The sequence below is a fragment of the Lolium rigidum genome, chromosome 4 (genome assembly GCF_022539505.1).
Source record: "Lolium rigidum isolate FL_2022 chromosome 4, APGP_CSIRO_Lrig_0.1, whole genome shotgun sequence".
NCBI lineage: Eukaryota > Viridiplantae > Streptophyta > Magnoliopsida > Poales > Poaceae > Lolium > Lolium rigidum.
Genome location: NC_061511.1, coordinates 51,990,672 through 52,047,846, shown reverse-complemented (window position 1 = coordinate 52,047,846; position 57,175 = coordinate 51,990,672). Strand labels below are relative to the sequence as shown.

General features: G+C 44.3%; 2 protein-coding genes across 2 annotated transcripts; both read right to left on the bottom strand.

The window, feature by feature from the left end:
• Positions 1 to 7,132: 7,132 nt before the first annotated feature.
• Positions 7,133 to 8,293, bottom strand: LOC124708111 (transcription factor MYB59-like). Its single transcript, XM_047239800.1, has 2 exons — positions 8,049 to 8,293; positions 7,133 to 7,933 (listed from the first exon to the last, which is right to left on the bottom strand). The coding sequence occupies exons 1-2, from the start codon at positions 8,185 to 8,187 to the stop codon at positions 7,278 to 7,280; spliced, it is 795 nt and encodes a 264-aa protein (XP_047095756.1). The 5' UTR covers positions 8,188 to 8,293; the 3' UTR covers positions 7,133 to 7,277.
• Positions 8,294 to 34,955: 26,662 nt separating this feature from the next.
• Positions 34,956 to 36,846, bottom strand: LOC124708866 (stress-response A/B barrel domain-containing protein HS1-like). Its single transcript, XM_047240505.1, has 2 exons — positions 36,616 to 36,846; positions 34,956 to 35,314 (listed from the first exon to the last, which is right to left on the bottom strand). Exons 1-2 carry the CDS (start codon positions 36,765 to 36,767, stop codon positions 35,125 to 35,127), a joined length of 342 nt encoding a protein of 113 aa, XP_047096461.1. The 5' UTR covers positions 36,768 to 36,846; the 3' UTR covers positions 34,956 to 35,124.
• Positions 36,847 to 57,175: the final 20,329 nt, after the last annotated feature.

Sequence of the window (57,175 nt, the reverse complement as noted above, 5' to 3'; positions counted from 1 at the left end):
GAATTGACAACTCCGCTCGTTAAGGCTTTCAAGTATTCTTTGTCTCCCCTTGTGTCGAATCAATAAATTGGGTTTTAGTACCCGCGAAGACTGCTACGATCCCCTATACTTGTGGGTCATCAACGGACACGGGTGTTGGCTGCGTCTGCTGGGTGGCGAACAGCCGTGCGGTCTCGATGTCCTCCGCATCTTGCGTTGGTGGCCAGTCATCATGCGCGCCTGTCCCGGCCCGATCATCGCGAACGAAGCCGCCGCCGTAGATAATTTCCTCGGATGTCCGAATCATGGCGGTCCTTCCAATAGTCCTACGAACGACCGGACATCGGACGCATGATACACGGCACTCGCACACATTGACGAGCTCACGTACGGGTCGTCCATCGTCGGGGCAGGCGGCGCCATTTCGTCGAACAGGATGCGGGGCTGCGGCATGCTCTCCTCCGGCACCTGGCGCGTCTTCTGTGTCGGGCCCGGGTAGGAGTCATCGCTTCTAGGCGTCCGGTTGAGGTCGGGAACCGCCGCCCCAGTCAACTTCACTGGCGGCACGCCGGAGGCGAACCGCGACGCCGTGTGGCCCTGCAAGGGAGCGGGAGTTCCAGGACGCACCTGGGAACTTACCGAGCTGACCGAAGAGGCCGGAGGAGCGAGGCCGGCGATCCCCTCTCTCTTGACGAGCATGTAGCTCTCCGCTAAGGTCGGATGGAGGGCTACTTGCGCGACGTTGGCTTTGATCTGCATCTGCCAGGCCTGCTGGTTGGCGGCCGCGGCAGTCTTCATCTTCTGATTCTTGCGCCGCCCGCGACGCTTCGCGGCCTCCACGATTTTCTCCTCCGCGGAGAGCACCTTCTTTGCCGCCTTTGGCTTTGCCTCCCGGCCGCCGCCGGTGGTGGCCCGCTTTGCTTCCGCCGGAGCTGCAGCCTCCATTCTGGCTATGGCCGTGGCTACGGGGGAGTGTGGGGCGGCGGCGGGTGCGAGGGTTTGCTCTGCATCCATGGCGGTAGCTGCGGCGGCGAGGACGTCCATCGCTTCTGGACTGCTCGCGCCGGTCTAGTTTCCAATTTCGTGCGGGGGAATGGCGAGTGGCGGGAATAATATCGCCCTCCAGCCGCTGACGCGAGGGTCCTACGTCTTTTTCGGCGGACACTCGGCGCGACCGCCGAGCGTCCGCGGAGACGCAAACCTGGCACATATTTGGGCCAGGTTTGCGTCTCCGTAGACGGCCCGGTTACTTTGTGTCGCCCCGCTGGAGGAGACCCCAGACGCATTTTCGGTCACGGCGGACAAAAACGGTCTCTCAGCGACCGTTTGCGTCGCGCCGCTGGAGATGCCCTAAGCCTAGCTCTGGCAAGTTGCATTCGAGCCGAATTTTGAAACTTATCAAATATGTAAGATGATGGACCAGCTTATGATTTGGACAACGGATTCTTTATACCTAGGTACACACCAGAACCTACTTATGAAAGTTAGCATATCGCATAGAAAATACGGTCGCCGCAATGTATGTTTAGACATATAAACTGCAACATTTCTATGTTCTCATTTTCATAAAACTTAGCAAATGGTCATATCAGTTTTGAAAGTAATTAAGTTCCAACCAATATACATGTGCATGTTTTTATTTGAAGATTTTACCTTTACTTACAAATACGGTTTTTTTGCTTAAGATTTTAAAGTAGCTAGGTACACTGAAACCATTCGTATTTTTTTTTTGGCAAGGATCTTTAAAACGGATTGGACTGACGGTCTAAATTTTAGAGGAGGCGTGGCTAGCTTTCCTTTCATCGTTTCTCACAAGGGTCCATCTACATCACAGTCAAGTTTTGTACATATCAATCATTTCTAACAAAAATCAAGTTCAGTATGGTGAAAATCACATCTCAATAGCTGCAAAGGTTTGTTCCCTCCATATTTTCTTGCAAGGGGACCATAAATGTATCAGTCATTTGAGTCTCAATCAATGAATCGATTCAGACTAATGCAACTTAAGTTTCATGAAAAGTGGGTTATCAGAAACACTACGGGAAAAACTTTCTTTGCCGTGCAACTATTTGCACGGCAAAGGGCCTTATATGCACGGCAAAGGCTTTGCCGTGCGTTGCCGCACGGCAAAGACCGCACGGTAAAGCAATCGACGGCAAAGGCTTCTTTGCCGTGCGCCTCGCCAATGTTGCACGGCAAAGGTTTTGCCGTGTGACGCCGCACGGCAAAGGTCGCTTCTTTGCCGTGTGCCTAACATGTTTTATCTAAAAAAAGGCCCCAAACTGGCTGGTCTGGGAATCGAACGTAGGACACAGAGTAGGGAAAGCGAGCAACCTTGCCACTGAGCTATATGTTCGTTTGTTGATAACTATACCATGCCATGCCTTTTGAGATGAGAAAAAATCCAGTTTTTACATCTTTGCCGTGCGCTTACACTAGGCAAAGGCTTCTTTGCCGTGCGTTTTTCAAAAACACTAGGCAAAGGCTGCTTTGCCGTGGAACCCAGCTGCGCGCATGGCAAAGGATGAGACACGGCAATGCCCAACGCCTTTGCCGTGCACCAAGTCTTTGCCGTGCGGTGTGTTGGGACATTGCCGTGCACATTTCTTTACCGTGCGGCCTCTTCCATCGTTGCCGTGAATCATATCTTTGCCGTGCGCTTGTGTCTATCTTTCCCGTGGCCAAGGTCTTTGCCGTGCGTTTTTATCTGTGCGCACGGTAAAGAAATTTTTGCCGTGCGGGAACACACGGCAAAGAAAGGGTGCACGGCAACGCCTATTTTTCCCGTAGTGAAAGTTGCACAGATTGCACAACGAGCGCTGTATTACTTTATACAGCAGTCCATTGTGCACTAAGAATTGGCAAAATGGTTCTTGTCAAATGATCTTTCTACATGCATCACAATCATTTGTCCATCAGGTGACACCACAAGGACGATCTGTACAAAATTATTAGGGCTCGTTTGGTTCGAAGGAATTTCATAAGAATTTTGGAGAACTCAATTTCTTAGAATTTTTTTCCAACAGAGCTTGTTTGGTTCTTAGGACTTGAATCATCATGCAATTCCACGAATTTTTTTCTTAGGACTATCCAGCAGAACAATTCAGCGTTTTTCCAGCGGCGCAATCAACAATATTCAATACAAATTAATTCATGTGTTTTGTAAATCCTGCAAACCAAATAGGACCTTACTTCATAGGAATCCTACGGTTTTGAGATATACAGCAATCAAATAGCTTAACTGGTTGCACATACTACAAACTGTTTGGTGTTTAGGTTTTAGAAATGTGCATGTTGCAAAACCTAAAATAACTTGACACCATGCATATTTGTAGATTCCGATGGTGCATGCGCAGGCCGGTCGATCGACTAAGAAAGTAAAATGAGTATGTCACAGTTCCCTGCAAACTTATTAACTGACAACAACATACATTAATTTTTACTCTCTTCTAGTATATCCATGTATCTTGGATAAGGGCCGGTTTAGTGGACCAGTTAATCATTGCAAGTTGGTTTTATTTCGTTGTTGATCGATCCCCACGCGCGTCACATTCCTGGACCACGCAGGAGCTAAGGTATATACACTCCAGTAGACATATAGCTCCCAGTCTACCCAATCTTCATAGATACGGATGGTGATCCGTCGGTGTTCCCATCGTTGTTGCATTCATGCCTCTACGGCGACATACGCCCCACACAAATATCCGATCATCAATGCTAGACATATATTCGATAACATGTTCAGCACTTTCCTCCGCTGGAATAGTTTAGGATTTGCAATCCATCTTATTTTAAGAAATTATTTCTTAGTCTTCAAGTCTCATACCATCTATTTATCCGCGAGGCTCAATACAACATCGCACCTATTACGCCAATCTCATACTCTTGCAATCAACATGGATAACCTGATCATGACAACTTGATCGCGCATTTCATGCATGTATGAACGAGCAGGGCTAGCTATGTAGTATTTACATGGCTCATGCAATCCCGTTGAGATGATGCATTATTATTCCCTTACCTGAAAATGAAACCGATAGGTGGTCGCTACCGAAGCTAAGGACTAAGGTACGCGGTGATGATAGCGTATGTATCCATCAGCTCTGCCTTGGCTTGGTTGCTCAATTAATTGATTGATGATGCATATGGATATACATCCATCCACCCAACCGTATGGACATATCAGACATGTTCTTGGACCATCTGGTCTATATCGTGTATCAGGAGGAGACATGTTGCCACTTGTCGCAATTCTACAGGAGCATGGAAATTCATACTTCCTGCGTCTACAAAATACATGTGGTCGCATTACAACCGGTACGGAACTCCAGTAGACAGAAGAGATTATGAAGCAGCAAGTAAATCCCATCTATAGTTCCATCACCCTCGCTGATGTCCGCTCCGCCTCCGGTGGCTTTGGGATCTTGGAGGTGTGGCGGACCACGACCCCTCACCGGCGGAAGTGTTTATGTTCTTTGTTTTTTCTTTTTCGGGATGGTGAGACGACTACATCCTAAAGTTGAAATAATATTCTCCCACATTATCCTCACTCAGGTGCTGCATGTAGCGCCGTCGGAGGGTGCCTGAAGTCGTGTGCCCCACAAGTCTCTTGGGATCCGGTCGGTTTTCGTGTTCGTTGGTGTGGTTTTGAACCAGTCTATGGTTGTTGTTCTGTTGCACTGGTCATTTAGGGCCTTAACATAACAAAGTCTCGTCTATCTACTACAACAAACTTCGTTATGACAAGTTTTGCCCAACTTGTGATGGAGGGGTGAGGACGGCGATGCGCCTTCATCTCACCATAGTGTATATAGTCATCACTAGGTGCTGGTCTAAGGACCTATTTACAATTTTACTACTATTATGGATATGTTTGGGCCTATGTTGACGATTATTAACAGATAGGCGGAATTATGGAGAAAAAAAGAGTGGTGTCGCTGCGTTTTTAGGGATCATAGAGGATGTCTGCACGACGAGTTATACACGGCCCTGCAGGTACATGGCTGGATTGCAAAGGGCGTATGCAGTTTTGAACAGAAAGAGCCCCATGGGCCGGCCTCACCACATGGGCCAGTGCAATCTTATACGACAGGCGGTTGCTCTTATGACCCATTGATCATTTGGATTTTCATTTTGCACATGCATGGTCTAGCATGCGTTGTATGGTTTGCGTTCATGTTGGGCCAGGAGAGTTACCAAGCGGCACACCCATGTCACGTTAAGGAATATGCTTCTTCTGTAAGACTGACATTCGCATATTAGCAATTTAGCACACTAATAAGTAGCCATGGCACGGCACTCTAAAATGCATGTTGGGTTGGGCCAGCAAGAAGACTTCGACTAGGGAGACGAAGAATGGAATTGAAGAAGGCAGCATAGTCTAAGATAACAGAATGGAACACCAACCAACAAGTAAGTGGTGGATTTGGATGGAGTCTCACAGAAGAAGAGTAGGCGACGGGATAAAAATTTGGTGGATATGAGTGTAGATGCACTTGTTTTTTTAAATTTTCATTTAAAGTTTTGGAAAAAAATGAAATAATTTTTAAATTTACATATTATCTTGATACTTGCACGTGCCAATTCTCGAGTGAAAATACAACCATATGTGGCCTACACGAAAAACAGAAAATTGAAATCTGTATTTCTTTGAACAGGACAAATCTAATAATTATAGTGTCATTTGCACATTTTGTCATTTTTATGTAGGTCATAAACAATCGTATTTTTCCTTGAGAATTGGAAGGGTAAGTATCAAGATAATATACACATGTAAAATATTATTTTAATTTTAAAAACTTTTAAATGGTATTTTTCAAGTTTTGAATAAATGGTTGCGCCTACACCCATGTTCCACTGGCTATTTCTTTAATTATTTTTTTGCCTGGCACATTGGTAATGAATCATCAAACAAACTATTGGGTGCAGTACACAATTTTTCATCTAATAATATATAAAAGGTAAATTCCTAGAGAAGTTTAGCAGCATCTACTTTTCAGTGTACCGGCAGAAAAGAAGCTAACTAGGGTGCCAGTCAAAGATTCATAGTATTTATTATCTACCGATGGCATGTGTCGTCCGTTTGAAAAAAGAGACCGCATCGACTGAAAATTCCTCAAGGAAGATCAAAGAATTCAGGAGCAACGTTTGGACAATGGGGAACAAATTTAACAGAGGTGAGATCATGGTGCATGTGGGGTATAACTAGCACACTAGTTGATGGCACTTCTCACCAACGGTTGTTTTTGTGGTGATACAGCAAGTGGGGGGTAAAGAAACCACAGAGATAATGCCAGGTTAATCAGGATTAGGGCCAAAGCAACCCCAAAAGAAGAAAGAAAGGTGATCCTCCTCCTTATCACCACCTTTCCGCCGTCTTTTTTATTCATCTCGCGCCTTATCACCAAGCCACTTGGCCTTTCTATCCCTCTACCTTTTGTTCCAACTTGCATGACCTGTGGGGATATGCTATGGCTAGTAATGGAATAGAATTGTGCTGGACTGTAAACCTCTCAAAATGCAGACGTCCAGCGGGTTCTCTCTCCCATTGATTATCTGAAATCACTGATAGATACATTTTCTTTTGTACCCGTCGCGATTTTTCAGCACTCGTGGGTCGGCCCCGGTGTAGATATGATCACGCATTGGTCAATCCGCATTTGAGATCAAAAAAATTAGTAACTGTACCAGATGGGATTTGAACAGGTTATTGGAGGAATGGAAAGGTGGATGTGATTAAAAAGTTGAAAGAGACCTGCACGAATGGCAGGCATGGTGATGGCCTGATGGAATCCCTTCTAGCTAGCTCGATCCCTTCACAGCTGGCCTCCTGATCTGAGCATCTTTTGATCTAGCAAAGTTGCTTGCTTGACTTGAGTTGGGGCTAGGGTTCTATCAGTAGATTCCCATGCATTTTTTTTTCTGAGATGCATGGATTCCCATGCAATTGCGTGATGGTATCTTGGAATATATATTTTCTGGTGCAGATGATTGATCGATCTCTACTTGCATATGTACAGCTGTATTCATGCTCTTTTCCATTGATCTATATGTGTACATCAAGTTTTTGCAACAAAATCTTCAGATAGTTTGTATTGTATAGTATTGTAGATTAGTCTCTTACACATGTGTACAAGGGTTGCAGTCATGTCGCTGATATAATCTCAAACTCAATTTCTACTTATATTTACATGCATGCATGAGAATTTAGACAGATTACAAAGTAGTGCAACGCAGTACAAGTACAACTAATTAAGAACAAGGGCATGTTACAGTAGCGCGCGTAAATTTAAGCACTGTCAATTCAGAGCGTCTTGATAGATGGTGTTGTAGTACTCCTGATCGTCGATCCTCCACAGCGAGTAATCCGCGCAGGACTCCCACACCGGCGACGACGGCGTCGGCTCCACAGCGGCAGCAACGGCGACGTGGCCCGAACCGCCCCAGCTCATCATCATATCGGGGTAGACCTCCGCTGCCGCGATCTCGTTCCACAGCTGATCCATCTCCACGGTGGTGCAGTACAGCACCGCCTTCTTCTCGCTCGCCGACGCCGACGTGCTGGCCTCCTCGTCGGTCTCGTCTTGGACCATGCTGGTACTTTCCTGCAGCACGTCAGTGGTGGTCGTCACCGAGGACGACGTCGTGGCCGTAGCGGAGGCCGAGCAGATCGTCGCGGACGTGGACGAGGAGGACGGAGAGGAGGCGGCTGTACCCTTCTTCTTGGTCTTCTCCTCCTGGGCCATCTTCCTTATGTGTGTCCGCCAGTAGTTCTTGATCTCGTTGTCAGTGCGTCCGGGGAGCTTCCTGGCGATGCGCGACCACCGCGAGCCCCACTGGGCGTGGAGGTTGAGGATGAGGCGCTCCTCTTCTGCGGTGATGCGGCCGCGCTTGAGGCCCGGATGCAGGTAGTTCACCCACCGGAGGCGGCAGCTCTTGCCGGTGCGCCGGAGACCTGCACATCAAGCACAGCCGAGAAGAGACGCCGGAGGGGAGGCGGAGGAGGAGAGAGATTGGTTAATGGAGTTCCCCGAGCTCAGGTTCGATCGATCACCCGCCACCGCGCAAACCTGAGACCTGAGCTAAGAAATCCCAACGGCGTTCGCCGAGCAAGCGCACGAACCATACCAGTTGGGCGTCCTCCTGCTCCGTCCACGGCCCCTTCCGGGTTGTCGCCATAGCCCCGCCGGCGCTGCTGTTGTTGCACATGCCTGGTTGATGTATATATATCCTCGTCGGTCTTGGGCGCTTCTCGGACTCCGGTCAATCACCTCGACGACGACGAAGCTTGTTTACTGTCTTGTTCTTTTGCCTGAGGTGGTAATGGAGCTACCCTGTGAGTTAACCACCTGGGTTATATATAGAGCTAGCTATAGCAAGGTGAGGTGAGTGAGTGGTAGCTAGCCATAGGCTATAATCTAGTACCAGCTACTAGTGCGACGTTGTGCTCGGTGATGTCAGCCGGTGCACCGTGGTGGATCCAGGACAGGTATGCACCACTCATTGGAGCACAATATGAAGGATGTTAATTAGTGCGTGCATGCCTCGTGACACTATTTCTACCTGTCAATCCTTTGTCGTATCCGATGATGACTTGATTAGCCATGCCTGCCTCAGGTCTTCAACCTGATACTCTCTCTTCACTAATGTAAGATTCTTTATACATTTTAAAGTGAATTAGATGCAGACTAAACTAAGTGAATCACACACAAAAAAGTAAAACTAGATACAAACCAAAATGAGTGAATCTACAAAAAGCTAAAAAGGTCTTACATTAGTGAACAAAGGGAGTAATTACAATCTTGCATACCTGAAATTGTGCCCAAAAGAATTTTATGGCATGCACAAGATAATGACATGACTTGAAAGTAGAAACTAGTATTCTTGGAATGAAGATTGATTCGCATTAACTCAGTACTAAGCAACATCCTACTGTATATGATATCATTTTTCCAACTTCTAAAAGAAGTCTTAAAATGATTAAATTGCTTTTGATCAAAATTCTTTTGGCAAGGTGATAGTGAGAAAAAAAAATATTGATTAGCAAAGTGGAGTGTGGTTTGCCTCCCTAAAGATCAACGTAGGCTTGGGATTCATGACCTTGAGGTCAACAACATGGCCTCCTTGCTAAATAGATTTTCAAACTTCTTTATGAAGATGGGTGAGTGTCTCTAGCAGATACCCCATCCAGCCGAACCGCATATGGGGTTAACCACATCAGGATTTGTCTACGAGAAAGTATCGACGCATAGCATATCACGCATAACTGTACCACATAACATATGCGGTACAATTATACGGGATCTGTTACGCCGCGACACTTGGTATAAAACAAATCAGGGTTTTGAACACAATTATGGTTTAAGAACTTGGCATCACAATATCCAAAATTAAAACCCACATAGTTTGAAATAACAACAATGTTTCAAACACATACATAGTCCCGACAAGGTAGCATACGATGCACACGGAAGTTTGGTTAGAAAATTATGGCGGATCAAACCGGAGAAAGAAGGAGGACAATTGCCCCCACCGCCAACATCATCACCATCACCACCATTGTTTTCCGAAGCAGCACCAGCAACAATAAGTAGCAGCAGCATCCTCTCTTCTTGCTTTCTTTGCTTCAACGATCTCGGCCCTCCTTATCTCCCACAATTCTTTGGTGAGAGCATCCATAATAGTTGGATCCGCCATCATCACCCCTTTATCCTCTTTTTCTTCCTCAAGCCAGATCCTTTTGTCTTCAAGAAGGAAAACGATGCCCACCAGCGGAGGGTGGTTGCCTCTCCTCTTGGGCTTGGTGTGACTACGGTCGCCATGTCCAGATCCACCATACCCGAGTACAATCCCTACCTATGTTGCTTGAAAGACCATGGTGTTACCTCTACCAGCTAGAGGACGTCAAAGAACGCCGGACCAGCGCTGCCTAGCACCATGACTGAGCCCTACTTCCACAGAAGCTCCAGAGTTTACGTCCAGCGCGCTCTCCAAGAAAATTGTGAGCAGCACTCGGAGATGCCTCGCCGCCGCTATCCTCAAAGGGTATGCAGGCTTGCCCGCCAACCTACTAAAGGGGCAGCGAGTGGGAAGGGAGGGAGGATGTAGGGGTGCTCTGACGGCTAGGGTTGGTCACCTCCCAATAAGATATAATTACTTGAATAGACAATAGTCCAAATATAGCTAGCAAGAAAACAACCAACGGTTGACTTGAACCGTCTTAATTGATGGAAGTCGTGAGTGCAAAATATCTGCCCGGTGTTGCCCATTACAGGATGAAATGTAATGGTTCGACCTGATTCTTCACGTCTTCTAGCCCATCTTTATTTTTTTTGCGAATTCAGAGAGCTTTATTGATTAACTGATAGGGGGACACCAAATCCATGTATCTTTACCAATTAACCAATTTCTTGACGCCGGGGTTGATCCTAAGGAGATACCACTTCCTCATGAATTTATCCTGAATCGGGACCTTTTGGCTCAACTTTATCCTAGTTTTACCGAAGGAGCAACCCTTTTTTCACCTTAAATTGGTCCAAATATGCAGAATTTCTGACTTTTCGCGGAGGACTAGATCCAGTAACCGATGCATGCATGTAATTTAATCTCCATGTTGCAATTCTTAAATATATCCTTGTGTTTTTCTTAAGAAAAATGATGGAAGAGAATTTGTTCTCTCCAATGATATAAACTACAAAGATCAATGCATCAGATATGAAAGATGCCCAAAAATAATTTACTCCACTTGCATCCACCTTTCCCAGCTAGCTTAGGCTTGGATAGTTCACGGCTACATCCAATCAGAATTCTACAGCTACCACTCACAGAAGAACAAAACCACAAAAGATACAGCTACGTGTTGCTAACTTCAGACTGCATCCATGAATCTTGCTATGCTCCATTTTGGTGCCTATGTGCTCTACACTAGCTTGCACTATTTTTTAAAGCAGACTCATGGAAAATAAGAACATCTACAAGTACTTTGTTGGGTAAATTAGATAATTCAATAAATGGCGCCCTCTGATTCATCACCTATATTCTAGGTTACAAGAGTAATATTAACTTCAGCTCGACACATGGAAAAAAGACAAATATCTGAATTTTTTTTCGATAATTGGCGCTTTATTACTTTTAGAAAACAATTACACCCGGCCTCTGCATAACCAGGATGCACACATCCATTTATAAGTCTTGAGACCAAAGTATGAAAACAATAAAAAGACATAATACATATCGAGTCGATCAAATGTAAAACGCCTAAGGTGTAGGTGGGGCTTCAATGCGTAGATTATGCTGTCACTCATGTAGGGAAAAAGTAACCCTCGCTGCAGCCCCCAATCGTGTATAAACCTCCGTAAATAGGTCGCGGTTCACCATTCGCTGAAAAGGTGACCACAAACGGAGAATACCGGTACATCTGTAGATAACCTGCAAGATAGAATAATTTTTATTGTTAAAAATCTTGTCATTTCTACATAGCCAAAGCGCCCAGATAACTGCGAGCGCCCCCACCCTAAGAAGCAATCTGAACCTTGAATCGATACCATGAAGCCAATTGCCAAAGACATTGGCCACACTAGTCGGAGGATAAAGGCTGGAAGCTACTTGGATGATTGACCATATAGATCTCGCATACCGACATTGGAAGAATAAGTGTTTGATAGTTTCGTCCTACTTCCATGCCATATTTTATCGTATTCTATTTATCTAGTATTGTAGATGTTGATAGGTTATCCTATAAATTTGGCAAAAATAATAATAAAAATGACTTTTTTGAAAAATTTAGTATACCTTATATATAAAGGAAAAGCATGAGTAGCTCTTATAACCCATGGTAAGCATCAGTGTGTAGTGCAAGGGCTTGGATATTATCTGAGAAAAGAAGAGCCAATTACTAATCCCCTTAGTGGTGCACCTTTCAGTCTTTGTACTAGTGGCATTCACCCAACATTATAACAAGAAAATAGTATAACCCACTATAGAATGTAATTTAACCATGTTTGTTCTTCTATTTGCTTCCTCCTTAATTTGGAAAGTACCGTAACAAAAAAGATGATTAGTTCAGGGAAACAACTTGTACTGCAATGCATGTGTATCTTTGGCCACAGTAATGTAGTCCTCCTAGAAAAGGTGAATCGATAGGATCGATGATTAATGTCGGCAGTGCAGACTACATGCAACATACGACAAGATCCAACATAGTTGCAGAGTTTTAACGTTGAACAAATTATCAATGGTAACTCGCTATAAACGGAGCATGGCCTTCCACTGAATTAATCCATCTTCCTGAGACAAACTCACATGATGCCAAACTTGAATTTTGATCTGTAGTGGATTAGGTGTACAAGCAAATCCACTAGCCATTCAATTAGTTCTCAACGGCTGTGTATACATATTCTCCTCTAAGATTCCAAAAGATCATGAAAAACATTTATTTTTTGATTAATATATATGTTCATGTATTTGCATTCTCCACATTCATTGTTTATTTATGAGTTTTTGAGAATCTCGGATACTAAACTACACTTCAAAGCTTAATCTCGTTGTTGAGATGGTTTGCATCCTTACATTTTCAGATTAAGGAAATGTATGTGTTACAGACTGGGTACCTGCAAAAAATCACTAAGAAATATGACAACTAATCATATGTACAAATACCAGAGGAATTTGTTTACGTGCTCTGTTTTTTGAGAAAACAATTTTTCTTTATTGATCAATTAACTAAAATACATCAGATGAAATAACATAAAATACTTGCAAGCAACAAAGATTTCTAATAAAACTTTAAAAAATCATCAAAGTTCATAGAAGTTGTCTCTAGCTCCTCCTTTTGCATCTTGGCATCCTCCAAGGCTCAAGTGAATAAACCGCAGAAAACCAAGAATGCGTAGGTTGCACTATCCTCAAAGGTTTTGAAGAACCTCTTGAATCACCCTCCCCCATAGGTGACTAACTAATATTGTTGAAAATGTGTTGTGGTCAGGGATGCACACCTTGCAAGGCAAGGTGTTAAACTGCTGATTAACCGACAAACTGCTTGAGAAGAACTTTGTGAAAGGGAGATTTATTACTAGCCACCGCTCCACCACTCCACCGCTCCTCGGATGCCCTCCACGCCGCCGGCCATTTTTCGCTCCTTCGCCGCCGCCTCTCCTTACCAAGCCCTCCAAAGTGCGGCGGAGGGCGAGGATTTCTTCCCCCAGCCGGTCGCGTAGGGGCTCGAGCTCTCGAGGCCCCTCTCAGCCTCGCGAGGCACCCCGTCAGGAAAGCGCTCTGGAGCTGGAGCTTCGTGAGAAGATGGTTCGCCGCTTCTTCCTCCTTTACATCATTCAAGCCTTGCCGGAGGAGCGTGACGCCATGTGTGAGCCTGTTGGGTTGCGACCTCAGATCCCACACGATCTACTGCGTCAAGTCCGGTACCTGGAGGCGAGGATCGCGGCGAGGGAGCGCGGTGGCGGTATCCCGCCGCCATGAGCCTCTCTGCCTCGTTCCTGGTCCAGGAGGGAAGGGGCGAGGTGCGCCATGCACTGTTCACCGGTGGAATCACACCCGGTGTGGGTTCCCAGGCGAGCCCGTACACTGTTCCCTCGCGGGTGGCGAGCAAACGGGGGGATCCGCTACTCCACCTTCACCTGGTAGCAGAGTCTCCTCGGTTTCTACTCCGCCATCGAGACACAGCTCCACCTCTCCAAGCTTCTCTCGGACGCTGGCGAAATTACTCCGACCTCTTCCACGTGCTGCTCTAGATCCCTCCACTGCCCTAAGCCCTTGCACGACATTATCCCCTCCGCAGATGCTGATTTGGGAAGGATCAGGCTCTCGAAAATCTAGGAAAGCAAGAGGAAATCTCCAACTGATAATCAGGTACATTGGTTCATTGATTCGTTCTTCTCAGAGGCGGGGTCAGATTGTGGGATTGGAGCGCAGGAAATTCAATCATAGATTCCGGTCCGTCGTAGAGTGCTCTATAAGCCCAAACATGCAATCTCAACTTCGTCTTCTACCTCTGTCAAGGCGGGAAGAGGCAGTCGCAGTTGGGCTCCCTTCAGAGTTGGTTCCATCGTCATCAGTGACTGTGGAGGATCTTCAATTGAAACTTCCCCTAGCCCTGGATCCATTAGGGAGGTCAGCCGTGTTTGCTTTCAGAGATGCCATTGCAGCGATGACCTTGCTAGCAATGAGGGAAGGATAAACCAACATTGGGAGGAAAATTGCAGACAGTATGGATGCAGAAAACGCAACAGAGCTCTGACAGTTGATCAGGGTTTTTCCAGCTGTGCGGGAAATTTGGACCGTGTCAGGTGTTGAGAAGAAGCTCACTTGTAAAGGTGACAAGGTTGACAACGACGCGAATAAGGCTTGGGGATATTTCTTTGGGCAGATATGGGAACCCAAGGACTCCCCTACCTTTAGGGTTCCCTCTCCCACCTCCTCGACGCCACCACAGTCCTTCCTCGTCTGGGTTAAGAAGGAGCTCGTCCAGAAGAACCTCTTCTCAGCCTCAGATTGTTTTCCTGTTTCATCAGAGGATGATTTATCTCAGTCAGCTCTGCAGGTTTGCCTGAGATTTCCTCCTTGGAACTCTTTATCAAATCTTTTGTTCTCTCATGTCGCTGAGATCTACAACATGTCGGAGAAGGGAAGAGGTTGTGGGAAAGGTACGGGAGGAGGTAATCGAGGAGGCCCATGATAACAGCAACAACCTCAACAACAGATGCATCCACCTCCTTATAGCTATGGTTTCCAGCCTCAGATGATTCCTCCTCCACGGGCTGGTTTTGGACCTTTTCCTCCTTACCAATTCCCTCCTCAGTGGCAACAATGTGGTGGTGGTTTCCCTCCTCAACAGATCTACCCCAACCAATTCTCTAGGCCATGGCAGCAGCCTGGGATGGCCTCAGTTCCTTGGCCACAACAGCAACAACATCAAGTTACTCAGAAGCAGTCTGGGGACAATAACAACCAGCAAGGGAAATCTCAGAGGAAACAATCCAAGGACAAGGAGGTCATCAAATCTGTAGGAGTTGATGGAAAATCTCGGGATGGAGGATCTATTGTCTCCATTGGTTCTGGATCCACAACTACTGGAAAAGCTGATCAGTATGCTGAGGTGATCTTCATAACTATGGTGAACCAGGACACCACAAGACTGCTTGTTCTCTACCGAAATCTTGTTCATTTGTGGTTCTCTCGCACATGAGGTGGATGCCTGCCCAGTCAAAAAACAGCCTCAGCAACTGGCCCAGTTTGTTGGGAGTGTTGCCTCTAGGCTTGGTTTTTATCACATTGAATTGCCCTTCCAAACCACTGCTAACCCTACTCCTGCTCACCACTACATTGCTCTGGTTTACATTGATCATGGAGAGGTGACTAAAGAGGAGCTCTATCAAGGGCTGGCAAAGATCTACAGAACTAACTGGCCTTGGCAGATTAGGATGCTAGATGAGTGGAATTACCTTTTCAAGTTCCCTCCACATCTCAATGTTGAAGAAATTGCTGGTTATCCAAGTTTTGGCCGGTTTGCCTAAAGAAGGAGTGTTTGTCAAAGTTCATGTTTGGAGTGGTGTCATGGACTACTATGCTGATTTGGAGGAGGTTTGGCTTCAGATCAGAGGTTTAAACCAGGAATGGTGCAAGTGGCCCACTCTCATGCAGTTTGTAACTGCTTTTGGCATTATAGTTGATGTTGATTGGTATGGTATGTTCAAAACCTTCTATGAGATTGTGAGGGTCAAGATCAAGTGTAGGGATCATAACATACTCCCTGCTTCCAGAATCTTTGAGGTCCAAGGAGTGCTCTTCCAAATCATATTTGTTGTTGAAGGCCCAACAAATGTGGTCAATCTTGAGTATAATGAAAACAACCTCCATCCACCTCACCCTGATCCCGATGACAATGCTGATGAGAAAGATTTAGAAGAAGGAAATCTGAAATATAATGATGTTATGGACACTAGGAATCATGCTTCTACCAATGCTGGTCAAACCTCTGCTGGAGGATCCTGCACTAACCTTGGTGCACCTCCTGCTGACAAGCAAAAGAACATCTCTGCCCTGTCTGAAAAAGTCCAAGAAGTAGCCCAGTTTTACATGAACTAAATAAGTGGTGCTTCACCTGGGCCTAGCAAGCTTAGACCCATCCCTGAGCCAGTGTCTGCAAATGATAAGGTCCTTGAATGGATTAGCCACATGTGTATCAATTTGCTTCAGGACATGGAGTTGTGTCATGAAGAAGATATCTTCTATGATAGTCAGATACAAGAGCTTTCTCAAATGGAGCTGACTAGCCAAACTGATATTGTCTCTCAACCAAAACAAATCAAGAAATGGGGTCCTGTTGCTGGTACAAGAAAAAGCTCTAGGCTGATTCATACTGAAGGGAAAATTGTCATGCAACTAGCTCAAGAACTAGCACAGAAGAAGACCCTGGAGAAAGTTGTGCCTGCTAGTTCAAAAGTTTCAGGTATATCTAACTCAAACCCTTTTGATGCTATTTCCCCTTATAAATTTCTTGATATTGCCAATATTGTGGGTATTGAAATATCTCTTGTAGATAAGAATTTTATTTCACCTGATGTAGTTAAACAAGCAGTTACCAATACTACTTCTATTTTTCACATGGAGGGTGCTAGTTATGATGAAAACTTCCCTGATGCTTTAGGTTGGTCTAGCATCAAGAAAAAAACTAGGCGGGGCAAGCACCCCATGAAAGATGGGTTCCAATGATTCTTTGCTTTTGGAACCTGATGACCCACAAGTATAGGGGATCGCAACAGTCTTCGAGGGAAGTATTACCCAATTTATTGATTCGACACAAGGGGAGACAAAGAATACTTGTAAGCCTTAACAGCGGAGTTGTCAATTCAGTGCACACTGGAAACGGACTTGCTCGCAAGAGTTTATCGATAGTAACGGTTTTATAGCGATGGAAATATTGAAATAACGAGCAGCGAGTGAAATAAAGACAGCGGTAGTGATTATAGTAAACAAGCAGGATTAAAATACTGTAGGCACGGGGACGGATTTAATGGGCGTTGCATGGATGAGAGAAACTCATGTAACAATCAAAGCATGGGCATTTGCGAGATAATAATAAAACGGTATCCAAGTACTAATCAATCAATAGGCATGTGTTCCATATTTAGTCGTACGTGCTCGCAATGAGAAACTTGCACAACATCTTTTGTCCTACCAGCCGGTGGCAGCCGGGCCTCTAGGGAAACTACTGGATATTAAGGTACTCCTTTTAATAGAGTACCGGAGCAAAGCATTAACACTCTGTGAATACATGTGATCCTCACATCGCTACCATCCCCTCCGGTTGTCCCGATTCTTGTCACTTCGGGGCCATTGGTTCCGGACAGCGACATGTGTATACAACTTGCAGGTAAGATCATAAACAACGAATATCTTCATGAATCAATAACATGTTCAGATCTGAGATCATGGCACTCGGGCCCTAGTGACAAGCATTAAGCATAACAAGTTGCAACAATATCATAAAAGTGACATCTACGGATACTAGGCACTATGCCCTAACAATCTTATGACTATTACATGACCAATCTCATCCAATCCCTACCATCCCCTTCAGCCTACAGCGGGGGAATTACTCACACATGGATGGGGGAAACATGGCTGGTCGATGGAGAGGCGTTGGCGGTGATGGCGGTGAAGATCTCCTCCAATTCCCCGTCCCGCGGAGTGCCGGAACGGAGACTTCTGGCTCCCGCGACGGAGTTTCGCGATGTGGCGGCTCTCTGGAGGGTTTCTGGCGATTTCGACTTCTCCCCGTGCGTTTTCAGGTCGAACCCAATAAGTAGTCCGAAGGGGGGCGTCGGAGGCCGGCCGAGGGGGCCACACCACATGGCCGTGCGGGCCCCCCCTGGGCCGCGCCGCCATATGGTGTGGGGCCCTCGGGCCTCCACCTCTCTTGCCCTTCTGGCTCCGTCCATATTCTGGTAAAATAGGGCCTTCTGCATAAATTCCGAGGATTTTCCCGAAAGTTGGATTTACGCACAAAAACGAGACACCAGGGCAGTTCTGCTGAAAACAGCGTTAGTCCGTGTTAGTTGTATCCAAAATACACAAATTAGAGGCAAAACAATAGCAAAAGTGTTCGGGAAAGTAGATACGTTTTGGACGTATCAACTCCCCCCAAGCTTAGCTTATTGCTTGTCCTCAAGCAATTCGATTAACAACTGAGCGATAAAAGAACTTTCACGAACACATTTGCTCATATGATGTATATATTCTCATGCTATGGCTAATACTTAAACAGTTCATAATGAGATACATGCAAATAAGATCATCCAACAGCTATGTCAATCATGGAGAAGTACCAACAATTAATAATAAGCACCATGAATCATGTATATAAGCAGGATTGCAATGTTCATAAGAGAATATGATAAAGTGGTATCTCGCTTGCTCGTATTTGATCGGCAAAACATAAATGCTTGAGGCACCTCTTGAGTTCATAGAAAGACTAGAAGTAGTGATTGTCAAAGATAAAAGCATCAAAGTTATACCACAATCAATCATATTTTGAGACAAGCATATTATACTAAGAATGACAGTCGTGCTCTCAAGATAGTGCTCAAAGAAAGAATGGAGACACAACATAAAAGTAAAAGATTGACCCTTCGCGAGAGGGAAGCGAGGGATTAACATGCGCTAGAGCTTTTCATTTGTAAAGCGAGGAGTAAAATTATTTTGAGAGGTGTTTGTTGTTGTCAACGAATGGTAATGGGTACACTAACTACCTCATCAACCGGACTCCCAAGAGCGGCTCCCATTTTATTTATTTTTGGTTGGCACTCCTTCCAACCTTTCTCACACAAACCATGGCTAACCGAATCCTCGGGTGCACGCTCAACAATCACATACCATGAAGGAGTGCCTTTTTATTTAAGTTTTATTATGATGATGACACTCCCCCCAACCTTTGCTTACACAAGCCATGGCTAACCGAATCCTTCGGGTGCCGTCCAACAATCACAAACCATGGAGGAGTGTCTATTTAAATTAATTAATTCGGGACTGGGAATCCCATTGCCGGCTCTTTTTGCAAAATTATTGGATAAGCGGATGTGCCACTAGTCCATATGAGAGTCCGTCAAAAGTAAATGACAAGGTTGAAAGCTAAACACCACATACTTCCTCATGAGCTATGAAACATTAACACAAATTGAGAAGCATTTTGAAGGTTTTAAAGGTAGCGCATGAGAATTTACTTGGAATGGTTTGAAATGCCATGCATAGGTATTTATGGTGGACACTTTGGAACAACTTGGTTTTCAGGTGTTTGGAAGCACGAGCGGCGATACCGCTCAGTACAAGTGAAGGCTAGCAAAAGACTAGGGAGCGACAAATCAAGAGAGCAGTAACTGTCATAATCATGCTTGCGGCAAAATAAATTAACGGAGGCATAAAAGTGATACAATAACTCTGAAGCAATATAAATCATCGAGGCTTAATTGACTTTTTGTTCAGTCATATGCATGCGTGAGCATGTGCCAAGTCGATATAAATGAATTATTCGGAGGAGGATACCACAATGTCATACTTACTTATGAATAAAACAATGCAAGCGAACATCCATGACATGCTACTCATATTAATAAATTGGAGCTAAACATGAGAGATCATGAACTACTAGACTTTCTCAAATAACATATACCTCACATGAACCAACTAAGCATGCTCATATGGATGAGTATATGTACAAAAATGAAAGCAAATAGAGTTCATACCAGCCTCTCACCACAATCAGATTGTCGTAGATCGTCATTATTGCCTTTTCACTTGTGTAGCTTGGATAATATGAAATGAAAACCACGCTCCAGCCACCGAAGACCATTGAACTCATGATGAACTTTACAAACCAAAGAAGAACAGCAAATATTTTTGGTGTTTTCGAATTGGAAACAAGAACGAAAGAAAACAAGCAAACAAAGCAAAATCTTTTTGGGTTTTCTCATAGCAAACTAACGATAGCAAATAAAGTAAACTAAGAGCAAGGAACCAAATAAACAAATGGTGAAGAGAAACAACAGAAATATTTTTGGTCTTTTTGTGTTTTAGGAAAGAAACAAAGTGAAAACAAAAGAATGCAAACTAACAGAAACACAGAAAAGCAGGATGACGGAAATCTGCCAAATCCTGACAGCAGTACAGAAATCGAAATTAACAAAAATCTTCCATTGCTCAGACCAAAAAGTGTTCAACTAATGAAAGTTAGATAACAACCTGGGGAACGTGCTCAAAAATTGGCAACTCAAAATAACGTTCTGGCTGTGCGTACGAATATTTTTGGTAACAGCCCAGAATATGTTTTTGGACAGCACTTCCCCAAATATCATCTCCCTCTCATTAGAAAACCACTCTAGAGACTAAACAAGTATGTACAAGTATCCAGCAACCATAATGTGCAAAGAATGAGTGATGCCGGTATACCTCCCCCCAAGCTTAGGCTTTTGACTCTTCTTGATCATATATCATCCTCCTCTCTTGACCCTTGAAAACTTCCTTCACACCAAACTTCTCATAAACTTCATTAGAGGGGTTAGTACTCAAAAAACTTTAATCCACATTGGCCCTGTAGTGACACATTGCAAGAACTCAATAAAACATTAGCTACAGCTCTCCACGTCTAGAAAGCCTCACTTAAAGTCCACAAGAGACAATGCAAAAAAAAACAGAGACAGAATCTGCCAAAACAGAACAGCCAGTAAAGACGAATTTTAAAATGGTACTTCCGTTGCTCAAATCAGAAAACTCAAAACTAATGAAAGTTGCGTACATATCTGAGGATCACGCACGTAAATTGGCAGATTTTTCTGAGTTACCTACAGATAAATATGCCCAGATTCGTGACAGATAGAAATCTGTTTCTGCGCAGAAATCCAAATCTAGCATCAACCTTCTACTAGAGACTTTACTTGGCACAACAATGCAATAAAATAAAGATAAGGAGAGGTTGCTACAGTAGTAAAACAAATGGAGGGAGAAAGAAAGAAAGAAAGAAATGTTGTTTAGCTCTCTTATGCATTAAAATATACTTGTTAACAAGGTTGATCAAGTCTTGCTACCAAATAAATTTTATATGACATAAGAAGAAATAAACCTCAAATCAATCATGTTACCTTATATTGAATTGATATGGATCCAATCACAAGAGTTTGATATTCTTCTTTAGGCTCATATATAGGACAATCAATGGATCCCACTTTGATAGTTTTCACATTAAAAATTGTATTGACTCCACATACTTTATCAATCCTCTTGGGAAAATAGACGAGTGTGTTCCTTATCATCAACATTGAAAGTAACCATGCCTTTATTGCAATCAATAACAGCCCCTGCAGTATTAAGAAAGGGTCTTCCAAGAATAATGGACATATTATCATCTTCAGGCATTTCCAACACAACAAAATCAGTTAATATCAAGCAATGTTGAGTAACTTGCACAGGAACATTTTCACATAAACCAACAGGAATAGCAGTAGATTTATCAGCCATTTGCAAAGATATATCAGTTGGTATCAACTTATCTAAATCAAGTCTCTTATAAAGAGAAAAAGGCATTACACTAACACCTGCTCCCAAATCACATAGAGCGAGTTCTAACATAATTATTCTTGATGGAACAAGGAATAGTCGGTATACCTGGGTCTCCAAGCTTCTTTGGAATCTTACCATTGAAGGAGTAATTAGCGAGCATAGTGGAAATTTCCTCATTGGGGACTTTCCTTTTGTTAGTAACAATATCTTTCATATACTTTGAATAAGGAGGCAATTTAATAGCATCAGTCAAAGGGATTTGCAAAAATAAAGGTTTCATCCAATCACAAAATTTATTATAATGTTCCTCCTCCTTTGATTTTAGTTTCTTAGCAGGGAAAAGGCATTTGCTTTTGAACCCAAGGTTCTCTTTCATTACCATGTTTCTCAGTAATAAAATCTTCTTTAGTGTACTTTTTATTTTTAGCATGCTTTTCGAGTTATTTTTCAATTTCTTCTTTATCAGGAGTATCATTCTTATCATTATCTTCCTCATGTTCATTACCACTTTCGGTTTCAGCATCGAAATAGAAATACTATTAGGATCATTAACGAGGTTCGGAGGATTCTACAACATTCTTATGTTTCTTTTTCTTTTTCTTAGATGGAGCACTAGTTTTAGTTAGTTGAGAATCTTGTTCAACTCTTTTGGGATGCCCTTCAGGATATAGAGGATCCTGGGTAGAAACACCACCTCTAGTTGTTACTTCATAAGCATGTTTTTCTTTAGAATTATTTCCCAACAAGTCGTTTTGCACTTTAGTAAGTTGATCAATTTGAGTTTGAACCATTTGAAAATGTTTAACAAGTATCTTAACATCATTGGAGGTTCTCTCCACAATACCATGCAATTCACTAATAGCTCGGGAATTTTCCATTAAATGATTCTCTACTCTCATATTAAAGTTTTCTTGCTTAACAATATAATTATCAAATTCATCTAAGCATTGAGCAGGAGATTTTGAATACGGAATATCTTCCCTAGTAAAGCGTTGAAGAGAGTGTACCTCTATTATGGATGAAGGGGGAGTTATCTCACATAAATCTTCTATAGGAGGTAAATTCTTCACATCTTTAGGTTTAATACCCTTCTCTTTAAGAGACTTCTTGGCTTCTCTCATATCTTCATCATTTAATTTAATCATACCCCTCTTCTTCACTATCGGTGTCGGGGTTGGTTCAGGTGTAGACCAATCATCATGATTCCGGCCTATTTTAGCCAATAATTCTTCAGCGTCGTCTGGAGTTCTTTTCTGAAAACACAACCAGCACAACTATCCAGGTATGCCCTAGACTCAATGGTTAGTCCACTATAAAATATATCAAGTAAATCATGCTTTTCCAAATCATGGTCAGGCTGAGCTCTAATAAGAGAGCAAAATCTCGCCCAAGCCTCAGGCAATTTCTCTCCATCTTCCTGGTCAAAATTATAAATTCTTTGCAAAGCAGCATGTTGAGCACTAGCAGGAAAGTATTTACGGAAGAAAACATTAAGCAATTCTTTTGTACTTTTAATAGAACCAGGAGGCAAATTATTATACCAAGTTTTAGCATCATCCTTTAATGAGAAAGGAAAAATTTTAGCGACAAAATAAGTACGCATCTTAATATCATCAGAAAACAAGCCACTAAGAGTAGATAACTCAGTCATGTGTTCAACAACGACTTTCTTTTTCAGTACCACAAAAGGGTGTTTTCTCAACAATAGCTATATGAGATAGATCAAGAGAAAAATCATAATCTTTATCCCTAATGTTTATAGGAGATGTGGCAAATTTAGGATCGGGAGATAGTTTATATCTAACGGCATGTTACGCAAGCAACTTTTTAATTTTTCTTGCATCGGTAGTAGCATTGCATTTTTCAATAAAATCATCATCAAGCTCTACATAATCTTCATCAAGATCATCACTAGAATATTCAACGGACTCGGGTGAATTAACGGGTGTAGCAGCATTTTCATTAGGAGTTTCGGTATTTTCAATTTGTCTAGACTTAGCAATTGTAGCATCTAGAAAAGATCCTAACGAACCATCATTATCAAGCACGAGCAGAAGCATCATCACAATTATGAGAGGAATTTTCAGATTCAGCAGAAGTACCGAGCATTTGAAGTTTGTGGTGGTGAAACAAGTTTACTTATCACGGATGGTGAATCAAGAGCAGCGAGAGGTACTAAGAGTTGTACCTTTTCTTGTAGTGGATGGTAATATGGCGATCTTAGTATCGCGAGGTTTACCCATGATGGAGAATTTGCAGCGAACAATATCAATCCAAGTGAACTTCCAAATAAAGCTATGCTCCCCGGCAACGGCGCCAGAAAATAGTCTTGATGACCCACAAGTATAGGGGATCACAACAGTCTTCGAGGGAAGTATTACCCAATTTATTGATTCGACACAAGGGGAGACAAAGAATACTTGTAAGCCTTAACAGCGGAGTTGTCAATTCAGCTGCACCTGGAAACAGACTTGCTCGCAAGAGTTTATCGATAGTAACGGTTTTATAGCAGTGGAAATATTGAAATAACAGCAGCGGTGAAATAAAGACAAGCAGTAGTGATTATAGTAAATAGCAGGATTAAAATACGTAGGCACAGTGGACGGATTTAATGGGCGTTGCATGGATGAGAGAAACTCATGTAACAATCAAAGCATGGGCATTTGCGAGATAATAATAAAACGGTATCCAAGTACTAATCAATCAATAGGCATGTGTTCCATATTTAGTCGTACGTGCTCGTAATGAGAAACTTGCACAACATCTTTTGTCCTACCAGCTAGGTGGCAGCCGGGCCTCTAGGGAAACTACTTGGATATTAAGGTACTCCTTTTAATAGAGTACCGGAGCAAAGCATTAACACTCCGTGAACACATGTGATCCTCACATCGCTACCATCCCCTCCGGTTGTCCCGATTCTTGTCACTTCGGGGCCATTGGTTCCGGACAGCGACATGTGTATACAACTTGCGAGGTAAGATCATAAACAACGAATATCTTCATGAATCAATAACATGTTCAGATCTGAGATCATGGCACTCGGGCCCTAGTGACAAGCATTAAGCATAACAAGTTGCAACAATATCATAAAAGTGACATCTACGGATACTAGGCACTATGCCCTAACAATCTTATGACTATTACATGACCAATCTCATCCAATCCCTACCATCCCCTTCAGCCCACAGCGGGGGAATTACTCACACATGGATGGGGGAAACATGGCTGGTCAATGGAGAGGCGTTGGCGGTGATGGCGGTGAATATCTCCTCCAATTCCCCGTCCCGGCGGAGTGCCAGAACGGAGACTTCTGGCTCCCGCGACGGAGTTTCGCGATGTGGCGGCTCTCTGGAGGGTTTCTGGCGATTTCGACTTCTCCCCGTGCGTTTTCAGGTCGAACCCAATAAGTAGTCCGAAGGGGGGCGTCGGAGGCCGGCCGAGGGGCCACACCACATGGCCGCGCCGGCCCCCACGGGCCGCGCCGCCATATGGTGTGGGGCCCTCGGGCCTCCACCTCTCTTGCCCTTCTGGCTCCGTCCATATTCTGGTAAAATAGGGCCTTCTGCATAAATTCCGAGGATTTTCCCGAAAGTTGGATTTCTGCACAAAAACGAGACACCAGGGCAGTTCTGCTGAAAACAGCGTTAGTCCGTGTTAGTTGTATCCAAAATACACAAATTAGAGGAAAAACAATAGCAAAAGTGTTCGGGAAAGTAGATACGTTTTGGACGTATCAGAACCCCAGGGGAATTCAAGCCCCAGGTAGAAAAGGTGCTTTAATTGACTTATTCCAAAAGAATATGCCTAATGTAGTTGGTTTCCAAGAAACCAAAAAGGAAACTATTTCTGATAACTATCTGAATTCCTTAGTTGGTAATAGAATGTTTTCTTGGACATCTTTACCAGCCATTGGCTCTGCTGGAGGCATATGTGTTGGTGTAGACATTGATGTCTTTGATATTATTAGCTGGGAAGTTAGAACCTTTTCAATTTTAGTTGTTATGAAAGATAAAACTTGTGGTCTTATCTTTAGGGTTGTTACAGTGTATGGATCCTCTTATGAGGAAAAAAAGAGGCTTTTATCTCTGAATTACATATCCTCTATTTAGATTATCAAGGTCACCCTATTATGTGAGGTGACTTTAATTCAGTTAGATACCAGGGTGATAAGAGAAATGGTATCATTGATCATAGATGGAGTGATAAGTTTAGTGTCTGGGTGGAGATATGGAGTCTCATGGAAGTTAAACTAGGTAACAGATAATTTACTTGGGGTAATAACCAGGAAAATCTGATCATGTCCAACATTGATAGAGTTTTCTGTAATGTTGAACTTGATCAAAATTTCCCTCTAGCGTCTATTAGAGCTCTTCCCAGTATGGGTAGTGACCACACACCAATTCTCTGGGAATCTGGTTGTAGTTCTACACCCAGAGCCCCCCTTTATAGATTTGAGAAGTGGTGGCTCACGAGGGAAGAATTTAAAACTCTTGCCAGACAAATTTGGGCCCTACCAGCTAGGGGAGGCTCCTCAATTGATATCTGGAAGTAAAAAACTAGGAGGTTTAGGAATCCAAAGGTTGGAGAAAAAATATAGAATCTGAACTTACGAATTTAAAGAAAGACCTGATGGAAGAGTATGATACCTTAGATATTAAATCTGAAACTGAGGAGTTGTCTCCTGCAGAACATCTTAGGTTGAAAGATATTTATGTTGAAATGCATAACCTTTGGCTGAAGGAGGAAGTAAAAGCCAAACAAAGATCTAGAGACAGAGATATTAAAGAAGGTGATAGGAACACAGCTTATTTTCATTCTGTTGCTAACCAGAGGAGAAGGAAAATTCTAATTCAGTCCCTGGATGGGCCTGATGAACCTATCACATATGAGGCAGACATGCTTTATCTATCTACATCTTTTTTATAAAAAACCTTTTAAAAGAGAGGAACCCTCTGGATGTAGGCTAGCTGATAAGTTCTTTTCCACCGATGAGTGTATTTTTGAAACTCAAAACAGAGAATTAGAAGCTCCTTTTACTGAGGAGGAGGTCAAAAAGTCTATTTTTGTCTCCTACTCAGATGGAGCCCCTGGCCCTGATGGGTTCATTTAATTTTTTATCAGCATTTCTGGGACATGTTGAAGGATGATCTCATGGCTATGTTTAAATATTTTCATGAAGGAAAACTTGATACTTTTAGATTGAATTTTGATATTTTAACCTTGATCCCAAAGGAACCTGATGCTAGTAACATGAAGAAATTCAGACCTATTAGCCTTTTGAATTGTTGTTTTAAGATCTTTACAAAAGTCCTGACTAATAGGCTTGCTCTCATAATGGGCATCATCACTTCCATAAATCAATCTGCCTTCATCAAAGGCAAATTCATCTTGGAGAGTGTGGTTACTGCCCATGAAGTCCTACATTCCATATTTCATGAGAAAAAAGAGGGGCTTGTTTTTAAATTAGATTATGAAAAAGCCTTTTATAAAGTTGATGTTGTTTTTCTTTTGGACATCCTCCAGAAAAGAAGCTTTTGTCCCAAAATTATACCTAGATCAAAGCCATTACCACAAATGGCTCTGTTGAAGTCAAACTCAATAATGCTATTGAATTTTTTTTGTAACTGGTAAAGGGCTTAGACAGGGAGATCCTCTCTCTCCCTTCTATTCAATTTAGTAGTGGATGTTTTTACTAGAATGCTAATTAAAGCTTCCAATGCAAACCTCATTCGAGGTCTCTGCTCCAATCTCTGCCCTGGAGGGATTATTTGCCTCCAATATGCAGATGATACCATCCTCTTCTCTGAGAAAGACCTAGTTTTAGCATCAAACCTTAAGATGGTGCTATCTTGTTTTGAACAAGTTTTAGGGATGAGAATAAGCTATGACAAGAGTGAACTTATACCTCTCTGTATTGTAGAAGAGGAGGTAAAAACATATATTAACATCATTGGGTGCACTCTAGGCAAATTCCCCATTAAATATTTAGGTATTGCATTATAATAAGCTCAGAAGGGAGGACATCCAACTTCTTATAGATAAATTTTGAAGAGAATTGCTGGATGAAGGGGTAAATTACTTTCTTATGCTGCTAGATTGACTCTCATATCTTGTCTTGCTAGCATCCCTGTCTATCTGCTTTCTTTTTTCAAATTCCCCAAGTGGCTCTGGACCTCATTAACACTCAGATGGCCAACTGCTTGTGGAATGATTTTGAGGGACATAGAAAGCTCCATCTAGCAAATTGGAAGTTGGTTTGTAAAAAAGGCTTTTGGTGATCTAGGTATCCCAGACCTAGCCAATGTCAACCTCTACATTCTGGGTTCCTGGATAAAAAGATACTCTAAGGATGATGGGAAGCTCTAGAAAACTATAGTAGATGCTAAGTATAGTACACATAACCCCAACATATTCTGTAGCTCTACATCAGGGGTCTCCCAATTCTGGAAGGGTGTGATGTGGGCTGCAGAAAGTGTCAAATTTGGATATACATGAAAAGTTGGGGATGGGAGCAAAATTAGGTTTTGGGAAGATACTTGGTTTGGTACCTCCCCTTTAGCTGTTCTGTTCTTTGAACTCTTTGTAGTTTGTAATGAACAAAACAGAACCATTGCCCAGGTCTGGGATGGTTCTACCCTCATGCTCTCCTTTAGGAGAAACTTCCCTCCCGCCCTTATGCAACAATGGCAAGAGTTAGAAGAGATTGTTTCTAGTATGAAATGATGGTGACTCTTTAATATGGCAATATGAATCATCTAGTGAATATTCAACTAGCTCTCTATATGCCATTATTAATTTTGGAGGTGTTACCCCCATTCATATGCCTGTTGTTTGGGATCTTGTTATACCTCCTAGAGTTCATATTTTCCTATGGCTTCTATCTCACAACAAACTCATGGCCAGAGATAACCTGCTAAAAAGGAAAATGAATAAGCTTGTGTGTTGCATCTTCTGCTTGGAGGATGAAAGCATTGATCATCTTTTTTTCAAGTGCATTGTGGCTAAGAAAGTTTGGCACTTTATTTCTAGTTTCTTCAACATTCAGATTGGACAAGACTATTTGTCCATTGCTAGATTCTGGGTTGCAAATAAAAATCACCTAGTTCTAAACTCTCTTTGTGTTGCCACTCTTTGGTGCATTTGGAAATTCCGTAATGAGATGATCTTTAATAGAAAACCTTGGATCAATTTGCACTAGATTCTACGGATGATCCTCCTTTCGATCATGAGATGGATGATTATTTTCATGGAACCGGTGCTTCCCCTCATCGACCGCTTCTGCGAGCATGCATTGAACGAACTGTCGACGAACTTTAGGATCGTGGGTTGCTGAATGAAGCCCGTCCTCGCCAGGATTCCTGCCCATCTCCTCCAAATGCCAAGAAGAAGGCGCTGCCTGGCACATGGAATACTCCTACATTGACTTTGGAGGCGTCATCCTGTATCTCCCCTGCGATCGCAGAAGTCTGAAGCCCTTTCTTTCCTGAAGTCGGTTTTGGCGTCGCTGGGCTGAGGGTTTTGGAGAACCCTGGGGAAACTCTGAGAGAAAACGTTATCTAGCTTTGCTTTGTCTCTTGTTGTTCATGTTTAAAAGTAGCTAAAGACCTCTTAGGCTTTTGTTTTCGTTACTGTTGAACATCGGGCCAGTTGTTTGGTTCCGTTGTTGTTATCAATGGAACCGGGGAGGTCCTCCCTGTTGATCTAAAAAAAAAGAACTTTGTGAGCACAAAAGAACGAAACATGAGAAAGCTTTATACAACCATTATTGTCACCATCGCCAAGACTAACAGAAGAATTATTCTTATCCTACAACCACAATACTGCAACATTGTGTTCATTGATCCCAAAACAGGAAGAATTAAGATGGGGCTTATAAATAAATTAATCAATTACTGCTAGCTAGCTTCTTCCTTGCAGAAGAGAATAGGACTAGCTGAGCTTAATTCTGTTCCATACACTGATCTCTCTTAGAAGTTTCAGAAACTATATAACAACCCTATGCCTCCCTATGTCGTTCGGGCCTCCTAAAAAACAAGTACCTATCTCAGAAAACTTTAGCTGAAGTTGAAAGTAAGCCTACTGGTTCACCTTTCTGGAAAGGGCTAATGAAAGTTAAAGGGGAATTTTTAGCAGAGGAAAAATTGAAGTAGGGTCCGGAGAAGGAGTTCGATTCTGGGAAGACAGATGGTTAGGTGAGCACCCCTTGCATCTCAGTATCCCCAACTATATAACATAGTCCATCGTAAGCATGATACTGTGGCAAATGTTATGAGTTCAACTCCGTTAAATACAGATTTTCGGAGAAGGCTGATTGGTGATAAATGGGATCAATGGATGCATTTATGCCATAGATTAATGGTGATAACTCTAAATGATGATCAAGATAAGTTCGTTTGGGGACTAACATATTCAGGGCAACTCACCATCAAATCTATGTATGGAGACATGCAAAATGGGCATATCATATACCTTCGTAAATATCTTTGGAAACTAAAACTCCCACTTCAAATTAAGATCTTTATGTGGTTTCTTAGCAAAAAAAAGTCCTTTTGACTCGTGATAATCTAGCAAAGAGGAATTGGAATGGAAATACATTATGCTCTTTCCGTGATGCCGAGTAATTAGTGGAACATTTGTTTATTTATTGTCCTTTTGCTAGATTTATTTGGCGGGTGATTTTTGCTGCATATAATATTCCACCTCCATCCAATATCACAAATGTGTTCCAGAATTGGCTTAATGGAACTGACAAATCTGATAAAGTTAGGATTCGCATTGACGTTTCGGCTTTATGTTGGTCAATATGGAATTGCAGAAATGACATTGTTTTTAACAAAAAAGATTCCACTAATTTCTTGCAGGTTATTCACACTATGGTACACTGGATCCAGCTATGGCGCTTCTTGCTCCCGGAGGACTAGCGGGAGTTCATGGTTTCTGGATGCAACCGCCTTCGAATGATTGCTCAGGATATTTTCTACCAGGCTACTTGGCGGCCTATTAAGAGATTACAGGATGCTTAGGTTGCTTAGCAGATTTCCTTTTTTTGATGGTTGATATTTGTATCGATCCTCGTTGATCTTTAAATTGTAAACTTTGAATATTCAGTTTTTTAAATAAAAGGCTATGTGCATCAACCGATGCAGAGGCCCGGGTGAATCCCATTTCGAAAAAAATGTCGTTCGGGCCTCCAAAGTCCAAGCCATTTTGTTCCATGAATCATACTTTTTCGGCTGGTAAACAGATGACACCTTGGACATGTAAACAATTCTTATATGTGTGTTCGGTCGTTATTTGTCGCATGGATATGCTTTAAATATTGAAAAATTGGTATGTTATAACTTTCTTCATTGCAACTCTAGTTTCATTCTCTTGCATGAGTAAACTGAATATTTTTATGTAATATGCTGCAAATATATTAGTTATCTAACAGTATTAGTTTCACATGCATTGCAGGACGCCATCTATTCACGAACAGAGAGAATATCTCACAGGTGAGTATTGTGACCCAAACCATGGACTCCAAAAACATTTCTGAATCTCATGCACCAACTGGTTTAAAACCTCAAAGCATATACGAATCGGAGGGAAGTAGTAATAATGGAGATTTTACTTAAGGAGGAAGGTATATAGCATCAGCTGTGTACGTGGAAAGGTGACGTGGACAGCACCTACCTAAGTTCCCCTTATCCTATCCTATCCCATACATCAGAAGCCAACATTGCAGCTCAGTTGGTAATGTGCTGACAGCACTATTAGTATGTTGCTGGCTTGCTGCAGATGCCAAACCTCTTCTAGCTACTGTACAGCAGTACAGCACGGCACCGTTGCCTCCCATGGGCATTATGCACTGGCCGCTTGATCGGACTGACCATCGGCTTGCACGGTTTGGATCAATGACATTTCTTTGCAATAGTTTTCTACAAGGCCGCGTACGGTTCCTCTCTTACATCGATCGATCTTCAGCTTCCATGTTATGTTAGTACCTGATCTGACGGTCCACAATGGAACAGTTCTTCAGACTTTGCTGGATAATAAAGGCTGGCGACTTTGTTGAGAATAATACAAGGTTGATGATGTGCATTCCCGAAGTGCATGAGCATGGCCAGTAGAAGCAGAGATGGGCAAAGATGGCCTTTTGGTCCCTCGAAAGCCAAGCCAAGCTACCTGTACCTTGTCTCTGATAGTAGTAGAAGAGAGGACAATTGCTCAGGTATCAGGTACGAACACAACTTGGCTATACCACAATCCTTAATTACCAGTGAATACTGGTGCATGTAACAAATGCTAGAAAGGTTATAGATCTGCATGCATTGTTCAGCTTCAGAAACAAACATCAAAACAACCAAACAGAACTCTAAAGATGTACTCATGTACATACATATATTTATTTGGTTCATCAGATAGAGTTAGCCATGGCTTGATTTCAGAGTGCTAAACAGGAAGGGCATGCTGGTGCTAGCTACCTCCATCATTCTGTATTAGAAACTAGAAATCTCTCTTCGGGAACAACATGGACCTCCATTGTAATCGCCTTCTTCATCGGATGCACATGTCACCATAACACAGGCCAGTCTCGCGAACTCGCCCTGACCAGCAACAACCATCCATCTGAATGATGCGTTGCCTTTCCTGTAAGGCATCCTTGTTTTCCATTCCTTCCCCATTGACCGGAGAATCATTGTTCGACTTTTAGTTGGAAGATGTACGGCTTTAGCATACTTTTGACCAAATTCCTGGTATTATAGAAAAAACAAGTTAGAATGGTGGCTTGATAAATTATGTTGGTAAAATAAGAAAACTTCTCCGTGCAGGTAATCATAGCATAGATATCCGGTTCAAGAAAATAGCATTTGCATGATGCAGCTGCAAGCGTAACTTCAAAAGAAATATACTGTGTTGATAACTTGATATCAACAGTAAACTGGAGACACTTGATAATAAAATCATGCTACTTCCACAAGGATAGGGTAAGAAGTCAAGAGTACAGGTGATTGAGAATCTATTTTTTTTTAATAATACTCTACATGGACTATCCAATCCTACCCTCCCAAATAATAAACCCACAACGAAAACAAAAGGGAAAAAATGTTTAAGAGCCCACGAAAAACTGTTACTACCTGCAGAAACTCACATCCTTTTATCGGCATCACTTAATTTAGTAGTGTTCAGTGGCAGATCAACATCATGGTTTTGTATTACTCCCTCCGATCCATAATATGTGTCGGGGGTTTTAGTTCAAATTTTATCCATAATAAGTGTCGGAGTTTTATTCCAGATTTGTGCAATCGGAGGGAGTAGTACAAATTGAAGATCTTAAAAGAGACGAGCTTACAAATTGGCGGTGCTGAACGCTGCCGTCTTTTCTGAAGCTCCCCTTGATTATTCCTACATACAGCGGATACTTTGATAGGCTAGCTTTCACTCTCTGATCAACTATATCCTTCTGCAATGTAGTTAACTTGGTAAACCGTGGTAAAGAGAAAGGACAATGCTTAGAGGGACCACGACCGCCCTTTCCATTTGGACATCCATGAGAAACACCATATATGCTTAGAGGGACCACGACTTACAAATGACCCGGATGATATTATATGGCGGTTTGGGAGCAAACAAGTCTACACTGCACGTTCGGCATATATGGTCCAGTTCTTAGGGGCCGTCAAAACTGACTTCACCAAATTAGTTTGGAAGGGGTGGGCGCCGGCAAGATGCAAATTCTTTATTTGGACCCTTTTGCTAAACCGTGTCCTCACAGCCGACAAGCTGCTACAAAGGCAATGGGACAATGAGTATTTCTGCCCGCTATGCCGGAGAAATCTTGAAACAGCCACTCACCTATTCACTGAATGCCCCTACAGCTTAAAAGTGTGGGCAGCCATGGCAGAGAGCTTCAACATGAACCATCTGAAACCTTCATGTTGGATTGGCAAGAACATGTCAATCCAAGAATGGTACAAGTCCCTTTCAGATAATCAAACAAAACTTCAAAGAAAAGAGACCTTCCCAGCTACGAAACTGGTTTGTTGGGAATTATGGAAAGAGCGGAATAGACGCATTTTTGAAAAAAAGGGGTTAGCTTTGCCTGCCTTGATCTCTCGAATTAAGGACGAGGCTGCTGCATGGAGACAGTCCGGTGCTCCACTCCCTTTAGTTGCAGTGTATGGAGGGACACCTTTCGATCCGGGTTGATTTTGTTTTTTAGTCTCTTTTTCAGGATGGACCGCTTTTGGCCTCCTACCCCTTTGTAAAAATCTTTTCCACTAATGCAATGAAACAGCAGCTCTCCTGCTGTCATTCAAAAAAAAATGAGAAACACCATGAATGTTGCTTTCCAAGGGTGCATTTCCTCCTGCAGATAATCTCAGATCACAAAAAAGAACACAGGCTAAAATATACTGTTCAAAAAAATATCTGTGTAGAAATGTATGGTAGTATGATACCATGGGAACTCAGAATGTATATGGGATTACCATAACCTGTTGTTGTTCTGACTCTGGGATCTTCTTGGGTATATGTTGGCATTCACATCTTACACACTAAGCCTCTGTTTCTGATACCTCTCGCTCCTATCCACTAGAATTTGGACTTCAGTTAACTTCTTTCTCTTGTATCTCTACTAGCTACAGACTTTTTGTTTGTTTGGTTATGTATGAGAGGTTACAAGGAAAAGCTGTCAAAGACAACTCTTACATCTGAGCAAGTGAAGCACGCAATACCTTAGAGGAAATTGCTGCGTTATCTCTTACCAAACATATATTGGGAGTCTGAAGCAGTTTTATGGTGTCAGGGCCCTACTAGTTTTTATCAGTATGCAAATTCTACCTTCTAGATGACAATGAACTGTATACAAGCTATATGTTTGAGGCAAGATGGAGCATTGAGTATCTACCAGTGTGCAGTTCAGAGAAACCTGATAGTTTGTGCGGTACATAACCTTCTAGTGCACATGTGATTTCTACAGAAGATAAGTGATACTAGCTCTTTCTTTGGCATTATACACAGTGAAGAAATGGCAGTTAGAAAATCAGGACTACAATTTACTTGAGAACACACACTTTATTTATGGAGGTACTCCGGACTAGAAGTAGGTGAGGAATTGATAATCTCATAATGCAAGAAGACCTATTTCCAAAAACTAGGTACTTTCTCACCAGGCAGCTGAATGATAAATCTGAAGCAAACATTTGACATAATACAATGTTCCTATGCCGATTTTTTCCCCTTCAAGTTGGGCCACTAGAACTGGGCCACTATCCAGAGCCGGATGCACATGTTGATGGTAGTAGCAAAATGTATAAGCTTTACTAGCTTACCGAAGATAGATACTAAGGTTCACATAAGCTGCTTTCATTAGAAAATACATCTGGACAATACAAAAGTAAATAAAATCATAGTAATAAAGCAGAATCTTTGATACAAAATATCCAAAATTATTTCAATCATTAAGGAAATATTATTTGAACTACAGGAAGACTTATTTAGGACAAGGTACAGATAGAACTGATACATAACAGATAAAATTCCAACACAAGCTCAATCAAGTAGTACAGAGTCCGAACAAATAAGCTCCCAGACATGCTATGCTTTGCCAGCTGCTGGCTTGTAGTCAATTACGAGGACTTTCTCCATTAAAGGCAAGAGTTCATTTGCATACTCTACATGTGCAGGGTGTTCAATGTACTCCTTGACTCCCTCTGTACTTTCAAAAGTGGACTCGAAGACGTGGGTGAATCCCTGATGCATGTTCTCTATGCTCACATCGGTTCCCCTGCATACCAAAGAAACAACAGAAGAAAACAGAGCTGAATGTCCCACCAGTGATACATTATTTTCAAGGTTGATACGATCTAAAAATGAATGCATTTGAGGGCATAGTGTAAACTGGCAGATAGGAGTTATTCCAATATTATCAAGGAAAGCTTTGATTTATTCTCAAGGAGGAACAAAAAGCATTGCCACAAGTACTGTACATTTCGAGCAGCAATAAACATGAAAAAGTTAACAAAAGTGAAACTATACCTTGAAGACGTCATGGTATATAGGATCACATGCACATCAAACAAAAAAGAAGTTCTCACTCGGATTGAAACTAACAGATCAAAGGTAGGAACAGGTAACGAACTTTTTAAAAGTTAGATGAAAGGAATTACTTGAGCGTAACTGAGATAGGCAAAAATATAGTATTCACTATGATCAAAATTAGTTGTCGCAGATTTAGGCAAAATGTTTCCTAAATCTGTCTAGGTTAATGGAAGCTACAACAACTAATTTGGACCAGAGGTAGTACTTCTCTCACCGAAATCCACTTGCTGAAACAGCTTAGCTTAAATGTTAGTTTGACTTTACTGAGTTGACTACACAGGTTCCCTTCTGGATCCAGGAGAAACAGCTCGCTTACTACTTCAATTCATTAGTTTACATCAATCACATTGGTTCCAAGATAGTTGGACACAGACGGAGGAGTGTTCTAGATTCAGAGCAGAAAATCAGACCAGGCACAAAGATCGTCAAGCACATGCCGGGCGTAGCACGAGAGCAGTGATTCAGAAATGTGCAGGTTACCAATTAGTCGAGGACCAGCTAGGTGCAGCCCGGGCAACAAAAGAAGTTTGCATATATCGCACGCGCATATTAAAGAAATTTATGTTTGGGAAGGTTAACGAAGTTAGTACTACTTGAGCAGAACTGAGATTGGCAAAATATTAATACTCACTCAGATCCATAATCGACAAGTATTATGGTACGCCTTTGGCGTACTCTCGAAAAAAAAAGATCCATAATCGACAAGTATTATGGATCGAATGGAGCACAATTTTTCTCCACGGGATCTATTTGTTTATACTGTACTGAGTTGACTAAACTAGTTTCCCAGCTGGAAATAACTCGCTTACTACTCCAGTTAGCTCTTCTAAATCAATGGCATTGGTTCCAAAACCAGATCAGGCACACAATTCGTCCAGCACCTGCCGTGCGCTAGGCCAAGCAGCAGACGCGGGCGTGGCAAGTATAATCGCGGGTGTAAGACTACATGCGAGAATCAAGGGATGGTGGGTGCTGGGAGGTACGTACCAGTGGAAGGCCTTCATGGAGGGGACGGCGTCGACGAGCGCGGCGTATCGGCGGATGAGCCCGTCCAGCCGCTCCGGCGTCACCTCCTCCTTGAACCGCGCGAGAAGAAGGTGCTTCACCACGCCGTCGCTGCTCCCGGCCGCCGCAGCCATCGTCGTCGGTTTTCTTGCTTGCTTCCGCACCGTCGACAGAGCTTGCTTGGTGGCCTTGCTGAGACCACCGCTTTATACAGTCCACTTGGGGCGGTTGGTGAGACGAGTATTTTGGAATACCCAGCTTGTGAGCCGATCTCAGATCTGGGCTTGGTGGCCGACAGGCCGGCATGGAAGGTCAACTCGGATGCATCAAACACAGCTCGAGATTTTAGAAAAAATTAAAACCTTAGTATATCTTTCTTTTCCAAAATCCTGAAAACATATTTAAGCACATATAAATGTTTACTACGTGACATACACTAAAATGGGAAATGTGAAGACCAAACAAAATTTTCCAATTGTTTTCTAAGAATCAAATTTCTGGATTTCCTTTAGGCAAAAAATAAAATTTATTTTTCACCAAATAAATCAAATTTACTAATCTATACCATAATTTATTTATTAAAAAAAATAATTTTATTTATTTATTGAAGAAACATGCCAGCGCACCAGTTTCGTTAGACTACCACTAAATGTGACTGATAGCCCCAAAAAAAATTCATGAAAATAAAGACATTCAACTTGATTTGACTAGACTTAAGACTTTATTATGTTTCCCTGAGAAAGAAAGTGAATGCTTAGAAATGCCTCTAATCTAAGAGTTCAGCACGTGTTATCACCGGATTTTGGCCAAATCAGGAGATGGGCCGTAAGTGAAGATGGGCTTGAAGAATATACACGTGAAGCATCTTTGAAGCGGCCTTGCACGAAGAATTTGGGCTTAATTGCCCGTGTATCTGTAATATAGTAGATCGTATCTTAGTTTAGATTAAAAGATAGAGTTTAACCCGTGCACGGTTAGGTGCACGTCCAGATTAGAAAGTCCCTTGGACTATAAATATGTATCTAGGGTTATCGGAAAAGGAGGACAATCACGTTCACAACAAACACAAATCAGGCGCATCGCCACCCCTTCTTTCGAGGGTTTCTCCCGGGTAAGCATCATGCTGCCTAGATCGTTTATTCGTTTACCTTGTGTTGCTCGTACTGAAGCGTTGTTGATGGCGAGTAGCACTATTTATCGTAGATGTTTTGGGGCTTGCATAGGTGTTTTTCTTGTGCATATCTGCTTAGCTGTGCCGTCCCTCAATATCTAGCTGCCCTTACACCTATCTAGGTGTAAGGGCAGCATCTTGCTTGTTCGTTACTTAGTAGATCCGATCTGTTATAGTTGCTCCTTGTTCTTCAAGGATTAGTTTAATATCCGTATGGTTAGACCTTGCAAACGGGTTGAACGATCCGGTAGTGCGTTAGGTATGGTTTGTTAGTCCTAAGAGGGATGTTCCGGGAATTAACTTAATGTTGGTTTTTAGGCCTCTTTTAGGGTTAGTTTTTCATTATCTTTCGTGTCTATTAGGCTCAACTACGCGTAGGATGTTCCGATCATACGGTGAAAACCCTAAACTGTCGTAGATTGGCTTAGCTTTGCTATGATCAAGCAGGATCCCCATGTCATTGAAAATCCAACACGAACCATGGGGCGATCGGCTCTTTGAGCCGATCCGCAAGGCAACCTGAGAGCCGATATGGCTCGTATTTAATGTTTACGTGTCTGCCATGCAGGGAACTAATCGAAGCAATCCAACACCTTCCTGGCCGGTATAGGTCGGGTGGCACGCCCTTGCGGCCGCCGGGTCGTGTGCCGGAGCATTTGCGGGACGACGTCGAGGGACCGGGGCCCGCCGCCGCCTTGGAAGCCTCCCGGCTCTTCGTGTTGCTTAACCACCGCTCGCCGGTGGGTTTTGGCAGAGCAACACATTCTGGCACGCCCGGTGGGACATCGGGACAATCTTCCGCAGCAACCACGTAGACATCTGCGTCTCAGATGGCGGAACCAGTCAAGTATGAAGATCTGCCTTCTGAGCATAAGAAGAGATATGATGAACTCAAGGCAATCTTGGAAGCCGATCTCATCGGCGCTTTTGAGAAAACCCGTTCGCACGGGATCAAGTTCAAAGGGTTCCAACCCGAAGGCGCGCTAGATGGACTAGATCTATCTCTCCCTTCGGACGAACGTACCAGAGCCTCGCGACGGGAAGCCAACTATGCCGTTGCTCACTCTCTTCATCGGCATGCTGAGAGCTTGGTGAATACTCTGGAGCGTGTCGCGCTCAATGTGGTGCAAGAAGTCACGAAGCACAAGTACTCTCCGTCAGGTCCTGCTCTAGGAACTCATCAAGGAGAGATACCGCTCTACACAAGGCCACCACTGCAACACACGTTTGCAGCTCCACGGCAACAAGGTTCACCGGCGTACGTCGTCTACAAGGTTGGAGGTGATCCGAGCGACTACCAATTCTGTATGATCCGCCCAAGGAAATTCCACATGGATACGTGTGCACCTACGTGCCGGACTCGCAACAACTCGGATGACCCAGGTCACGACGAGGAAGGACTCGCCACGGCAGGAGGAGTCGCCGGAAGCGAGAAGCGGTCTGGGAGCAGATGCTGAGAAACAGGCGTGGCTAACTAAATATTCCACCAGTACAAGTCATGAACGATCAACTTCTGCAGCTCCTACGGTGGATGAGATCACCGCAATCATGAGAGACCAGTTCGGCATCCTGCCGAAGAAGAGAATGATCGACTATTCCAAGCCGTATCCCAACGACTACGACCTGATCCCGCTGCCACCTAAGTATCGGCTCCCCGACTTCACAAAATTTAGTGGATCGAAGGAACCAGCTCGATCGAGCACGTGAGCCGATACTTGGCACAGTTGGGCATGGTCTCAGCTTCGAGACGAGCTACGTGTGAGGTTCTTCTCGCAGTCTCTCACGGGTCCAGCCTTTGGGTGGTACACCTCGTTGCTACCAGACTCGGTTCGGACGTGGAAGCAGCTGGAAGAGCAGTTCCATGTACAATACTGTAAGGGTACATTGCCCCTATGTGTGGTTTTGGTAATTAATGACAACCCCTATGGACTAATGTTTTCATTGAGTTTATATGAAGGAATATTCCATAGGTACTACTTGTATTCCATGTGTTGGATTCAAGTATGGATGCCATGAAGATAAAGATACACCTTGTGTATTGGCATCAAGATCATCGATTTGAAGATATATATGTGATATGATCAAGAAGAAGAAATGAAGATGGAGTTCTTATGTGGAACTCAATATTAGCCATGCTCTATCTTATGTGATAAGCAATGAATGATCAAGATCTTGAGAGTTTGATTCCAAGTGAAGAATTCTTTATATACACCTCAAGATACTATGATAGAGTATGAGAAGATACAAGGTTGAGTTGGGCAAGTTCAAGTTGAGCATCTCAAGATGATCATATGCTTGAAGCTTGCCGTTCATTTGGTGATAATGAACATGTGAAGATGTGCATCAATGGAGCTTTCCCATCATAGTGTATGGGGAGCATTTGTGAGTCTTCACGAAGCAACGATGATCAAGTTGAGGCATTCCGGCTTGTGTGGAGCTTGAAGAGCTATCATCAAGATCAAGCGGGATGCGCAAGGCAAAGGTATGGCCTTGCTAGGTTTTACTTTTCCGGTCTCAAGGTGGTTGTTGGGAGACCGTATTATAGGATAGATAGCCGCACTATCAAGAGGGGCTTTCGGTCGGGTAACTTGATCGCTTCGTCTTAGGGAGCTCAATCCTTTGCATACTTTGCATATCCCTATTGCGTCTTGGTGTTTCTCTGTGAGAAGTTCTTGAGCTTGTTGCTAGCTTTACAACAAGCCCAAGTTCATCGAAAACGGAATCCGCATGCATCTTCTATTGCGTTTTCGAGTTTGGACGCCTTCACCGTTTCTTGACGGTGGGATACTCCCTCTCTAAAAACATCTAAAAATATCCTGTGAGGAGTCTCCATATTTCCAACAAAATTGGTTTCATGTCAATCGGGGTCCGGACACAAAAGTTATCACAGTTTTAGTAAAACATGTTTTCCTGTCGACCCGGTTTCTATCCCGGCGTGACCGGCCGTTCGACCGGATGGCCCGGTTCAAACCGGCCCCTGGACCGGTGCCATCCGGACACTATCCGATAAGCTTTTCAGCTTGGTCCGGTCACTAGCCCGGTCGACCGGTGCTCGTGGACCGGATGGCCTTGGTCCGATGGCCCGGTCCGACCGGGTCTCCGAACCGGACGGCCCGGTCCCAGGCCCGGTTGACCAGCCTCCTCGACGGCCGACTCAGCCCAACTTTTCCCCAACGGTTATATTTGCTCTTGGGCTATAAATAGCCCTTCTTCCACCTTGGGCTGAGTTAGTTCTTCTATTCTCTCTCCTCCATTGTTGCCTTTGAAGAACTTGCTCTCTCTCTTGATTCCCCCCATGATTCTTGCTCATTCTTGAGGGATCTAAGAGAGGAGATCTAGATCTACACTTCCACCAATCCATTTCTTCTCTAAGTGAGGGGAACTCTTGGGATCTAGATCTTGGAGTCTTTTGTTGACTTTCCCCATTGTTCTTCCCCTCCAATCTCATCCTAGCATTTGTTGTTCGGGTGGGATTTGAGAGTGAAGGACTTGAACACCTCTAGTGTTCTTGCTTTGCATCATTGCATAGTGTTGAGCTCTCCACCACGATTAGTTCGAGTGAGAGACCGTGAGCTTGTTACTCTTGGAGGAAACCTCCTAGTTGGCTTGGCGGTTGGTGCTCCGGTGATCTCTTCAAGAAGATTGTGAAGAGGCCCGGGCTTCTCCTTCGTGGAGCTTGTGAAGTGGTTGTGGAGCTTGCCATCTCCGGAGCGGAGGAAAAGCTAACCATAAGGAAAGGGCCATTATCCTTCGTGGGTGTGGTTCGGAGAATAGGGTGAGCCTTCGTGGCGCGGGGAATCCTTCGTGGGACCTCCACTCCTCCAAACGTGACGTACCTTGTTGCAAAGCAAGGGAACACGGGAATACATCCTCGTCTCCGCGTGCCTCGGTTATTTCTATACCCGAGCTCTCTTTCCTTGTGATAGTCATCGTGCTTGAAGGATATATATATCTTGCTATCACTTGTGCTACATATATCTTGTGCCTATCTTGCTTAGCTCTAGTTGTTATTGTTATACCTAGTTGAGCTTAGCATATCTAGGGTTTGTGCTTGTAAACTAAACGATAGTTTAATTCCGCATTCTTACAAGACAAATCCGAAAGAGTTTGTAATTGCCTATTCACCCCCCCCCCTCTAGGCGACATCTCGATCTTTCAAATACCATTCAGAAACTACGGAAGCTAGCCTTGCCGATCTGACCCAAGTTCGGCAGAGACGAGGAGAGACGGTATCTGAGTACATCCAGAGGTTCAGGACCGTCAGGAACCGATGTTATTCCGTTCGCCTATCTGAGAAGGAAGCAGTCGAGCTGGCGGTAGCAGGATTATCAGCGCCGCCGTAGATGTGACCTTCCAAGCGTAGTACAATTCACTGGCGCACATGGTTCAGAAGTTGACAGCATATGAACAGCGCCATCTGGAATTGTACCAGGACAAGTACAAGCGCGTCGCCCTGATCGAGACAGACGAAGATGAAGATTCTGCAGGAGATCAGGAGGTCGCTGTAGCTGAGTGGACTCGGGGGGGCAAAACCCGTGTCCTGCAAGTGGGTGAAGCAACCAGGGCCTGCGAAGGGGTTCGACTTCGATTTGAGCAAAACGGAGCAAATTTTTGATTTGCTGCTGAAGGAGAAACAGCTGAAGTTACCCGAAGGCCACAAAATCCCCACGCCACAAGAGATGAACGGCAGGACATACTGCAAATGGCATCACACGTTCACCCATACCACCAACGATCGCAAAGTCCTGCGCGGACAGATTCGGATGGCGATAGAACAAGGCCGATTACTCTTCGTCAGTTTGCCATGAGAGTTGACACGCAGCCGTTCCGGAAGTCAACATGGTCGATCTCGGTCCACCGCATAGGACGCGAGCCGGGTTTCTCGTTTGATATCAATATGGCAGGGCTTGCAGATCGCCATGGCGAGGATAAGCCAGAGAGCAGTCGCTCTCGCGGCAAAGATAAAAAGGAGGCCGATCCACGCGGCCGGCCCCAGCATGATGACAGACGGTATTTGACTGAGGAAGAGGTGATCAGCGTGCGGTACCAACGACCACTTTCCGCGCACCTCCTTAACAAATATGAACAGCAGCACGACCGACGTCGGCGCTACGACGTAGATGATGACAGATATCGTCGGTCTGATGCAGACAATAGGAAATACCGTCGATACGAAGGGTATGAGCGTCACGCCAGAGGGAGGTCAAGGGAGCAAGAGGACGTGGACAGACATTGGAATTGTCCTTTCTTCAAACACTGCCGGGACTCGGGAATGAGCCGATTGCCTACAATCGAGAACTGCCCGAATGTAGCGAAGAGGAAGGGAACAAATGAAGTTTCAGTGTTCAAGCGTCTAGGACCTCTCCCACCTCAGAACAAACGAGCTGAGTCATCGCAAGATGAAGACTTTGAGGAGTCGGAAGAAGAAGATAGATATCACCGACCAAGGTGGTGTCCAGATGGACTCAGCCACTCCCAAAAGCGCAGAGTGCAACGGCTCAGAAATTTGGAAGAAGCCGAGGCGCAGTACCTGTACACGTTGAGGAAAGCACGGCCCGATCTGGCCGTAAAAATTCAGCAAACACTGGAGACAGAGGCTCGCCCACCCAAGAAAGTGTGGCGACCCAAGCAGAAGAAAGCCGATGCAGGGACATCGGCTGATACAAACATGGTGTTCGTTCTCCCGTCAGAGTTTTGTGCTCCAAAAGACGAGGAAGTATCAGTGGCACAGTTTGATTGCGGGCCACGGCCGATTATCTTTGAGAAGCCACGAGAAAGGAGCTATAGGCATATGAAGGCCCTATACCCGAAGGGTTATATCAACGGGCAGCCTATCGGCAAGATGTCTGGTTGACACGGGAGCGGCAGATCAACATAATGCCGTACTCCATGTTACGACGTTTGGGACGTTCTGCGAAGATCCGATCAAGACCAACGTCACGCTAAGCGATTTCAACGGCCAACCGTCAGAAGCCAAGGGTGTTCTGAACGTGGATTTAACTGTCGGCCGAAAGACCATCCCTACATCCTTTTTTATCGTCGACAGCAAGAGCACTTATGCTGTTCTGCTAGGAAGGGATTGGATCCATGCTAACTGCTGCATTCCATCCACAATGCATCAGTGCATCATACAATGGGATGGAGATGAAGTGGAGGTTGTTCATGCAGATGATTCAGTCGATATCTCTTTGGCTGCCATGAACATCTGGGAAGCAAATGACCAAGAGCCGCTCTCTGGAATCAATCTGGATGACTGTGAGCGCATCGAAGCTACAAAAAACGGGGTGAGGCTGGTCTTATCCACTGGCCTGACAGAGTAGCAAGGTCCAAGTCTATGGACGTACGTGGCAAGGCCGATCCCTGCGATCGGCCCCAAAAAATAAGAAGCAAGGATCTCACTTCAAACATGCCACGTTGTCATAGCAGAGAGCCAAGAAGTTGTAAACCCTCGTTCAACATTGCAATGGAAAAGGAGGCCGATTCTAGCAATCGGCCACAATTAGCCTCAACCTACCTTCTGCCTGTGTTCATCATTGATTTGGCAGGCAATGGAAAGCTGAGATATGGGTTTACAGCAGCTGATGGACTAGAAGAGATCGACATTGGTCCTGGGGATAAGCCATGGCCAACATTTATCAGCAAATAAGTTGGATCACCAAGCGCAAGGGAGCCGATTCTAGCAATCGGCTAAAACTATTCCCACCACCCGTGTTTACTGATGTGCTATGTCGCATGGTGAGTGGTGAGACAAGCTTGAATTGGCTGAAAAGCCGATATCTTCAATCACTTGAAGGATTCGGCTCGGGGGGCATACACACAGAGAAGGTACAAGACCATGAAGTATGTACCCAGGGGAAGCTGATCCGTCAGATCGATCGGCTAATAAAAAATCGAAAATACAAAAAATTTCGGCATAGCCGATGCTTGGACATCGACTTGAGAACCTCTTTGATGAGCCAACTACAGAGTTTTCGACCAATGTTTCAATGAGGAAAGAAAGCAGGGCTTGGAGGCATTGAGCTTGGACTTGGTTCATCACGTGCTATGGAGAGGCCGGCTCGATATCTAGGGGCGAGCGACACGTCAGCAAGCCTGAGAGATCACGGCCCTAACAAACGACCAGAGCAGCGTAAGCATGCAGATCAGAGAAAGGGCGAGCCAATCGGAGCAGTAAAGCACAAGAATTGAGCCAGGAGGAGTTAAAGAGCCATTGCATGAGAAGCTTCTTGGTTCAAAGAAGGAATTTGCTGGTCCTGCTGAGCCTTCGTGGTACATCGAATCCTTGTGCATAAGCTTTCCTATCTTGTGTTGATGGGAGTGGAGGGCTGACCCTTTTCGTGGAAGCCGATGGTGACATATCTGGCTAGTTCTACATGGTGGTGTACCCGGAGGTGTCCAAGTTGGAGCTCCGTCAGCTGGATTGCATGTCCTTGATGATATCATCTTCGGGGGAAGTCTACAAGAGCGGGATTACTGGGCTTAATAGGATAACCAAAGCCTAGAGGGGTGTTTGCCCTTCAAAGTTCACCTGGCAGCCACCTTCTTTGCTACTATTCTCGCCTTGACTGAGGCTCGGGGGGCAGCTGCCCCTGAAGATCCTTTGCTCTTGGGAGCCGATTTTGGTTAAAATCGGCTAGCTCTGCACCACAATTGTTATAAAACGGTGGTGAACCGCCGGAGTTGGTGGGAGGAGTTTGAAGAGGGAGCCATTATCATTGAAAGGCTCTGGACCAGCTTGTTGCTGCAAAGAAATAGAGCATCACAAGGAAAGTTGTGGGCAAATGGTATCTGTTATGCAGAAGTTCTAGCTTCGAGCATCAAGGTGTTCAAGCAATGGTCCCGGAGTTCTCCCGAAGGCATTGACTCCGGAATTTTGGCCGTTAAAGCTAACATTAAGCTCAGGAGGTTTGGATTTCCAAGATCTGAGGTTTGCACGATTGCGATTTGGTCCTGTTCGATTGGATCTGGACTGATCTATCTTGAAATTTATCATAAGAGACCGATGCGTTGCCATCGGCTCATTGAGCGTTGATCAGGCTAACAATCGGCAAAATCAGTTTGAGGGGACATCGGCTAAATTGACGTAAAAGGGATCGGCAAAATGAAGTCAAGGGAAATTCTTCATTGATAGCAAGATTTCTTACACAAAGAGCTGATTGCTCTCAAAAGAAGGAACTAGGGGATACATTGCCCCATCTACTACTCCTAGATCTACGCTAAAGATCCTATCTAGGGGCCGTTGCTGCCCTCGTCGTCGTCATCGCCGCTGTCGGCGCTGCTCCCGGCCGGCTCGTCGTCGCTGCTGTAGCGACCGCCGGCAGGACCCTCATTGTCCTCATCTTCCTCGTCAGCGTCGTCGTCGTCGCTGTCGAAGTCGCTAAGGTTGCCCGGCCAAGGGCAGAGGCGCTTGGCCGGCGGCTCATCGGAGGAGGTGTCGTCGTCCTCCTCTTCTTCCTCCTTCACCTCCTCGGAGGAGGTGAAATCGCCCCAGGAGAAGCGATCGTCGTCGCTCTCCTCCTCCGATTCCCCATCTGCGAGGAAGCGGAGGTCGCTCTCCCCGTCGGTCGAGGACTTGTCGTCCTCCGACCAGACGGAGAAGTCGTGGCTCGACTCGTCCCCGTCGGCTATGGCGCGGCGGATGTTGGCCGCGTGGGCCTCCTGCGGGTCCCACTCCGGCGTCGGCTCCCAGAGCGGGGAGGACTGGACGGAGAGGCTCGACGAGGAAGAAGGGGAAGACATGGTGGCAGAGAGGGTTTTTGGCTGACGGCTGGTTCGGAGCAAGGGGATGGAGACGGGAACTGCAAGAAGTGGCTAAATAAAAGGGGATATAGCAGAGATTTAATGCTTAAGCAGTTTTCGAGGATGAGGTGCCAAAACCGTCAAATCGTGCAGAGAAGTTGAGAAGGCAAGGTGTCATGATGAAGAATACTGCGACGGTTCTGCTCTGCCACGACATGACCCCTCGAAGGAAAAAGCGAGTGGTTTTGAAATTATCATTACCAAAACCAGGGGGGCATGTGTTATCACCGGATTTTGGCCAAATCAGGAGATGGGCCGTAAGTGAAGATGGGCTTGAAGAATATACACGTGGAGCATCTTTGAAGCGGCCTTGCACGAAGAATTTGGGCTTAATTGCCCGTGTATACGTAATATAGTAGATCGTATCTTAGTTTAGATTAAAAGATAGAGTTTAACCCGTGCACGGTTAGGTGCACGTCCAGGTTAGAAAGTCCCTTGGACTATAAATATGTATCTAGGGTTATCGGAAAAGGAGGACAATCACGTTCACAACAAACACAAATCAGGCGCATCGCCACCAATTCTTTCGAGGGTTTCTCCCGGGTAAGCATCATGCTGCCTAGATCGCATCTTGCGATCTAGGCAGCACAACGTTTATTCGTTTACCTTGTGTTGCTCGTACTGAATCGTTGTTGATGGCGAGTAGCACTATTTATCGTAGATGTTTTGGGGCTTGCATAGGTGCTTTTCTTGCGCATATCTGCTTAGTTGTGCCGTCCCTCAATATCTAGCTGCCCTTACACCTATCTAGGTGTAAGGGCAGCATCTTGCTTGTTCGTTACTTAGTAGATCCGATCTGTTATAGTTGCTCCTTGTTCTTCAAGGATTAGTTTAATATCCGTATGGTTAGGCCTTGCAAACGGATTGAACGATCCGGTAGTGCGTTAGGTATGGTTTGTTAGTCCTAAGAGGGGTGTTCCGGGAATTAACTTAATGTTGGTTTTTAGGCCTCTTTTAGGGTTAGTTTTCCATTATCTTTCGTGTCTATTAGGCTCAACTACGCGTAGGATGTTCCGATCATACGGTGAAAGCCCTAAACTATCGTAGATTGGCTTAGCTTTGCTATGATCAAGCAGGATCTCCATGTCATTGAAAATCCAACACGAACCATGGGGCGATCGGCTCTTTGAGCCGATCCGCAGGGCAACCTGAGAGCCGATAGGGCTCGTATTTAATGTTTACGTGTCTGCCATACAGGGAACTAATCGAAGCAATCCAACACCTTCCTGGCCAGGTATAGGTCAGGTGGCACGCCCTTGCAGCCGCCAGGTCGTGTGCCGGAGCATTTGCGGGACGACGTCGAGGGACCAGGGCCCGCTGCCGCCTTGGAAGCCTCCCGGCTCTTCGTGTTGCTTAACCACTGCTCGCCGGCGGGTTTTGGCAGGCAACAGCACGATAACGGCAGTTTCAGGGATCAGCGAGAATGCATGGGTGAAACCACCTGATGATGGTTGCACATGATATTTTCTGCCGAGCTACCTAGCATCATATTAATAGATTGCAAGATGTCTAGCCATAGCCTTATTTTGCTTTTTTCAGTGGTTGATTTTTGTATCGATCTTCTCCAATCCGTGATTTGTAACCTTTGAATTGGTGTTACTATTTTAATAAATGGTTGTGTGCATCTATTGATGCAGAGACCGGACATCCCCATTTCAAAAAAATAAAAGTAAGTGATCACTGTCACAAATGTCAAACTAGAAGATGGAAACTGAAATTCGCTCTCTTTTTCTTTTCCTGCTAGGGTCTTGAATGACTGCTTCCAGGAAATCTCGACCCAAGAAACAAAGATATCACTTCTCCTATGTTAAACATCGTAACAAAATCACAAACGAGCTGCTCTGGCCCTCTTACACCTTAGCAATCGCTTGATTGGGGCAATCCGCAGTCTTATGCCAATTCACACACAATTGTAGAATATGGCCCAAAATCTACGTGATACTATTACCGTTCAACAGGTGGAATTCGTACTGTCCATGCGTGTTTCTCTCGGCTTAAATATCCGACAAAGTGAACATGTTCTCCTGATTTCTCTCATTTCCATCGTTGTGAGTTAGAAATTGAATCATCTTCTTTCGTGGTGGTTTATTTTCTAAAAAAACTGAGTGCAAGCCGCCTCTTTATATCATGTGCTTCAGAGTAACTGTTGCATGTTCTAACATGAAAAGAAAACTCTTGAATCACATCAATGCAAGATCTCTGCTCCCATGTACTAATAAAATCTAATTTCAGGACGCCCGAAACTTTGTGAAACCTGGTGGGATGACTAGAGCCATTGGATCGCGTTGTGGAGATCGTGTGGTTCCCTCGCTTAGGAGCCAACCATGGAGCCAGGTCTCCCCGCGGTAGAGGCGGTGTAAATGAATCGGATTGGATTTCGAGCATACCATCCTTTACCATATTATTTTCTAGAATTTGGATCGGAGCGGATAGTGATGGGTTGTGGATTTGGATTCGGCTATACCGGACCACAGATATGCATTGGAAATGGTGCAGACTCGGACCAGAAACAAAAATATTCAAATAAATACTTTCATGGGCACATAATTATAGTTCTAGCAAAAAATTAGAGGGATTTAACCTTTTATCCTTTAACAAGGTCATTGCCTTCAACAAGGTCATTGCCAGATACAACCAGTTGGGACCTTCGATTTTCACCCTGAAAGGTAAGACTCTAAATTTCACCTGTGCTGCCTTCCCCACTTGCACATTGCTGCTGCGAAACTCAAAACACCAAGCAAGCCCCTCAACAATACAGAGACTCGAACCTACATTGCTAGTCCTCCAATCCGACCTTCATAATATTTTCCGCCTCTGATTTCACCATGCACCAGAATGTCATCTGATGGCAACATAGAACAGAGCTTCGTGTCGCTCCCTCCAGAACCAAACGGTCAGAATAAAAGCATGGGTGCGCACGACCGAATACCACCCATTCCAGCAAACTTCAAGCAAAAGATGCACTGTTTCATTTGTCGGCGGAGCTTTCCGGAACTCATCACTCCAGCCATATGACGGATATACCTCAGGTAGGTCTTCGTCTTCGCATAAGAGAGATCCAAGGACCGCCACCATTATTCAGGTCGGGCCCAGCGCCGCCGACCATCCCAGGCCAACTGAGGCAACGTGGCGAGACGCCTTGCAACCGGCCGACCCTCCACCGGCGACAACCAAGATCACGGAGTGGAAAAGGAGAAGACCGACCTAGGGATTACACCCATCTGGTCCGTCCTACCTCGCACCTCCGCCACCGGCATGGCCCGCCGCCAGTGGCCACCACCACCATCACCAGGACGCCGCTCATACCGGTGCCCAGGTCGTCGTCCGCCGCGCCGCTCACACCGTCGCGCATCAAGCAGCCAACACGCCATGGTGCCCAGCGAGCGCACCACACCCAAACGGGGAGGATCCTTCCCACGCCGATCCACCACGCCATGAGGGACGAGCAGGCCCCGCCGCCGCCGGCAACGACCATGCAGAGCTCGGCCGCGCCTCATGGTGGCGGCGGGAGGAGGAAGGAGGGTTGGGGGCTGGCGGCGGCTATCTAGGGTTTCCCCCCGTCGCCACGCAGAGGCGAGAGGAGGAAGCGGCGTAATGATGAGGATTTGGCGCCGAGGCTGGATGCGCGCGAGTAGCTTCAATTTTTTCGGATAATCTACATACGGATAATCTACATACGCATGCTATTTTTATACCATATCATGTACCGTATCTAGGGCACCACTTCGAAATCAAATATCCATAAGCGCTGAATTCTTTGAAATCAGATGTGGATACCTTGAAAGCACTAGTAGCCGGATTAGATACGGAAATTATCCTACATGTTTACACTCCTACCCTAAAAACATGTACAACAGAGGCGTTTGTGGCAAGCCTAGGATCGAATTTTCTACCGTTTCGCTAGTTTCTACTGAAAAAAGAGATTAGCTCTTCAAACTCTTATATCAAAACTCTCATCTAATTAATTTTTTAATACTTCCTCTGATTCATAGTACTTGTCACTAGAATGGATGTGTCTAGAACTAAAATATGTCTAGATGTATCTATATTAGTGGCAACTAATATGGTTTAGAGGGAGTATTTTTTTGTGAAACACAAACACAATACATATGCAAACACTCACACATATGCATATACACTAACCATATGAACGTACGCACGTACACCCTGTACCTACCCCTAAAGCACATTCAAAAGACTTATTCCAAAAAATTGATTCGGCGGATCTTGAGATTAACAAAGTCACTATAAACATCTCGAAGCGCAGCAAAGCGACTTCATGCACGAGAGGGACCGGTAGCTATACAGCATGTCCACTAGCGAGGATGGGACATGCTTTACTGGCTCGTTTGCAATGCACACACTCAACCACAGACGCATGGCTGTGAGCGCACCTCAGAGACCCTGCATCTTGTTGCATGATGTAGGCCGCATAATCCATGCCTACCCCATAGTACAGTCTAAAGATTAAAACGGGTTAAACTTGGCACAAGATTTCCAAAATACAGTGTGTAAACAGAATGAATTTATGCTAAGGAGGTGATCATTATCACAAATGGTAAACTAGAAGGTGGAAACTGAAATTCTCTCACTCTCTCTTCCTGTTTAGGGTCTTCTTTTTTTTTGAACGAGGATAGGCCCCGAAGGGCCTGGATACTGCTTATATTAAACTTGGTGCGGTACAACTTACAAGAAGGACCATAGCAAATAAACAAAATAGTAACATGTCCTTGACATTTACAGAACAGACCCTAAAGTTAAAGAGCAAAGCGCAATCGGGTCCACCGCTACCACTGAAGATCTTCAGTCTCAAACAACGGCCGTCAGCACCGGCACCGGGGACCAGGCCACTTGGTGCAGTGGAGAGGATGAAATCCGCCATGAGACCATGGGAGGGCCTCCGAAGGAGGTTGCAGATAACCTGATGCGACTCGAGCAACAGGCCGTGGAGCTGCTGCCCGCCAGCATCAAAAGTCGGTAGCCAAACACGGGCTACCGAGGATGAGCTCCAAGTCGTCGCAGTACCACTGGATCCCCAATCCCCTCCATCGCTGAAGAACACACCAACAAGCTCACCCTTCTCCTCGCCTCCACGGCCGGCCAAAAGGAAGAGCAGCAGAAGCAAACTCCAGCAGCAGAGAAGAACGATAAACCGCTTATTGAAGAAGGCCTCACCAGATATGCAGAACGCATCAAACTTCAACCACAGAAGCCCGACGCGGAGCATCGCCGGCGACCGCCTGGCGCCGCGGATAAACGCCAGATCGTCCAGCCTCCATAAGATGGGGAGAACGGCCTTATTGAAGGAGATGCCAAGCTCCAGATCCTTCAGCAGCCCCAGCAACCGCCACCAGAGCTGAGCAGCGAAGAAGATAGAGCCAAGGACGCGCCCGATCCGGCCGATGGGATCCGGCGACCTACTCCAAAACGCCATAAAGGACAAGCAAACAGCAGAGAAACTACTTTTATGTACATCGGCGCAGCTCCATGTCCAGCTCCGACCGGCTAATCCGGTGGAGAGGGCATCGGAGAGGCCTTGACCTCTGTGGAATCCTCTCGCGGTACTGTTCACTACTGAGAGAAGGAAGGGGGAAAAAGACGTCCTCCCTAATGCCTGTTTAGGGTCTTCAACGACTGCTTTTAATAAATATCGACCCAAGGAACAAGATATCACTTTAATTATGGCGATAGTAACAAAATCACAAATGACGTCTTTGACTCTCTTACACTCTGGCAATCTCTTGGTTGGGGCAATCCGCGATCTTATGCCAATTCCTACACAGTTGTGTAGCATTGCCCAAAATCTACTTGGTACTATTACCGTTCAGCAGCTAAAAGCCGTGTTGTGCTGATGCACTTCTCTCTAGGCTTATACATCCAACAGACTGAACATGTTCTGCTGATTTCTCTCATTCCCATCGAGGTAAGTTAGAAAATGAATTACTAGGAATGGTGGTTTTTTCTAGGATGTGAGTAGATATGAAGAAAAGTGAGGGCAGCCGCATCTTTATATCACTAGTAAATGTGCACGTGCATGCACTGTAATCTTAGAAATTTCTTTATTCATACAAATATTAAACAAAATAAAGAAAATATAAAAGTATTAATAGGGATCTAATAATGTACTAACAAAGATATAAAAAGGAAAATGACCAATCCATGCACAAATGCAACAAGAAAAAGATGTACACACGGTAACTTCCATCTTATCTTAGCAAAAGAACCATAATAATCATATACTGAATTGAATAAACTTTCGCCCTCAATATGGGAACATGAAGAAAAACTGAGATGTCATACAATTTCACGCTTTAATTTGAGCACTGCTCGAATGTTGATCACTCCCAAAAGTTCAAGAATTCCGGCAACAACTAAAGTTCTAGCTACAAAATTGATTTTTTTTTTGCGGGTACATGAAGATGTGACCAAGGGAAAGTCTGTTTACATATGTTTGAAAGAGCCATGTACATGTATTTTTCTCGAAAAGGGAGCATCGCCCCAGCCTGTGCATCAGTTGATGCACACGGAAGTACGAATACGAATAGTTGATGCACACGGAAGTACGAATACGAATATCAAATCTCAGACATTTAACTACACGTGAAATGAACAAACATGTGCTCGTTTTCAAAAAAAAAAAAAAAAAAAAAACAAACATGTGCTCGTGCTTTGTCTCTGCAACAATGTGACGGGTCAGTGAAATGTCTACTCTGTTTTCCTGAAAATCAAGAAGGCCCGTGAGGACAGAAATAAAAAAGATATACTCCCTCCGTCCATAAATAGATGCCAAAAATTTATTCAAATTCGGATGTATCTATACACTAAACCGTGACTAGATACATTCAAATTTGGACATACTTTTGGCATCTATTTATGGACAGAGGTAGTAGAAAACATGGGTAGTGTCTAGAAGATTAATAAATTTAATAATAGCCTTTTAGATGAAGCTGTTTTCTTGCTGAGAATTTTCTCATTGTAATTCGAACTGTGTATCACGAATCTAGCTAGTAGCCCGTCATTTTTTTCTTGGGTTGCACATGCGCTTTTCTCTCGGCCTATACATCCAAGAGAGTGAACATGTGCTCCTGATTTCTCTCACTTCCATCGACGTGACTTAGAAATTGAATTAGCTTCTTCCATGGTAGATTTTTGTTTTCTAGAATGTGAGTAGATAGGAAGAAAAGTGAGGGCAGCCACCTCTTTATATCATGTGCTTCAGAGTAACTGTTGCACGCTGTAACATGAAAAGGAATCTTTTGTATGACACCAACTAAATGCAACATCAACTCAATGGAAGATCTCTGCTCCCATCTACTACTAAAATCTAATTTTAGGTTGCCCTGAACTTTGTCAAACCTGACGGGCTAACGAGAGACGTTCGATCGCGCTGTGGAGATCGTGTGGTTCACTGGTTCCCTAGCTTGGGGGCCAACTAGAGGGGGCGAGCCACCCATGTCTCTCTTCCCATGTCACCGGCGAAGCCACCAGCAGAGCAGGCTAGAGGGTCGTCGCCTCGCTCGGCCCGCGCGCACGCTACCGGCCTTCGGTGATGCCGCCGCCGTCGCCGGGTAGAGATTAACACATTCGGATAACTTTACCGTCAAATCAATGTATACAGATTTAATGAAAATGGGCACACACGGTTTCTTCAAAAATACCTATGGAGGTTTAAAATCCCATTAAAGATAAATATTTTCATGTGGTTCCTGAATAAGAAGTTTTACTCACGCGCGATAATCTAGCTAAAAGAAATTGGAACGGGGGTAAGAAATGTTGTTTCTGTGACTCTCAAGGAGATGGTGAATCACTTTTTTTCTTATCTAATGTCCTTTTGCTATATTAGTATGGAGATTTGTTTATGCAACTTATGATATTGCACCACCATCCAATATCACAAATATGTTTGAAAATTAGTTGAATGGTATCGAGAAGAAAACTAAAGCAAAAATTTGTGTTGGTGTTTCAGCTCTATGTTGGTTGATTTGAAATTGTAGAAACAAAATTGTCTTTAATAGGATGGATTCTACAAAACAAATTGCAGGTTATCCATATGGCAGCACATTGGATTCAGCTATGGCGTTTTGTTTCCTGGAGGATTAGCGATGGTTACTGGGAGAAACCGCTGATGGTTGCACAGGATATTTTCTGCCGGGTTATCTGGCGGCCTATTAGTATATTGCAAGATGTTTAGGCATAGCTTTATTTGGCTTCTTTTTCGATGATTGAATTTTGTATCGACCTTCTTGGATCCGTGATTTGTAACCTTTAAATTATTGGTACTATTTTAATAAATGGTGGGGTGCATCTATTGATACAAAGGCCGAGACATCTTGATTTCAAAGAAAAGGATAGGTGATCATTGTCACAAATGATAAACTAGAAGGTGGAAACTGAAATTCTCTTTTTTTTTTCCTATTTAGAATCTTCAAAGACTACTTCTAAGAAATCTCGACCCAAAGAACAAGATATCACTTCGCCTACGTCAATCCCGGTAACAAAATCACAAACGCCGTGCTTTGACCCTTTTACACTCTAGCAACCGCTTGGTTGGCGCAATCCGCAATCTTATGCCAATTCACACACAATTGTAGCATATGGCCCAAAATCTACATGGTACTATTACCGTCCAACAGTTGCAATCCGTACTTCCCATGCGTGTTTCTCTGGGCTTATATATCCAACAAACTGAACATGTGCTCCTGATTTCTCTCATTTCCATCGATGTGTTTTATCTTCTCCCGTGGTGGTTTTTCTTCTAGGATGTAATAAGTAGACATGAAGAAAAGTGAGGGCACCCGCCTCTTTATATCATGTGCTTGAGAGTAATTGTTGCATGTTAACTTCCGAATCACATCAATGCAAGATCTCTGCTCCCATCTACTGTACTACTATCTCCATACCGGATTAATGGGCAATGCACTTCGAGAAATAAGTTTGACTACTAATTTGGTCAATAAATTATAAGATATATATCACAAAAATTATATTATTGAAAAGGTTTTTTGAATACGAATCCAACGGTATAATTTTTGTGGCATATATCTCATATTTTGTTGACCAAATTCATAATTAAACTTGTTTCTCGAAATGCGTAATTGTCCATTAATCCGGTATGACGGTAGTACTACTAAAATCAAATTTCAGGGCGTATATCTGAAAACTTTTTAAATCTGACGGCTGACAAGAGCCGTTTCGATCGCACTGTGGTTCCCTAGCTCGGGGGCCAACCAGAGGGGGCGAGCCGCCAATCCGCCAACGACTCTCTTCCCCTGTCACCGCCGAAGCCACCAGCAGAGCAGGCTAGATGGCCGTCGCCTGGCTCTCCAATTCTGCGCGCACGCTGCGTGCCTCCGCCGATGCCGCCGCCGCCGGCTCCCCCTGCCGCACTGCCGCGCACTCTCCACACTCGGGAGGTTACCTGTGTCGACGCGGGCGCCGCTGCGGTTGGCTGCCGCTGCTCCCGGCAGCTTGCGCTTTTCTCTGTTCTCTCCGAGTACCAGCGAGTCGGCGCCTCTGCACGCCAAGGAGACCCACGGCACACCTCCGAGTACCAGCACGTATCTGGATTCTGGAGTCTGGACGCGCCCCACGTCGGGCAGTGGCATGCGCTCACCCTACAATGTTGCTGCTCCGAGTACCAGCACATATCTGGATTCTGGAGTCTGGACGCGCCCCACGTCGGGCAGTGACATGCGCTCACCCTACATTGTTGCTGCTCCGAGTACCAGTAGTGGCATGCGCTCACCCTACATTGTTGCTGCTCCGAGTACCAGCAGTGGCATGCGCTCACCCTACATTGTTGCTGCTCCGAGTACCAGCAGTGGCATGCGCTCACCCTACATTGTTGCTACTCCGAGTACCAGCACGTATCTGGATTCTGAACGCGCCCCACGTCGGGCAGTGGCATTTGCTGCTCCCCCCCCCCATCGTATCCATCCTCCTCCCCTATGGTGTTGCTCCACACCTGATAATAGGTGCTGGAGTTCTCAAAATACTTGGCCAAGTATAACTCCCCAAAGGCGATCAGAACTTTCATATGGTCGTCTCATCGTCATCGGGTTGATTCTATCATGCTTAATATTTGATGGGCCTTTCTCTGAAGCTAAGGGATTATGTGCGAGGGGTGCTGATCTTTCAGTTCAAGGTGCAGATTCATTACAAGGTGAAGCGATGACATGTATGTGCAGAATTCTTATCAAGGTGCCGGTATTGGCACATAAACAAATGCTTACTTAGTAAGTGGCTGTTTAAACTCTTAAACGAGGAAGGAGTATGGCAAGAGTTGATGCATAATAAATATCTCCGGACTCAAACGTTGTCACAACTGACGGCAAAACCCACCGATTCTCCCTTTTGGAAGGGGCTCATGGGAGTTAAGGATGAATTTTTCTCTCGGGGCTCTTTCAAAGTTGGCAATGGTAAATACTGTTATCACCAGATTTTGGCCAAATCAGGAGATGGGCCGCGATCGAGATGGGCTTGAAGGATATACACATAATGTGTTTCTGAATCGTCCTCGTGTGTGAATTTGGGCTGGATCGCCCGTGTATCTGTAAATTATGGTAGATCGCA

Coding starts and splice junctions, on each gene's coding strand:
- LOC124708866 (XM_047240505.1), bottom strand. CDS start 36,767: ATGGCTGCGGCGGCCGGGAGCAGCGACGGCGTGGTGAAGCACCTTCTT. Junction 35,315..36,615: donor TCCATGAAGGCCTTCCACTG/GTACGTACCTCC, acceptor TTTGGTATGCAG/GGGAACCGATGTGAGCATAG.
- LOC124708111 (XM_047239800.1), bottom strand. CDS start 8,187: ATGTGCAACAACAGCAGCGCCGGCGGGGCTATGGCGACAACCCGGAAG. Junction 7,934..8,048: donor TTTCTTAGCTCAGGTCTCAG/GTTTGCGCGGTG, acceptor CTTGATGTGCAG/GTCTCCGGCGCACCGGCAAG.